Below are 72,089 nucleotides of genomic sequence, written 5' to 3' on the forward strand. Positions count from 1 at the left end.
GTGCTACGCTGACCACTACACTACCCTCAAACATGACAGCAATCAAACATTAACCATCAGGTAGTTCAAACAGCATCTATAAATTTGCCAATAAACCACTGTTGTTGGCAAAGCCACAGATGGTGATGATGCATACAGGAATGAGATAGATCGGCTAATGATCAATGGTGTTCCAAAAACAACCTTTCACTCAATGTCCGCAAGAGTGAGGAACTGATTGTGGATTTCAGGAAGGGGAAGAACGCACACCAGTCCTCATCTAGGGGTCAGTAGTGGAAAGTGTGAGCTGCTTCAAGCTCCCAGGCATCAGCACCTTGGAGGATTTGTCCTGGGCCCTACATATAGATGCAATCATGATGGAGGCACTCCAGTGGCTCTACTTTATTAAGAAGTTGAGGAGATGTGGTATGTTACCAAAGACGTATAAAGTTCTATGGATGTCTGATGGAGAATATTCTGACAGGCTACATCACAGCCTGGTACGGAGGCTCCAGTGCAAGGGATCACAAGAGGCTGTAGTGGGGTGTGGGGTCAGCCAGCTTCATCACAGGGACACAACCTTCCTCACCATCAAGCACATCTTCAGGATGCAGCTGGCATCCAGCACGTAAGGACATGCCCTCTTCTCATTACTACAATCAGACGGGAGGTACAGGGCTCAGAGCTTCAAAGTACATTTATTATCAAAGTATGCATACAGAATACAAGCCTGAGATTCGACCTCCCACAGACAGTCACGACACAAAGAAACACCAGAGAACCTGTTCAATGTGCAAACAAAACAAATTGATCAAATGGCAAAATACGAGCGAATAATACACAGGATATTGAACATCAAACTGCAGAGCCCTTGAGCACTCTAGAAATGTTCAGTTCAGTCCAGTTCAGTTCAATGCAGCGCTGTGTCGTTCATTGACTGCAGGCCACCGAGCCTGACTGCCCCAATCAAAATTACAAAACTAGCAATAAAAGAGAGGAGTAACCAGAAACTAATAATGCATCATGACATGAAGAGCAGCATCCTCTAAAAACAAGTCCAGTCCACAAACTGTGCTGATTAAACCTTGCCAAGGAACCAAGACTCCTGCTCCTTCCTCCGGAAGCAGTGAAGGTGAGGGAGAGGAAGACGGGTGAAATGCAGGCAGACGGCACTGAGCACCCGCTCTCTCTCCACTCTCGCCTATTTTAACCAACACTCAATGATTCAGAGACAGCTTCTTCCCCTCAGCCATCGGATTTCTGAACAGCCCATAAACCCTTGAACACTACCTCACTATTCCACTTTTGTACTAACTTTTAATGTGATTTGCACTAATTTTATTTATTTGCTCTGTACTGCTGCCACAAAACAACTATTTTCACATTGCATAAATCAGATTCAGATTGAATCCGCAGGTCAGCCTTTAATCCTACAGATGGGTGATATTTCAGTTCACCGTAAACAGGAGTCCAAGTCTGAGTCAAAGTCCACTTTATTGCCAAGTGCGCAAGTACTTTGAAAAATGTGCTTACAGGTACATCACAGGTACATAGCATCATATAAGAAGCATTCAAAAGATTCAAAATAATTATACTATTTTCAATTCACTTCCCTTTCCGACATATTGGTCCATGCCTTCGTTGAGCACTTTTGCTCCATCCACAACAAGCAAGATTTCCCACTGCCCAACAACTTATGATTATGAAGACACGTAGTCCTGAATTATTGTCATTTAGTGATGCATGCATTAAGAAATGATACAATATTTCCTCTGGTGTGATATCACAAAACACAGGACACACCAAGACTGAAAAAACTGACAAAACCACATAATTATAACATATAGCTATAAACAGTGCAACAATACCATAACTTGATGAAGAAGTCCATGAGCACAGTAAAAGTTCAAAGTCTCTCAAATGTCCCACATCTCACACAGACGGGAGAAGGAAGAAAAACTCTCCCTGCCATACCGACCACAATCCAACTCTGAGTCATCCGAAAACTTCGAGCTCTGATCAGCTCTCCGACACCGAGTACTGAGCGGCATCTCTATCCGAACGATTCGACCTCCTTCTCGGTCGCCAAAAGCAGGCAAAGCCGGGGATTTTGAGGCCTACCCTCCAAAAGATTCCCGACCACACAGTAACGACAGCAGCGAATGGACGTTTCAGAAATTTCTCCAGATGTTCCTCTGTGCTTTCATGTCCATTCTCCATCAAATCAGAATTGTCCACGGCCCCTACTTAACAGATACGATATCATTTTTCACCAGAGGGCTGCGCACCTGTTCTCATTACGACATGTCAGTCCATGCCCTCCTGTACTCCCGCGATGAGGTCACTCTCAGGTTGGAGGAGCAACAGCTCATATTCTGGCTAGGTGGCCTCCAACCTGATGGCATGAATATTGATTTCTCTAACTTCCAGTAATTTCACCCCCCTATCCCCTTCTCTCTTGTTCCATTCTACATTCTGGTTACCCTCCTTCCCCTTCTCTCCTCCTCACCTGCCCATTACCTTTTCCCAGTCCCCTTCTTTCTTCCTTTCTTCCATGGTCCACCGTCTCTCCTATCAGATTCCTTTCTCTTCATCCCATTGTCTCTTTTCACCTGTCACCTGCCAACTTCTACTCTTTCCCCACCCCCAGCCCCCAACTTTCTTATTCTGGCTTCTGCACCCTTCCTTTTCAGTCCTGATGAAGAGTCTTGACCCAAAACATCAACTGTTCATTCTTTTCCTTTCCTCAATACAGCCTGACCTGCTGAGTTACTCTTGCATTTTGTCTATGTAGTTCTGGATTTCCAGCAATCTGCAGAACCTCTTGTGTGTACAAATATGTAGAGAGCACAGATGGCAAAAGGGAACACGCACATACACTCTTGGCCACCTTATTAGGTACAGGAGTAAAACATGGAGTGATCTTCTGCTGCTGTAGCCCATCCACTTCAAGGCTCGACATGCCGTGTGTTCAAAGATGCTCTTCTGCACAGCATTGTTGCCACATGTGGTTATTTGAGTTACTGTTGCCTTTCCGTCAGCTTGAACCAGTCTGGCCATTCTCCTCTGACCTCTTTCGTTAACAAGGCATTTTCACCCACCGAACTGCCACTCACTGGATGTTTTTGTTGCTTATCACACCATTCTCTGTAAACTCCAGAGACTGTTGTGGGTGAAAATCCCAGGAGATCAGCAGTTTCTAAGATACACAAACCACTCCATCTGGCAGCAACAATCACCTAGGTCACATTTCTTCCCCATTCTGATGTTTGGTCTGAACAGCAACTGAGTTGCTGCCACCTCATTGGCTGCTTAGATACTTACATTAAGTTCAAAGTACATTGATTATCAAAATATGTCTCCTATCAGGCAGCCACAAAACAAGAAGACCAAAAAGCATAAAAAATGAGACTGTCAAGCACTCAATGTTCAAAGAGCAAAAAGAAAGTCATTAACGAGCAGGAGTTTGGGCGTACCTAATAAAGTGGCCACTGATTGCATGTAGAGAGCCCAGATGGCAAGATAAAACACACAAGTATTTGAGAAAGAGGTATGGAGAGAAAGGAGAAGTCATAGATGAGAGCGATGAGCAGCGAGACTGAGAGAGAGAATGCAGCAGTCTTGAGAGAGGAAAGGGAAGGTGACTGTAGTCAGCTGGAACAGAAATGATACACATGAAAGATACCATAAGGAGTGGGGAGGAGAGAACAAGAAATAGCTGTACGACAGGAGACAATCACACGCCCTCAACAAGTGTTGGCTGGGCTCCAAGCTTTCAGTTAAGCTCAGACAAGCTGGTCAAATTGAGCCAGGCCACCTCCTTAAAACTGAATGTTTTGCTTGGCAAGTTCCAATATGGTACCCCAGATGTAGTGGGGACTTTCGATCAAATTCTGCCAATTATGTGCAACTCTATTGTGCCAGATTAAAAGTCTCCACAAGCAGTAATCAGCAGGAATCACTCCAAGACTGGACAGATAAACCCCACAATCCAGTCAGTACTTTGAACCGATGTACCGTTAAAACCTCAGGTGGATAGAAAAGATTCCCTGTCGAACAGTTTTAAGAATGTCAGAGGGCACAGGGCACCCTGGCACAGTATATTTTGTTCTTTTGGAGATACAGCGCAGAGTAAGCCCTTCCCCTCAGCAACCCACCTGCTTAACCCTAGCCTGATTACGGGACAGTTTACAATGACGAATAAACCTTCGGATTGGTACGTCTTTGGAACGCGGGAGGAACCCGAAGCACCCAGAGGAAACCCATGTGCTCATGGGAAGAACGTACTGACTTCTCACAGACGGTGACATAACTGAGCTCTGATCGCTGACGGCCTGGCTGTCATAGAGTCACGCCAACCACCATGCTACTGTGACACCCTAACAACATATATCAGACTTCTAGACGGGCACATGGATGCACGAAAAATGGAGGGGGATGGTCTGCGAAGGAGGGAGGGGTTAGATCGATCCTGGTGCAGGTTGGCACAACGTTTTAGACTGAAGGCCCCACCCTGTGCTCTACTGTTTTTATGTTGGATAGATATATGGTGGAGAACATTCTCACGGGTTGTATCACAGCCTGGTACGGAGCCTCCAATGCATGGGATTGCAAGGGACTGCAGAGGGTTATGGAGTCTGCCATCTCCGTCGTGGGCACAACCCTCCCCTCCATCAAGAACATCTTCAGTAGGCAGTGCCTCAGGAAGGCAGCATCCATCACTGAGAATCCTCACCCTCTGGGACACACTCCCTTTTTTGTTTCTAGTATCAGGGAAGAGGGACAGGAACCTGAAGACACATACTCAATGATTCAGTGACAGGTTCTTCCCTCCGCCATCAGATTTCTGAACGGTCCATGAACTGTTGATGAAGGATCTCGGCTTGAAATATTGACTGTTTAACCCCGTACATAACTGCTGCCTGAACTGCAGAGTTCCTCCATGATGTTGTGTGTGCTGTTCCTGATTCCTTTACCTTTGGAATTTTTACTCACGTTTGTAATTTATAGTCATTTTATGCCTTGCCACCGCGAAACAACAAATTTCATGTTCTACGTCTGTGATGATAAACCTGATTCTGAGATGTTCCTGTTGAGCTGTTGTGGGATTTAGGCTCAGTGACAATGAAGAAACAATGATATATTTCCCAGTTAGGATGGCATGGAACTTGGGAATCAGCATATGTTGCAATATCACGCAAGCAGGACAGGTAATGCTACTTGAGCAGGTCTGAGGACAAACAGGCGGACGGGTATGCGTAACCAAGCTTAGACTACTCTCTGTGTGCAGTGCGCAATGTAGTCGGGAAATACCAGGGGAAATCAAGATGCGAGACACAGCAGCAGATTGGTTCTTACTGGATGAGCACCTGGAGGATCTGGCTATTGACTGGGAGACGTAGAATTCCAGTTCTTTATGGGAACTTACGTTCAAGTTACAAGATAAATCTGGAATTTAAAAAAACTAACAGTACCGTTGGTGAACATGAAATGAGGTCTGTCATGGCAAGACATTTGCTTCACAGAAATCATATAGATAAGAGCATTGGACAGGGGAGCAGAATTAGGCCCTTCAGCCCATTGGGTCTGCTCCACCATTCCATCATGGCCAATTTATACTCCCGCTCAACCCCATTCCCTCTAACTTTTTTTGGTCTTATTAATCAAGAACCTATCAGCCTCTGTTTTAAATTTACCTAATGGGGATAAGGCAGGAACTGGATACTGATTGTGGATGATCAGCCATGATCACAGTGAATGGCGGTGCTGGCTCAAAGGGCCGAATGGCCTACTCCTGCACCTATTGTCTATTGTCTTATCCTCCGCAGCCAACAGTAGCAATGAATTACCACCCTCTCTCTAGAGCAATGCCTCCTCCTCTCTGTTCTAAAGGGATGGCCTTGAATTCTGAGGCTCTGCCCTTTGGTCCCGGACTCCCCTACAATTGGAAACATCCTACCAATGTCCACTCTATACAGGCTTTTAATAGTCAGTAGATTTAAATAAGAGCCCACCCTCATTCTACTGAACTCCAGAGAGAACAGGCTCAGAGCCATCAAATACTTCTCATACGTTAAACCTTTCATTCCCAGAATAATTCTTGCGAACCTCCTCTGGACCCCTCCAATGCCAGCACATCCTTTCTTTCATAAGTTACCCAAATCTGCTCACAATACTCCAAATGCAGTCTGACCAATGCCTTATAAAGCCTTAGCATTATACTTTATACTTTATTGTCGCCAAACAATTGATACTAGAACGTACAATCATCACAGCGATATTTGATTCTGCGCTTCGTGCTCCCTGGGGTACAAATTGATAGTAAATATTAAAAATGTAAATTATGAATCATAAATAGAAAATAGAAAAGGGAAAGTAAGGTAGTGCAAAAAAACCGAGAGGCAGGTCCGGATATTTGGAGGGTACGGCCCAGATCCGGGTCAGGATCCGTTCAGCAGTCTTATCACAGTTGGAAAGAAGCTGTTCCCAAATCTGGCCATATGAGTCTTCAAGCTCCTGAGCCTTCTCCCGGAGGGAAGAGGGAAGAAAAGTGTGTTGGCTATACTTCAGTCCTCTGGAAATGAATGCTAACGTTCTGTTTGCTCTCCTTAATACTGACTCAACCTGCAAGTTAACATTTAGGGAATCTTGCACAGTGTTGTACTTTGGGAAGACAGATGGGCATTTGAGTTTCACAGTGAATAGCAAGGCACAGTGGAGCGTTGTAGAATAGAGAGACTTGTGAGTCCTCATTCATGGTTCCCTGAATATGGAGTCACAAGTAGACAAGGTGGTGAAGAATGCTTTCGGGAATTTGGCCTTCTTTAGTCGAGGCAATGAGTGTAGAAAGCAACACACACAAAACGCTGGAGGAATTCAGCAGGTCAGGCAGCATCTGTGGAGGGGAAGAAACAGCTGACATTTTGGCCAGAAGCCCTTCTTCAGGATTGATAAGGAAGGAGAGAGATGCCAGGATAAAAAAGGTGGGGTTGGAGGAAGGAGACTAGCTGGAAGCTGATAGATAAAGCCAGGTGGGAGGGAAAGGTCAATGACTAGAGAAGGAGGAGGGGACCGGGGGGAAGGAACAGGCAAGCGAGAAGAGGTAAGAGCTCAGAGGAAGGGGGAAATTTGTTTATTGGAAGGAGAAATTGAATTCATGCCATTAAGTTGGAGGCTACCCAGACAGAATATAAGGCGTTGCTCCTCCACCTTTGATCTTCGCAGAAGAGGAGGCCATGGACCAACACATTGGAATGGGAATGGGAATGGGAATTAAAACATTTAGCCACTGGGAAGTCCTGCTTGTGATGGATGGTGAGGAAGGGATTAACAAAGCAGTCCCCTAATTTACGACGGGTCTCACTGACGTACAGGAGGCCACATCAGGAGCACCGGACACAATAGACAACCTCAGCAGATCCACAGGCGAAGTGCTGCCTCACCTGGAAGGACTGCCTGGGGCCCTGAATGGAGATGAGGAAGAGGGTGAACGGGCAGGGCTAAGTACCGGGAGGGAGGAAGACTAGCGGGGAGGGACAAATGGACAAGGGATTTGTGGAGGGAGCAATCCCTGCAGAAAGCAGAGTGGTGGGGGGAAGCTAATGATACGTTTATAGTGGTAGGATGCTTTGGAGGTGGCGTCAGCTACTGAGGATATTGTGTTGGATGCGAAGGCTGAAGGAATGGTTGGTAAGGACAAGAGGAACTCTCACTGTAAGGCAACGGAAAGATGGGGTGAGCATGGATGTTCAGGAAATGGGAGGAGATGCAGGTGAGGGCAGCATCAATGGTGGAGGGAGGGAAATGCCATTCTTTAAAGAAGGAGGTGTCCTGGAATGGAAAGCAGTGGAAGCAAAGAAATTGAGAATAGGCAATAGCATTTCTGCTGGAGTTAGGTGGGAAGAGGTATTGTTAAGGTAACCGTGGGAATCAGTAGGTTTATAAAAGACGTTGGTTGACAATTTGTCTCCAGAGATGGAGATAGAGACATCAAAAAAATGGGTGGGAGGTGTCCGAGTGAATTTAAGGGCAGGTTGGAACTTAGAGGCAAAGCTGATAAAATTGACAAACTCAGCAAGATGCATGAAGCAGTGCCAATGCAGTCGTCAATGTGCGGAGGAAGAGTGGGGAAGGCTTTGAATATGGACTTTTCTATGAGCCAACATGGACTGTTCTACATTACTCTTCCCCTAGTGGGCTCAATCACAAACACAAAATAATCTGCGGATGCTGGGGTCAAAGCAACACTCACAACATGCTGGAGGAACTCAGCAGGTCAGGCAGCATCCATGGAAAAGATCGGTCGACGTTTCGGGTCGGAACCCTTCGTCAGGACGAAAGGTTCCGGCCCGAAACGTCGACCGATCTTTTCCACGGATGCTGCCCGACCTGCTGGGCTCAATCACAAGCTGCTCTCAAAAGCCATCTCATAGGCATTCTGAAAATTCCCTCTCTTGGGATCTAGTACCAAGCTGATTTTCCCAGTCTACCTGCATATTGAAATCCCCCATGATTAACACAACATCACCCTCTTTATATGCCTTTTCTATCTCCCATTGTAATTTGCATCCCCATCCTTGCTAGTGTTCAGAGGCCTGTACATAACTCTCATTTGGGTCTTTTTATCCTTGCAGTTTCTTAAATCTTCCCACAAGGATTCTAAATCCTCTGATCCCATGTCACTTCTTTCAAAGGATTTGATTTAATCCTATCAATAAAGCCCTCCCCACCCCCTCTTCCTACTTGCCTGTATTTTTAACAGTTCTAATCGCTGTTTCCTTTTGCCAACCCATCCATAAGCAATGCAGCACCTCAGAAACAATGCAATACCTGAGAGGTTATTTTCCCTTGATCAAAAAGGACAATATACAGGGAAAACAGGCTTGAAATATTGTGTTCACTTCTGGCTGCTTCATTACAGGAAGGATGCAGCAGCTTTGAAGAGGGTGAGGAGGAGATTTACCAGGATGCTGCCTGGATTCAAGAGCATGTCTCATGCGATTAGGCTGAGCGAGCTGGGGCTTTTCCCTTTGGAGTGAAGGAGCATTGAGAGGTGGCTTAATGGATGTGCACAAGATGATAAGAGACGTAGATCGAGTGTACAGTCAAAGACTTTTTTCTCCAGGGCGGAAATAGCTAATAAAAGGGGGTATTTTGTATTTTAAGGAGCTTGGAGGGAAGCATAGGGTGTATGTCAGAGGTAAGTATTTTACACAAAGATCGGTGGGTGCATGGTAGAGGCAGACACATTAGGGACATTTAAGAAGCAAATATATAGGCACATGGGTGACATAAAAATAAAGGTCTATGTGAGAGAGAAGGGTTAAATTGATCATAGAATAGGTTTAAAGGTTAGCACAACATTTGTGGGTCGAACAGCCTGTACTGTTCTATGGTCTATGTTCTTTAATAGGTTCCCTTACCATGTGTTAGAATTCTCCTCCCCACAGTGACTGGTTACCAACATTTGACGTTGAATACCATCATTGCACACTGTCCAGATTGTAAGATTGGATTACATCTATTTCCCTTTGAAAAGAGGTTTAGTAAATATTGTATTGTGATTTTCCTGCATTTTGTCTGCAGGGTTAGAAAGCACACGCTATTCTGAAAGAAAGCTGTGACTGTCTTGTGACGGCATAATTGTGATATCAGTGTCACTTTCCTCACCGTTTCCCCACCCCCTCCCTACTGCAACATTCCTCTGTGTTCCACACTCACTCACCATCTCTCTCTCTCCACAATTCAATTCACAGCACGAGCAAGGTCACCACCACTACAAAAGAACTCTTCATGGAGACGAATAAAATCTCACTACCTAGCAGTTTTTACCAACCCTTGCAAGAGAGATTTGCATCTCTATAGTGCCAGACATTGTGGGATAAAGAGCCAGGTTTTTTCTCTTTGGAACAAAGGAAGATTTAGGTGACTTGTTAGTGGTGTGCATGATAGGAGGCCTAGATCAATTGAGTGACTATTAGTGTGCATGTGTGTGTTTGTATGTGCATGTGAGTGTGAGTCTATGTCTGTGAATTAAGTGAATGAGTGTGCGTGCGTGTGTGTGTATGCCTATGTGTGCTTGTATAGATAGATAGATATACTTTATTAATCCCGAGGGAAATTTGGTTTCGTTACAGCCGCACCAACCAAGAATAGAGCGTAAATATAGCAATACAAAAAAACGCCAACAATCAAACAACAAAATGCAAAACTATGCCAGATGGGAAATAAGTCCAGGACCAGTCTATTGGCTCAGGGTGTCTGACCCTCCACGGGAGGAGCTGCACGTTCGATGGCCACAGGCAGGAACGACCTCCCGTGCCGCCAAGTGTTGTATCACGGTGGAATGTGGCCGAAGTCCACAGTAAAAAGTTCAATATCCAGTCTGCAAACACGTTCCTCAATCGTAATATACCCCGGATTGCACCATCTGTTGTTAGCCAGATCAGTAAGCACCCAACTCCTTTATGCTTACCGCTCTCAGTGCACTTTCGGTCAGGCGGAATGGTATTACCCACCGAACTCCTCTTCTCCAAAAGTCTCTGTTGTCTCGACCCGGTCCTCTTTCCTCGGCTTTGTGATCCCCCTCTGTGTGTTTTCCTCCGGATTTCAGCAGGGGTGTCCACCGCTCTGTTCGCTAAGCCGGCCGGTATTTGCTGGTCCGTGGAATACACAATGCGACCTTGCTTCTGTCCCGCGTGTCGGGATGTAACCATTTCCAGCGCTAAAGAAAACCCAAATAAAACTCTCTCTACCAGCATATTAGAGAGGGTGCAGCTTCGACGTGTTACCGTGAGAAAAAAATATAAAAAATAACGTAAATTAAAAAGTAAGAAGAAGAAAATAAGAATAGATTGGGACGGCTGTACCAGGCTGCATGCACGACCGGCGCATGCGCACTGTATGTGTGCGTATATGTCTGTATGTGTATGTGTGTGTATATGTCTATATGCGTGTGTGTATGTGCATGTGTAAGTGTGTGTATATGTCCGTGTATGTGTATGTATGTGTGTATGTGTATCTGTGTGTGTGTGTATATGAGTGTGTATGTTTGTGTATGAGTGTGTGTGTGTGTGTGTGTGTGTGTGTGTGTATGCCTATGTCTGTCTGTGTATGTGTGTGTATATGTCTATGTGTGTGTAAGTATGTGTGTATGTGTATCTGTGTGAGTATGTATATGAGTGTGTGTGTTTGTGTATGAGTGTGTGCGTATGAGTATGTGTATGTATGTGTGTGTGGGGGGGTGTGTATGAGTGAGTGTGTGTGTGTGTGTGTGTGTGTGTGTGTGTGTGTGCGTGTGTGTGTATGTTTCTGTGTCGGTACCAGCTGGAGGCCCAGAGTCTGGGGTTAGGGGGCTGTTTGCGTGAGTGAGGGTGGGAAAGGCGCTTGTTTTGCTGTTGCAAAGCACACAAAAGTTAGATATGGCCCTTGTGGCTACGGGGGTCAGGGGGGTATGGAGGGAAGGCTGGGAAGGGGTTCTGAGTTGGATGATCAGCCATGATCATAATAAATGGCGGTGCAGGCTCGAAGGGCCGAATGGCCTACTCCTGCACCTATTTTCTATGTTTCTATGTTTCTATGTTTCTAAAATGCTGAAGGAACTTAGGTCAGGCAGCATCTACGGAAATGAATATTTCGGGCATTTGGGACAGAGTCCCTTCTTGAGAACTCAAGGTTTGACGTTGTTGTATTGTCTTGGTGCTGTTCTGTGAACATTCTGGGCATCCTGTGTTGGTGCCAGAATGTGTGGCCATGCTTTGGGCTGATCCCAGCACATCCTTGAGTGTGTTGGTTGTTAAAGCAAATGACACATTTCACTCGATGCTTCCATGGACATTTGAGGAATAAATCTGAATCTGTGTGTGACTGCTTCTGCTCTCTGAGGTGAACATTGAACATCTTATCACATAATTTTGGGGAGGAGAGTACTCTTGGGGCCCTGATCAATATTTAGACCTGAAGCTTTACAACTGAAACGTACTGCAGGTCATTTGTTGGAGCTATCGTTTTGTGTGTATTTGCTTCTGCATTTCTTAATTTACAACAGTGCTTCAGGATGACGAAGAGATTTAACAATAAAACACAGGACACAGAATACTACATCACAGTCCAGGCCTTCAGCCCACAATGTTGTGCCAACCATTTATGCCACTCTAATATTAATCTTACCCTTCCCACCCACATGTGCCTCCATTTTTCTATCATCCACGTGCCTGTCTACTTACTTCTTGCCCATTACCCGCTGGCACTTGGGGCAGTGATGAAGTTCCTCCATCTCCGGTAGAGTTCAGGGCTTCCTTCATCATGTCAGTAGTTTGTTGGTTTTCACCACTGTCAGTCGTACAAGTCCCAGGTGGAGACTCAGGAACACCATCACACTCAGATGTAGAAGGATTCTCCATTGCTGTTTCCGTAACAATTTTGATTTACCAGTCAAGGTTATTAGCCCTGACCTGAGTCCCTGAACCTGGAGGACCGGTGGACCACTCTTAGTCCGGCCTCTAATCCGTGACCTGTTTGGTTTGGATGACCCTACCAAGAGCCAAAGCATAAAGCCCTGACTCCAGCCAACATAGCTCTCAAATCATTGAGGCACCACAAGGTTGTTGCCCTCTTACAGAATGTGCCTATCTAAGCGTGCCTTAAATGTCCCCAATATACAGCATCTGCCCCTGCTGTCACCCCCGGCAGCATGTTCATGCACCCTCCTTTCTCTGCATAAAAAACATACCTCTGACATTTTTTCCTCCAATCAGCTTATAATTTTGAATTATGCCCCATATATTAGTCATTTCCACCCTGGGAGAAAGTCTCTGGTTGTCCACTTGATCTATGCCTCTTATCATCTTGTACATCTCTATCAAGTCGCCTCCCATCCTCCTCCTCTCCAAAGGGAAAAGCCCTAGCTCACTCAACCTTTCCTCGTATATTTTAAATGAAAAGGATTTTTAATATCTCATTTTGTAGAAAGAACGATAGTAATCTGTCTCTGAACCAGCTGCTCTTCTCCCTCTCTGCACAATTTCGTAGAAATCTGATACAGTAAATTGATCTCAGAGTTACCCAGCTCCACAACGGAGAATTAGTTGTCCATGGGATAATGTGTTCCCTTCACGCAGAGTGGAAGAATTACAGGCGGAAAGGCAAATAGAGGAAAAGAGAATGAGAAATGGGAAAGAACCGCGGTGGGGTGCCATGGCAGCATAGTGACTAGCATTTCGCTACATACAGTTTGGGCGCTCAATGCTTGGAGTTCAACTCCAGTGTTCTCTGTAAGCAAGTTTGTGTCTACTTCCCACGTCAGAGTCAGGCTTAATATCACCGTGAAATCTGTTAACTTTTCAGCAACAGTACAATGGAGAGAAAAAACTGTGAATTACAGTAAGTATATATTTATGAAATAGTTAAATAAGTAGTGCAAAAATAGAAATTAAAAACGTTGTGAGGTTGTGTTCATGTATTCATTGCACATACAGAAATCAGATGGCAGAGGGGAAGAAGCTGTTCCTGAAACGCTAAGTGTGTGCCTTTAGGCTTCTGTACCTCATTCCTGATGGTACGCATGGGTTTCCTCCGGGTGCTCCGGTTTCCTCCCACAGTCCAAAGGCGTGCTGGTTGTTAGGTTAACTGGTCATTGTAAATTGTCCTGTGATTAGGCTAGGGTTAAATCGGTGGGTTCTGGGCAGCATGGTTGCAGTTCTTTCTCATTCACTGTTCCGTTCTGTCTCTCAAAACAAAACAAATAAATAAATAGATAAAAAGTTTATCTCAGACCAGCTTAAGCTGCAGCAAATTCGAGGGTCAGGAGAGTCAGTGAAATCAGAATCTGGTTCATTATCACTGACATATATTGTGAAGTCTGTTGTTCTGTGGCAGCAGTATCATGCAGTACATAAAATATTACAATAAGTTGCAGTAGGAAACATAAAACAGAATAAACACGGGATTGTGCGGATGCTGGAAATCCAGAGCAACACACACACAAAACACTGGAGGAACTCAGCAGGTCAGGCAGCATCCAATAAGCATCCAATAGAGATGCTGCCTGGCCTGCTGCGCTCACCAGCAACTTTGATGGGGGCTGAAACCCTTCTTCAGGATTGGAAAGGAAGAGGGAAGATAGAAGGTGATAGGTGACGCCAGGTGGGTAGGAAAGGAATCTGATAGGAGAGGAGAGTGGATCAGAGGAGATAGGGAAGGAGGAGGGGATCCAGGGGAAGGTGATAGTCAGATAAGAAGAGGTAAGAGGGCAGAGTGGGGAACAGAAGATGAGGGGAGGGGGAGGGAAATTTTCTAATACCATAAGGAAAAATCGATGTTTATGTCTTCGATATAGAGGCCACCCAGAAAGAATAATGAGGTAGTGTTCATGGCTTCATAGGTCGCTCAGAAATCTGATGGCAGAGGAGGAAGAAGAGGTATGGTTGACCTTTTGGGTGAGACCCTATATCAGGTTCTTGAATCAAGTTGCACAACCCTAACCCTGACTAGAATTTAGAAGAATGACGGGGGATCTCATTGAAACTTATTGAATATTTTCAGGCCAAGACAGAGTGGATGTGGAGAGGACGTTTCCTATAGTGGGGATGTCTAGGACCGGAGGGCACAGCCTCAGAATTTACAACAACCAACTAACCTACCCGGTATGTCTCTGGACTGTGAGGGGAACCTGAACACCTGGGAAAAGCCCACGGGTTCCATGGGGAAGATATGCAAATTCCTTACAGAATTGTGTTGGAATTGAACTTCAAACTCTAGAATGTCCTGAGCTGTAAAAGCGTTAAACCAACTGCTATGCAACTAGTGTAGAGTTGGCTCTATTAATCTTAACAGTGTTTTGGGGAGGGGGGTGCTTTGAATGTTGTAGGTTCAAATCAACACCAACAGAGAAAAGATAAAGCTGAAGATTAGCTTTATTTGCTGGGCAGCCCACAGCATCACCATGCTTCTGGCGCCAACACAGCATGCCCACAACTCACTAACCCTAACCCGTACATCTTTGGAATGTGGGAAGAAACCGGAGCACCTAGGGGAAACGTACATGGTCATGGGGAAAACATACAGACAGCAGCTGGAATTGAGCCCTGGTTGGTGATGTAACGCTACCCACTACATGTAACACGTAACTCCGTGTAACTTTACTGCTGGGATAATAAAGCAGGATCTCATCTTCTGCAGATTGATCAACGTATCTTACATTTAAATTGGTTTATTGTTGTCACATGTACAGTGAGGGTAGTGGTTAGGGCAACATTTTACAATAGCAGTGATCCGAGTTCAATTCCCACCACTTTCTGTACATTCTCCCTGTGACCGCATAGGTTTCCTCTCACAGTCATAGATAGATAGATAGGTAAACTTTATTGATCCCGAGGGAAATTGGGTTTCATTACAGCTGCACCAACCAAGAATAGAGCATAAATATAACAATACAAAACCCACAAACAATCAAACAACAATATGCAAACTATGCCAGATGGAAATAAGTCCAGGACCAGCCTGTTGGCTCAGGGTATCTGACCCTGCAAGGGAGGAGCTGCAAAGTTCGATGGCCACAGGCAGGAACAACCTCCCATGACGCCCAGTGTTGTATCTCGGTGGAATATGGCCGGACATACTTTATTGATCCTGAGGGAAACTGGGTTTCTTTACAGTTGCACCAACCAAGAATAGAGTATAAATATAGCAATATAAAACCATAAATAATTAAATAATAATATGTAAATTATGCCAGATGGAAATAAGTCCAGGACCAGCCTATTGGCTTAGGGTGTCTGACCCTCCAAGGGAGGATTTGTAAAGTTTGATGGCCACAGGCAGGAATGACTTCCTCTGACACTCTGTGCTGCATCTCCAAGGGAGTATTGATTGGTAGGTTAACTGGTCATTGTAAATTGCCTCATAATTAGGCCAGGGTTACAGGGTCAGCGAGGCTCGAAGGGCCAGAGGGGCCTATTCGGCACTGTATGTCAATGAATAAATAAATAAAAATAACAACTTTGTTTTGCACTCCACCCATACAGATCAATTAATCACATCAGTGCATTGAGGTAGTACCGGGGAAACAATAACAATAACAATAGTGGAGTGATGTGGCAGTGTAGTTTAGTATAACACAATGCCGGTGACAGGTACAAATCCACTTCTGTCTGTACTCTCGCATGAACACCAGTGGAGTTCCACAGTGGTCCGTGTTGGGGCCGCTTCTTTTTACATCGTACATCAACGATTTGGATTATGGAATAGATGGCTTTGTGGCTAAGTTTGCTGATGATACAAAGATAGGTGGAGGGGCCGGTAGTGCTGAGGAAATGGAGAGTCTGCAGAGAGACTTGGATAGATTGGAAGAATGGGCAAAGAAGTGGCAAATGAAGTAGAATGTTGGAAAGTGTATGGTTATGCACTTTGGCAGAAAAAATAAACGGGCAGACTATTATTTCAATGGGGAGAGAATTCAAAGTTCTGAGACGCAATGGGACTTGGGAGTCCTCATACAGGATACCCTTAAAGTTAACCTCCAGGTTGAGTCAGTAGTGAAGAAGGCGAATGCAATGTTGGCATTAATTTCTAGAGGAATAGAGTACAGGAGCAGGGCTGTGATGTTGAGGCTCTATAAGGCGCTGGTGAGACCTCACTTGGAGTACTGTGGGCAGTTTTGGTCTCCTTACTTAAGAAAGCATGTGCTGACATTGGAGAGAGTACAGAGAAGATTCACTAGAATGATTCCGGGAATGAGAGGGTTAACATATGAGGAACGTTTGTCCACTCTTGGACTGTATTCCTTGGAGTTTAGAAGAATGAGGGGAGACCTCATAGAAACATTTCGAACGTTGAAAGGCATGGATAGAGTGGATGTGGCAAAGTTGTTTCCCATGATGGGGGAGTCTAGTACGAGAGGGCATGACTTAAGGATTGAAGCGCGCCCATTCAGAACAGAAATGCGAAGAAATTTTTTTGGTCAGAGGGTGGTGAATCTATGGAATTTGTTGCCACGGGCAGCAGTGGAGGCCAAGTCATTGGGTGTATTTAAGGCAGAGATTGATAGGTATCTGAGTAGCCAGGGCATCAAAGGTTATGGTGAGAAGGCGGGGGAGTGGGACTAAATGGGAGAATGGATCAGCTCATGATAAAATGGCGGAGCAGACTCGATGGGCCAAATGGCCGACTTCTGCTCCTTTGTCTTATGGTCTTATGGTTTTATGATTGTGTGGGGTCCCCGGGTGCTCCAGTTTTATCCCACATTCCAATGACGTACAGGTTGATGGCTCTTGGCCAACACTCACTGGAATTTAGAAGAATGAGTGGGAATCTCATTGAAACTTATTCAGTATTGAAAGCCTAGGTAAAATCGACCTGAAGAGATAGTTCTTATGGTGGGGGAAGGCCACTTGTGTCAATGACCAATACAGTCTGAATACAGGTATTGGATGAGTACGGCTGGCAAGTGTCACCATGCTTCCAGAGCCAATATTGCGTGCACACAACTTACTAACCTTAACCTGCATGCCTTTGGAATATGGGAGGAAACAGGAAACTCACACAGTCACAGGGAAATTGAATGAACAAACTCGTTTCAGACAGCAGTAGGAATTGAAACCCAATCATATTGACGATCCTGACGAAGGGTCTCGGCCTGAAACGTCGACTGCGCCTCTTCCTATAGATGCTGCTTGGCCTGCTGCGTTCACCAGCAACTTTGATGTATGTTGCTCCAATCATATTGTAATAGCTTTATGCTAACCACTACACTACTGATGAGACTATGATAACTTCTAAAAGGTACCTGGACAAATACATCGACAGGAAAGGTTTCAGGCCAAACACAGGCAATTGGGACTAGCTTAGATGTCAGTCTTGGTCAGAATGAACTAGTTAGGCCGCAAGTCCTGTTTTTTTCATGCGGTATGACTCTATTACGAAAGGAAGAGAAAGCTGCTGTCTTTACCCAGACTAATTTATAAGGGAAAAAGGTTAAAATGTATTGAAAGACAATTAATATGAACCTTGGGGAGGGGGAAACATTTTCACCCAGACGATGATGGGTTTATGGAATGAGCTGCCAGAGAAAGTGGTTGAAGCAGGTAAATTAGCAACATTTAAGAGGTACTTGGACAGGTACATGGATAGGACAGGTTTAGAGGGATATGGGCCAAATTTGCGCAGTGGGACTAGCGTAGATGGGATTCATGTTCAGCATAGACCATTTGGGCCGAAGGGTCTGTTTTTCATTCTGTATGACTCTATGTCTAAGGAAGAAAAATATCTCTCATATCTTTTGAAAAGTTTCTATGAATATATGACTATAACTGTCTCTATGAGAGAATTCTCTATAACTATCTTTATGAGAGAAATCTTCATGGCTGTAACTAATCTCAGAGTGAAATCTCTCTGGCTATAACTCTCTATGAGAGAAATTTCTGTGACTATAACTCTCTATCTCAGAGAGAAATCTCACGACTATGACTGTGACCCACTGGAGAATGCAAACATTACTCTGCTTTGGATAGTGGATTTCTTTGAAAGCATATTTTTTAAACCTGAATTCAACTTAAGCAATTCATCAGCTGTTTCAGTCAGGCACATCCATCTAGATACCAGGTCCCAGCAGATGGCAGGCTCTTCAAATGATGGACAAATTGTTTTCCAAGGTAATTTTTCACAAATTATTCCCAGTTGTTAATTATTATCTGGGACTTGACAGATATACTTTCAAATAAACAATGGCTAACCTTGAATCTGGTGGTGGTGTGAAACAAGGTATGTCACCTGTCTCTTTGACAGGCTGGGGACAGGAGATGGGACAGGTTGGCCTTGTTTTCCCTGGAGCGCAGGACACTAAGATCTGGAGCAACACACAATATACTGGAGAAGCTCCGTGGATCTGTGAAGAGAAATGGACTGTCAACACTGCACCATTTCCCTCCAACACACACAAAATGCTGAGTTCCTCCAGCATTTTGTGTGTGTTGCTCAGATTTCCAGTGTCCGCAGATTTTCTCTTGTTTATGATTGGCCTCCTTCCCTCCACCTCTTTATAGTGGCTGTCTCCCCTTTGACAAACTTCTATAGGTGTAAGGTAGAGAGTATATTAACTGGCTGCATGACAGCCTGGTATGGAAACACCAATGCCCTTGAACAGAAAATCCTACAAAAAGTAATGGATATAGCCTAGTCCATCAGGGATAAAGCCCTTCCAGCCATTGAGCACAGCTACACAAAGTGTTGTTGCAGGAAGGAGTATTTTAAGGGACTCTTAAGTAGGTACATGGAGCTTAGAAAAATAGAAGGCTATGCAGTAGAGAAATTTTAGGCAACTTCTCCAGTAGCTTACATGGTCAGCACAACATTGTGGGCCGAAAGGCCTGTAATGTGCTGTTGATTTCTATGTTCTATGTTCTATGAAAGAAGCAGTCATCTTCAGGGACTTCACCACACAGGATATGGTCTGTTCTTACTCCTGCCATCAGGAAGATAGTACAGGAGCCTTAGGACTCAAGAACCAAAGGGGATAAATTCACTCAACTTAACTTGCTCATTCACTGAAATGTTCCCACAACCAACAGACTCACTTTCAAGGACTCTGTATCTCAAATTATTGATATTTATTGCTTATTTATTAATTATTATTATTTCTTCTTTTGTATTTGCACAGTAAGTGGTCTTTGCTCTGGTTGAATGCCGTAGTTGAGCAGTCTTAAATTAATTCTGTCATGGTTATTATTCTATAGGTTTCTTGAGTATGCCCATAAAAAATGAATCTCAGGATTGTATATGGTGATAGACTGTATATGTACTTTGTTAATAAAATTTACTTTGAACTTTCAATCTTTCAATTCAGATGAAGGGTCTCAATGCAAAATTTCAGCAGTTCATTTCTTTCCTGAGGCATTGAGTTCCACCAGCAGTTTGTACCCTTCACATGTCTGTGTTAAACTCCATCAGCCAGTCTCTTGGCCCATGAGCTGATCTATATCCTGTTGGAAACTTAGACAGCTTCCTGCAATGTCCACAGTGCCCATTTTGGTGTCTGTGCCAACTCACTAACCATGCAACATAATGCTCTTCCAAATATAAAAGATACAATTCCCAACACGAAGCTATTGTTTTTAGTATCAACTGAGATGAACCTATCAATGCATCACCGGCACCAGCCTACCAGTCATTAAGGGCATATGTACAGAAAGTTGCTGAAAAAAGACCATCAATATCAGAAAGTATCCCACCCACTCTGTGCATGGACTGTTTGTCAGAGAGGAGACTACGCAGCATCCACACCAGGACCACCAGACTCAAAAACAGTTACTTTCCCCAAGCAGTGAGGCTGATCAACACCCCCACCAACTAACCCATCCCTACATACCCCCCACCACCACTACGTTATCAATTCCTGTCTGTCACTTTATGTACAGACACTCCTGTGTATAGCGCATCACACTGTATACATAATCAATCTATGTCTTTTAGCCTGGCCATGGTTTGGAGGCTTGTATACCTCAATGGCCCGGAGAGCTATGTTCGCTGAAGTCAGGGCTTTAAGCTTTGGTTCCTGTAGGACCACCCATGACAAACAGGTCAAAGGGTAGAGGCCAGACTAAGAGTGGTCCATCCAGTCCCCTGGGGTCTGGGGTTCAGCTCAGGGCTAACAGCCCTGACTGGACAAGCAAAATTGTTATCGAAACAACAATCCATCTACATCTGAGTGTGACAGTATTCCCGAGTCTCCATCTAGGACTTGTATGACTGACAGTGTGGAAACCGAGAGGAAGCTATGACACGATGAAGGAAGCCCTGAACATCCCCAGAGATGGAGGATCTTCACTGTGCCTTGAACGCCAACGGTGTAACAGGCAGGGATAATCAATATGTGTTTAAGTTATATTATGTATTTATATTTGTTCAGCTTTTGTTAACTATTGTGTTCATTATCTTATTGTAATTTTTTATGCTGCATTGGATCTAGAGTGACAATTATTGCGTTCTCCTTTACACCCGTGCACTGGAAGTGATATCAAGCAACCTTGAAACTTGACTCATACTGTATCATTGAGGTACATTGAGGTAGTATGAGGGAAAATTGATTTGGTGTGAAGAAGCAGGGGGTGGTGGTGGAGAGGTGCTTTTCACACTGGAGACCTGTAACCAGTGGTGTGTCGCAGAAATCAGTGCTAGATTCTTTAGTTTTCTTCATTTGTATTAAATACTTGTTAATGACATTGGTTTATTAATGTTTCCTGTCAGTGAAAAGCTTATCTTGTGTAATGTTCATACAGCTCAAATTGTACACAGTCCCAGTAGTTGGAATAAGATAAAATGATAACAGTGCAGAATAAAGTGTAAAAGCTACAGGAAGAGTTCGGTGCAGGCAAATGCAAGATCACGTTTCCACTACGACTACGTTGTCTCAGGCCTAGGGGGCCGGCGTCGGGCAAGATCATGAGTTTTATTTTTATTTAGAGATGCAGTATAGTAACAGGCCCTTCCATCACAACAAGCTGTGCTACATAACTACACCCATGAGGCCAACGATCCTACTAACCCGTATCTCTTTGGAATGTGGGAGAAAACCAGAGCACCCAGAAGAAACCCACATGGTCACGGAAAGAATGTGCAAACTCCTTAAGGACCATGGCGCGAACTGAACCTGGGTCGCTGGTGACACAATAGCTACGCTAATGTGCTACTCATCGAATGAGGTAGATTGCGATGCCGAGAGTCCATCTTGTTTTACAGGAGATTCATTCAGGGTCTGATAACGGGGATCAATCCTGGGATTTGGTGCCTAAGTATTGACAGGTTCTGCACACAGATGATGGAGCGGGAGGAGCGGTTGTGTATCCTGACGATCTGAAGTCTGTTCTCTCGGAAGTCCAATACCCAGCTGCACGGCGTAGATTTGTACGGACGGCGTGCTAAAGTGTACCTCGGTACATGTGACAATAATAATACAATTTACACATTTAATTTAGATTATTCAGGTGTACATCAAAACATACAGTGAAATGTGTTTGTGTTTACGACCAACAGAGTCTAGGATGTTCTGGGGGCAACTTGCAAGTGTTGCCACACTTCTGACAACAACATGTCATGCCTTAACCAGTATGTGTTTGGAATCTGCAAGGAAACCGGAGTAACCAGCTGAAACCGACTGCAATCACAGGGAGAACATACAAACTCCTTACAGACAGCAGCGGGAATTGGTGGCGGGAATCAAACCACTATCAGTCGTCACGGGTGCTTTGAGTTAACCATTATGCTATCGGGCCTCCCTTGTCTTTCTCTCTCCATCATTGTCCTGTGAAATCAAGAACTTTTCTGTTTTTCTGCAAACTGTTTGCAGAAAATGGATGTCACTGACAAGGCCTGTGCTTATCTCCCTGGAATTCAGCAGAGCAGGGGGTATTGAAGGGTTAATGACAACACTGATCGGTCACTATGGGCTGGACTGGTTAAGGATGGCAGGTTCCATTTCCCTCAAGGGCATTGGTAAACCAGATGGATTTTTATGACAATTCAGTAGTTTCATGGTCTCCGTTACTGTTGCTACCTCATTATTTGTTTGATTTAATTAATTCCCCAGCTGTCAAGATAGAACTGAAATCTGAGATTGTCAGTCCGAGCTTCCGAAGCATTGGCCGAGACACTTAACAACAGTGACGCTGCGTGCCTTAATAAACAAACTGAACCTCGGCTGAACTGCACCTGGAACACAAATCTCCATTGTGGTCCGGTCCGCAAATTGCAGATTCACATCCAGATTTATTTATCATGTGTACTTTGACAAATTGCACAAAATTTCTACAAATGTACTACAGAGAGCATTCTAGCTGGCTGCATTGCTGTCTGTTATGGGTGCTGGGGGTGGGGGGGCACTGCTCAAGGCCAAAATAAACAGCAGGAAGTTCTGAACTCAGTCAATTCCATCATGGGCACGAGCATCCAGGATGCCTTCAAGGAGCAGAGCAGAGGCAGCAGAAAGGAAATTATAGACCAGTTAGCCTGACCTCTGTGGTTGGGAAGATGTTGGAGTCAATTGTTAAGGATGAGATTATGGAGTACTTGGTGACACAGGACAAGATAGGACAAAGTCAGCATTGTTTCGTTAAGGGAAAATCTTGCCTGACAAACTCGTTGGAATTCTTTCAGGAGACTACAAGTAGAATAAAGGAGAGACCATGGATATTGTATATTTGGATTTTTTCAAAAGGTCTTCGATTAGCTGCCACACATGAGGCTGCTTACCTAGGTAAGATCCCATGGTACTGCAGGGAAGTTACTGGCATGGTTAGACCATTGGCTGATCGTTAGGAGGCAGTGAGTGGGAATAAAAGGATCCTTTTCTGGTTGGCTGCCAGTGACCAGTGGTGTTCTGCAGAGGTCAGTACAGGGACCGCTTCTTTTTATGCAGTATATCAATGATTTAGATTATTTAGATGATGGAATAGACAGCTTTGTTGCCAAGTTCACAGATGATATGAAGACTGGTAGTGGGGCAGGTGGTGTTGGGGGAACAGGAAGGCTGCAGAAGGACTTAGACAGATTAGGAGAATGGGCAAGAGAGTGGCCAATCAAAAATGCATGCTCATGCACTTTGTGCAGGCTATTTTCCGAATGGGGAGAAAAAAATCCAAAAATCTGAGATGCCAAGGGACTTGGGAGTTATTGTGCAGAACACCCTGAAGGTTACTTTGCAGGTTGAATCAGCGGTGAGGAAGGCACATTTCAAGGGGTCTAGAACACAAGAGCAGGGATGTGATGCTGAGGCTTTATAAGGCACTGGTGAGGCTTCACCTTGAATATTGTGAACAGCTTTGGGCTCCCCATCTAAGAAAAGATGTGCTGGCATTGGAAAGGGTTCAGAGGAGGTTCACAAGGATGATTCCGGGAATGAAAGGGTTATCATATGAGGAATGTTCGATGGCTCTGGGCTTGTAGGTGCTGGAACGTAGTAGAATGAGGGGGTATTCATTGAAACTTTTCAAATGTTGAAAGGCCTAGACAGTGTAGATGTGGAAAGGATGTTTCTTGTGTTGGGAAGACTAGGACAAGAGGGCACAGCCTCAGGGTAGAGGGGTGTCCATTTGAAACAGAGATGTGGAAAGATTTCTTTAGCCAGAGAGTGGTGAATTTGAGGAACTTGTTATCACAGGCAGCTGTGGAGCCCAGGTTGTTGGGTGCCAACTGGTCAAAATCTGCTCCCATGTTTTATGGTCTTATGGTTAAGGAGTGATGCCTCACGAAGGCAGCATCCATCATGAAGGACCCCCATCATCCAGGGCATGTCATCTTCTCGTTTCTACCATCAGGGAGGAGGTACAGGAGGCTGAATACACACACTCATTGGTTCAGGAACAGCTTCTTCCCCTCCACCATCAGATTTGTGAATGAACAATGAGCCCATGAACACTATCTCACTACTTTTTTTTTTGCACTATGTATTTAATTTAACATATATATTATATATAATTTATATACGCTTCTCACTGTAATTCACAGTTTTTATTATTATCTATTGCAATGTACTGCTACTGCAAAACAACAAATTTCACAATATGTCCAGTAATAATGAACCTGATTCTGATTCTGAAACATGCAGTGAAATGTGTAGTATGCATTAACAAGGATGTGCTGGGGGCCGCCCCCATGTGTCGCCACACATTCAGGCACCAGCCTAGCACACCCACAATGTTCAGCAGAACAACACAAGCAGCAGTAACAACAGCAACAACAAAACCAAACAACACCAAAGCAATCCCCTTTCATGCTCTCACACACACAGACAGTCCTACAGTATGTACAACCATAGAACAGGCTGCCTCTGGGCCTCCTGCGACTCTCAGACTCAGATATTGGGTCTCTAACCTCCACTCCCTGGCTTGGACCTGAGACTTCGGGCCTTTGACCTGCAAACAAGCTGACCCAGGGTCCTCGGCTGTCTATCTACGGACTTCCAGCTTCTAGCTTCAGACTGGCTGACCTCTGGACTCTGACGTCTGGCTCTTCCCTTCAGACCTTGCCGACTTCCGAGTACCGACGGTAGGACTCTCTACTCACGAGCTTGACCTTCAGGCCTCGATCGAAACATTTCACAAAGCACAAAAGAGGATAACATCAGAGATCATAACTATCCAAATCTAGAAAAAAGAAATACTCTAATTGTGGTCCTTAAGATGATGTGATTGCCCCATAAGACAGTATAAATATTCCCACTCATGCAAAATAAAACTCGAGGTTATAGGTACAAGATATTATGCAGATGCTGGAAATCTTAAGCAACACACAAAATGATGGAGCAATTGTGAAGGTCAGGCAGCAAATACAGAGGGACATAAGCAATTGACATTTCAGACTGAGACCCTTCATCAAAACTGGAAGAAAGGGGGCAGAAGCCAGAATAAGAAGGTTGAGGGTGGCGGAAGGGAAGGAAGGCCATAAGATCATAAGACACAGAAGCAGAATCAGGCCATTGGCAGAGTCTTCTCCACCATTCCATCATGGCTGATCCCGGATCCCACTCAACCCCATACACCTGCCTTCTCACCATATCCTTTGATGCCCCGACCGATCAGGAAGCAATCAACTTCCGCATTAAATATACGTATGGACTTGATCTCCACTGCAGTCTCCGGCAGAGCATTCCACAGATTTGTTACTCTCTGGCTAAAGAAGTTCCTCCTTACTTCTGTTCTGAAGGGTTGCCCTTCAATTTTGAGGCTGTGTCCTCTAGTTCTGGATATCCCCACCATAGGAAACATCCTCTCCACATCAACATACCTAGTCCTTTCAACATTCGGTAGGTTTCAATGAGATCTCCCTGTATTCTTCAAAATTCCAGTGAGTACAGGCCTAAAGCTGTGAAACACTCCTCATATGTTAACCCCTTCATTCCCAGAATCATCCTTGTGAACCTCCTCTGGACTCTCTCCAATGACAACACATCCTTTCTGAGATATGGGGCCCAAAACTGTAGACAATACTCCAAGTTCAGCCTGACTAGTGTCTTATAAAGGTTCAGCATTATCTCCTTGCTTTTAAATTCCATTTTCCTTGAAATAAATGCCAACATTGCATTTGCCTCGTCACTACAGACTCAACCTGTAAATTAACCTTCTGGGAGTCTTGCACGGGCACTTCAGAGTTCCTCTGCACCTCCGATGTTTGAACCTTCTCTCCATTTAGATAATAGTCCACATTATGGTTCCTTTTACCAAAATGCATTATCGTACATTTCCCAACACTGTATTCCATCTGCCACTTTTTTGCCCGTTCTTCCAATTTGTCTAAGTCCTGCTGCAATCGCATTTCTTCATCAGCACTACCTACCCCTCCACCTACCTTCGTGTCATTCACGAATTTTGCCACAAAGCCATCAATTCCATTATCCAAATCACTGATAATGTGAAAAGTAGCAGTCCCAATACTGATCCTGAGGAACACCACTAGTCACTGGCAGCCAACCAGAAAAAGCCCCTTTTATTCCCACTCGCTGCCTCCTGCCTGTCAGCCATTCTGCTTTCCGTGCCTGTATCTTTCCTGTATCCATGCCAGTATTTTTCCTGTAACGCCATTGGATTTTATCTTGTTAAATAGCCTCATGTGTGGCACCTTATCAAAGACTGTAGTGTATTTAATATTTCCGTAATATTTGATAAAATTGTTTGAAGATATAGCATAGAACAGTACAGCACAAGAATGAGCAATTTGGCCCACAAGTTGTGCCAAACCAGATAGAAAACAAATCAAAAACATGCAAACACTAATCCTTCCTACCTACACCATGTCCATATCCCTCCATCTTCCTTACATCCATGTGCCTACCTAAATGTCTCTTAAAAGCCTCCAATTTATTTGACTCTACCCCCATACTAGGCAAAATTGCAATATCTAAATAGCAATCTGTCTGGTCAACCAAATTACATTACCATTGTGGCAGGGGCTCACATAGATCAGATCATTGCAGACTTAAAGTTGAACCTTGCAGAAAATGCTACAAAATAGGACATACAAAGAACATGTCAGGCAGACAAAAGTAAATGGAATTCACAGGGAAGAGAAAAAGAAAAAAAAGTCAAGTTGCAATTTCAAAAAGGGCATGAATCTGCATGCTGTTGATGAAAAATCTGATAATGATGAGATTGACACAGGACTGAATAGCCTTGAGATTTAGAATGTGAAGACTGAAAAGAGACCAGCAATACGGCTTACACCAGAACTGAACAGCAAAATAATTAAAATGGAATTCAACAGTGGCTCGGCTGTTTCAGTCATTCCACAAAATCAGTTTGAAAGTTACTTCAAAGATACTGAACAGAAGCTTACAGGTATCCAACGAGGAACTTATACTGGAAACAAAGATAACTCCTGTGGGAATGACATTCATAACAGTGAAATATAACAACTAGCAAGTCACATTGGGCTTGTAGGTGGTAAAAGTAGGAGGGCCAGCATTGTGGAGTCATGATTGGCTGAGACAACCACAACTTGATTGGAGATCCATCCACCATTTGCATGCCACATTCCCTACAATCAAGTCAACTGAAAGTGAATTAGAGAAGGTACTGGAAGATGCCACAGCAGTGTTCAAGGATATCATTGGAAAACTCAAACATATCAAGGGTAAAATAGTATTATATGAAAATGCCACGGCCAAGTTTTACAAAGCCCATTCCTACTACAGCAGAGATGAGACAAAGGGAAACCAGAAAAGACACCACACAATCTCAGGTGTTTATGGTCACCTAAAATGGCTGGAATATGCAGCAGAAATCCAATCTTTACCAGTGCTGGGATGAACTTATTCTTGATGTGGTTGCCTTAAGTAGGGAATGAGAGTTGTTGTACCATCCAGGCTGAGAACTAAAGTGTTGGAGGAAGTACATGCCTGTCATCTGAGCATGGTCAACATGAAAGGGTTGGCTCAAAGGTTTGTCTGGTGGCCTGGCACAGATCAGCAGATTGGCAGCTTGCATGCACTGTATGGGATGCCAACACATCCAGAAGATGCCAAGAGCAGTGCTTCTCCATCCCTGGAAATGGCTTGCATTGCCCTGGCAGAGATTTCATGTGGATTTTGCCAACCACTCATGGACACACATTTCTCAAGTCTAATTTCCAATTTGTCTAAGTCCTGCTGCAATCGCATTTCTTCATCAGCACTACCTACTCCTCCACCTACCTTCATGTCATCCATGAACTTTGCCACAAAGCCATCAATTCCATTATCCAAATCATTGACAATGTGAAAAGCAGTGGTCCCAATACTGACCCTGAGGAACACCACTAGTCACCGGCAGCCAACCAGAAAAAGCCCCCTTTATTCCCACTCGCTGCCTCCTGCCTGTCAGCCTTTTCTCAAGGACAGGTGTTCCAGAATACTTCATCCGTGACAATGGACCACAGTTCGTTGCAGAGCAGTTTTGGTCATTTCTAAAATGAATGGAATAAGACATATTACTTCTGCACTGTACCACCCGGCTGCAAATGGCTTGGTGGAAAGGTTTGTCCAGAGTCTAAAGAACACACTGCAAGCAATGTCAACCAAACACACTACACCGGCACTGATTCAGAAGCTCACCAATTTCCTCCTTGCACATCACAACGCAGCACACTCCATAACCAACAACACACCAGCTATGCTATTCCTGGGTTGTCCCTTACACTCATGCCTGGATCTCCTTAAGCCCAGTCTCAGGAGTATGCAGGACAAACAGCTGGGACAAATTGAAGGTTCCTGAAGCAAGGAGGTTTGAGGTTTCACTCCTTGACAAGTAGTCCTGGTGAGGGAATGCAGGGATGATCAAAAGTGGATACTCGGAAAGATTAAGGACAAAACTGGACCACTCTCCTACACAGTGGAGATTGTGTCTGATGTCATTTGGAGACGACACATCGATCAGTTAGGGAGACCAGAGTCGATTGCTGGAGAAGAACAGCGCCCAGAGCTGTCAGAACCACTTCCTACAGTCCCAGAGTCAACTCCTACAACCACCACAGAGAAGGCCCCAGAACCTGAGATTGTTCCTCTGCCACAAGGAATGTAGTGTATTTAACATTTGAGTAATATTGTAAATATATTGTCTGGTTCAGCATTCTTTGATTGTTTACATAATTCATTATGGGTTACATGAAGTACATGAATGGCATATGACATTACACCACCGCACCATATGTGAGTGCCTCACTAAAGATAAACCCAATATACCCATTTTGGCTCCTGTGATTTTCTTTCAGTTAGATTCTGGAGTTATAAAACTTAACAAGGGCAAGCTGGCAGGTGATTGGAGGAAAGTATAGGCAGGTGTCAGAGGTAATTCTTTTACCTCTGAGAGAGATGGGAGTCTGAAACACATTGCCAGGGGTTTAGGTAAAGGCAGATACCTTGGGGGCATTTGTGAGGCTCAGGGGTAGACTGATCTTAGACTAGGTTAAAAGTTTGATAAAACATCATGGGCCAAAGGGCCTGTACTGTGCTGTATGGTTCTATGTTCAATGTCCCTCTCTAGTAAGGGAATCCACCCTAAAATCCTGGTTATGTGGATCCCGGATCAGCTTCTACAGCCACCTGAGGACCAACCGATTGACAACCCCTTTAGAGAACATCATACTCAACTTGCGTAAAAAGACCATAAAACTATAAGATCTAGGAGCAGAATTAGGCCATTTGGCCCATTCAGTCTGCTTTGCCATTCCATCTTGCCTTTCAACCCCATTCTCCTGCCTTTTCCTCATAACCTTTGATGTCCTGATTAATTAAGAACCTATCAACCTTTGCCTTAAATATACCCAATGATTTGGCCTGCATGGCCATCTGTAGCAAAGAATTCCACAGATTCAGCATTCTCTGGCAGAAGAAAATTTCCCTCCTCTATTCTAAATGGATATCCCTCAATTCTGAGACTGTGCCCTCTGGTCCTAGACTCCCCCACTATAGGAAACATCCTCTCCATATCCACTCTATCCAGACCTTTCAATATTAGATAGGTTTGAATGAGATCTCCCTCATTCTTCTAAACTCCAGTTCTAAACTCTTATTTTGTTAAGCAGCTTCATATGCAGCACCTTCTCAAAGATCTTCTGAAAATAACAACAAACAACATCCAAAGGGAAAATCTGCAGATGCTGGAAATCTAAGCAACACACAAAATGCTGGAGGAACTCAGCAGGCCAGGCAGCACCTATGGAAAAGAGTACAGCTGACGTTTCGAACTGAGACCTTTCAGCAGGACAAGTGATATCCATTGTCTCTCTCTCTCTCTATCCTCTACCTTTCCAATAATTATTGCTATAGTATATACCCCCTCTTTTGCTTTCATGCTGTCGTTGATTTCCCATGTCAGCCACGCTTGCCTCATCCTCCCTTTAGAATACTTCTTCATCTTTGGGATTTATCTTTCCTGTGCCTTCCAAATTTCCCCAGAAACCCCAGCCATTGCCGTTCTTCTGCCATCCCTGTTAATGCCCCCTTACAATCAGCTTTGGCCAGCTCCTCTCTCATGCCTCTGTAATTCCCCTTTACTCCACTGTAATACTGATACATCTGATTTTAGCTTCTCCTTCTTAAACTTCCAGATGAATTCTATCAGATTATGATCACTTTCTCCGAAGGGTTCCTTTACCTTAAGATTCTAAATCGAATCTGGGTCACAACATAACACCCAATCTAAAACTGCCATTCCCCTGGTGGGCACAACCACAAGCTGCTCCAAAAAGTCATCTCATGGCCATTCTATAAATTCCCTTTTTAAGGATCCAGCAACAACTGAATTTTCCCAATACCTGCATATTAAAATCCCCCACGATTATCACAACATTGCCCTTTCTACATATCTTTTCTCTCTACCATTGTAATTTGTGGTCAACATCCTGGCTACTATTCAGAGGGCTGTATATAACTCCCATCAGGATCATTTTACACTTGCAGCTTCTTAACTCCATCCACAAGCATGGGTACATATTCCAATCCTATGTCACCTCTTTCTAAGGATTTGATTTCAATTTTTTCCCCAACAGAGCCATGCCACCCCCCCCCCACCTTCCTGCTTGTCCTTTTGATACAATATGCATCTTTGCATGTTCAGCTCCCAATTATAATCTTCTTTCAGCCATGACTCAATGATGCCCATAATGTCATACCTGTCAATCTCAAACTGTGCTGCAAGATGATCTGTATACTCCATACTGCCTGCATTCAAGTATAACACCTTCAGTTCTGAATTCCATCACCCCTTTTGATTTTGGCTCTCTGTGACACTTTAACTCTTCCTACTGACTGCAATTTTGCTTGTTCATCTGCCTGTCCTTCCTCACAGTCTCATTACACACGCATCTACTTGTATGCCAAATGCCCTGTACGCAGCAGTATCACTCCAGTTCCTATCCCTCCGTCAAGTTAGATTAAACCCTCCCCTACAGTTCTAGCAAACCTGCCCACAAAGAAATTCGTCTCCCTCAGGTAACCCATCCTTTTTGCACAGGTTATTCCTTCCCAGAAGAGATCCCAATGTTCCATAAATCTGAAACCCTGCCCCTTGCACCAATTCCTCAACCACACATTCATCTGCCAAATCATCCTATTCTTACCCTCACTGGCACATGGCATAGACAGTAATCCAGAAATTACTACCCTGAAGGACCTCCTTTTCAACTTTCTGCCTAACCCCCATATTCTCTCTTCAGGACCCCCTCCTTTTTTCTACCTATGTCATTGGTACCATGACTGCTAGCTCTTCTCCCTCCCCCTTTAGAATGCCATGGATCTGATCCAAGACATCCCTGACCTTAGATCCTGGGGGCGGGGGGCCAACATACCAACCGGGTGTCTCTTTCAATCCACAGGATCTGCTTTCTACTCCACTAATTATGATATCCCCTGTCAATATGGCACACCTCTTCTCCCCCCTTCCCTTCAGAGCCACAGAGCTAGACTCAGTACCAGAGACAGAGGCCCCCCCCCCCCGCCTCCTAACAGTACACTTATTATTGTGGGGAACAGCCACAAGAGTACTCTGTAATGGCTGTCTTTTCCCTTTCCCTCTCCTGACAGTCACTTGCCTCCTGCAACTGAGGCGTGACTACTTCCCTATAGCTCCCATCTATATCCCTCATCATTCTCCTATATCAGCTGAAGATATTTGAGCTGCATCTCCAATTCCTTAACATGGCCTCTAAGGAGCAGCCGTTTGGTGCATTTCATGCAGATGTAGTTATCAGGAAGGCTGGAGGTCTCCCAAAGTTCCCAAACAAGGAACATAACACTTACTCTGGACCCATTCTCAACGCACTAAAACTACAGAAAAAAAACTTACGAGAAACTTTTTTACTTAGAGCCTGTGTCTGTGCTTGAACAAGTATATTCTCACCTAAGACTGCTGAGCCAAAACCAGACTACTCTAACAATGCCCCATTCCAACAATGGCCACTCTGCTCCTTTCTTTTTATTGGCCCGACGCTGATTGTCACCCTGTTGAGAAAAGAGTCAAAATTCAACCGAGCTCTTTTTAAACCTCACGCTGCATCACCAACCAATGACTTCTCGGACTGATTGACACCTGCTGAGAAAAAGCCCAAAGCCTCTGAGCTCTTTTCAAACCTTGCGCTGCATCACTAGTGAATGACCTAACATGCTGAGTGCTGCCCATTGATGTTTAAAAGCATTAATCAGACTTCTACGTTTAAAAGCACTAGCTCACTCATCTTTCCTCGTAAGCAGTAAGGCTGATCAACACCTCCACCCACTAACCCAACCCTCTACACTCCCAACCACCACTACGTTATCATTTCATGTCAGCCACCTTATGTACAGACATTCATGTGCCTAGTGTCACTTTATGTACAATCAATCTATGCATTTAAGCTATTTTATGCATTTATATTTATGCACCTTTTTAAATTATTATTGTGTTCTTTATCTTATTGTGTGTTGGCGCGTGGCCAAGTGGTTAAGGCGTTGGTCTAGTCTAAGCCTCAGCTGAGGCAGTGTGTTGTGTCATTGAGCAAGATACTTAACCACACATTGCTCTGCAACGACACTGGTGCCAAGCTGTATCAGCCCTAATGCCCTTCCCTTGGACAACATCGGTGTCGTGGAGAGGGGAGACTTGCAGCATGGGCAACTGCCAGTCTTCCATACAACCTTGCCCAGGCCTGCGCCCTGGAAACCTTCCAAGGTGCAAATCCATGGTCTCACGAGACTAACAGATGCCTATATCTTATTGTGTTTTGTTTTTGCTGCATCAGATGTAGCAATTATATTGTTTTCCTTTACACAAAATCTTCTACATGGAGAGCATTCTGATTGGTTGCATCACTGTCTGGTAAGGGGCAGCTACTGCACCGGAGCGAAAGAAGCTACAGAGAGTTGTAAAATTAGTCAGCTCCATCATGGGTAGCAGCATCTGTAGTATCCAAGACATCTTCAAGGAGCGGTGCCTCAGGAAGGCAGAGTTCATCATCAAGAACCCCATTACCCAGGACAGGCCCTCGTCTCATTGTCACCATCAGGGAGGTGGTACAGATGCCCAAAGGCACACACTCAATGAATCAGGAATAGATTCTTCCCCTCCACCATCCGATTTCAAAATGGATATTAAACCCATGAACACTACTCTTTTTTTCTTTTTTGCGCAACTTATTTTAATTTAACTATTTAATACACATATATATACTGACTGTAATTCACTTTTTCTATATTTATCATGTATTGCATTGTACTGCTGCCGCAAGGTAACAAGTTTCATGACATGTACCAGTGTTATTTAACCTGATTCTGATTGTGTACAAGAAACTACATGTAACTATCTTGAATTATTCTATTTGAAGCAGTATCCTGTTGAAGAAGGATACTGCTTCTAAAAGGCGTTTCAGAAAATTTTGTTTCACTCTGCAGGGCTCTGTAATCTGGAATGCACCACTGAACAGAAATCTTCAAAGAAAATTGATAAGTACTTTGAGAAACACTATCTGCAGAGCTGTGGTGAGAGTGCAGGAGGGTGGGACTAGTTGGAAGGTGCCTTCAAGAATTCCAACATGGTTTCGTCCTGTGTTTGAGGGTACAACAGGTAATATTTCACACTGGGTCTAAACAGACTTGTTCACTTTACTCGCAAACAACTCGACTCTCCTCTTAACGGCTTATGTTGGATTCGAGCCTAGAGAAACAGCACTCTGTGAAAAGTTAATAGAGTTTTGTATCTGGCCCCAGAAAGAGCAATTAATTACCAGAACTACACACGGACTATAGAAGTTTTGTCTGCTTGTGAGTGTGTCTACAAAGCTGGCCAGAGAAACAGATGAAGAATCTGGGACTTTTTTTTTGCAATTCACAAGGTCTGGGAATTCGTTCTACGTTGACTAAGTTCTTACAAAAACATTACACAATACCTTGAAACTCTTTGTGTTAAAGGTTAAAATTCTAGCATCCATGCTGAGATTTTATGCAGGCTGCCATGTTAAAGAAAACCCCATTAAAAGTAACAAAAGAAAGGAAGTGCTTTCAATTTGAAAGAGCCGGGGTGATTTTTGATTCTTATGTGAACGTTGGGCTCCATGTCCAACAATACTCTTACTTCTAAGTTTGAGAGTTCTGGGCTGAAATCCCACTCAAAAATGCAACCATGCAGTGAGGCACAACTGTTGGTATGCACAGCCTTACCCATTTATTCATTACCTTGGTGCTAGCTAGCACTCAATGGCCACCTCCTGTAAGTAATGAAGTAGTCACTGAGTGTATGTTCGTGGTCTTCTGCTGATGTAGCCCATCTGCTGCAAAGTTCAACATGTCACTATGGAAGAAACTAGCAGTGTGTCAGCTGTTGAAGGGTGGGTGCAGTTACTATTACAAGGGAGAAGGTGCACAAAAAGCTAAAAGACCCAAAGGTACTTAAGTCACCCAGACCAGATGACTGTACCCAAGGGTTCTGAAAGAAGTAGTGGTAGAGTTTGTAAAGGTATTAGTAATGATCTTCCAAAAAGCATTGGTCTCTGGCATGGTTCTGGAAGACTGGAAAATTGCAAATGTCGCTCCACTTTTTGAGAAAGGAAGGAGGCAGCATAAAGGAAATTATAGATCAGTTAGCTTGACCTCAGTGGTTGGGAAGATGTTGGAGTCAATTGTTAAGGATGAGCATATGGAGTACTTGGTGACAAGTCAGCATGGTTAAGGGAAAGTCTTGCCTGATGAACCTGTTGGAATTCTTTGAGGAGATTACAAGTGGGATAGATAAAGTGAATGCTGTGTGTTTGGATTTTCAGAAGGCCTTTGACAAGGTGCCACACGTGAAGCCGCTTACCAAGTTAGGAGCAGGTTTCCGTTGTCCCACCCTTGTTTAAAATCATATTCCAGTTCTCACTTAGAGTACTTAGAGCAAGAACTTCAGCTTTGTTAAAATTCTTATTCTCTAGTCTTATTTCAATGCTTTCCCAAAAGCCATTGGCATGGTACAATGGTTTTGTTCCATCGAAGTCAACCCTGTGGTCATTGTGTATGCAACGTTCTGCTACTGCCGATGGCTGTTCGCAGGTTACGTCTTCTTCAAAGTCCTCTTTTGTAAGTTTTTCATGTATTTCCTTTTCCAAGACTAGACAGGATAATCCATCGGCATTTCCATGTTTTGCTGTACTCTGGAATTTGATCTTGTAATTGTGTCTGCCAAGAAGCAGAGCCCAGCTCTGCATTTATGCTGCTGCTGTTAGTGGAACACCCTTCTGTGGATGGAAAATGGACACTAGCAATCCATTTTCAATCCACAGCTCTGATTATCCTGCACTTTTGAAGCTGAAGTCTTGAAGGTGCACAACAGTTGTGGCATGGTATGTACGTGCTGAAGCAAGGCAGCTTGACCTGGGGAATGAGCCAATGTTTGGCCATTGTTGGAGGGGACTTGGATGCAATTCGATGCAGCAGAGCCGAGATGAAGTGAGCGGATTCAATGCAGAGTAGATTTGGTGAGGCCCGGGCCCGAGAGCGAGGGAATATTTGAGGTTTGATTGATTTAAGTGCCGAGCCGGATTGGAAAGGTCTGGTATAGGCCGAATATGGCCTGGGCCCAAGAGTGTATCGAAGCAGCAAGACCCATGTATAAGAGTGAGGTATGACCCAGGGTTTGGATGATTTAAGTACTGGGCCAGATTGAAAAGGTCAAGGTGTCGGGGATTGAGGAGGAACTCACTGCTCTGTGAGGTTTGCCTGTCTCTGTGCTGAACTGAGGCTGTGGCCTGCAACTAACAGGCACCTGATTTGACTGTGGTGATGACTGGCTTCGTGGCTGTGGACTTCAGTTCTGAATGTTATCTGCTTACGTTCATTGTCTACACATTTTTTTCTGCACTTTGAGCATTTGGCATTGTTTTTCATGGGTACCACTAGGTTTCTTTCATTTGTGGCTGCCTGTAAGGAGACAAGGTTGTATAAAATACACATTGATCATAAATGTAAACATGAGGAAATCTGCAGATGCTGGAAATCCAAAGCAACTCACACAAAATGCTGGAGGAACTCAGCAGGCCAGGCAATTTGACTCCAGATTTGAGGGGTTTAGACTATGAGGCGAGATTGAGTTGCCTGGCACTGTAATCGCTGGAATTCAGAAGAATGAGAGGAGATATTATAGAAACATATGAAATTATGTAAGGGGTTTCTTCTTTTATGTTACTGCTGAGGCTAATCAAAATGGCTTCTTTGTTAGGTTAGAATAAAATGGCTTCTTTGTTATGTTAACTGCTGAGAAAGTTCTCTCTCTAGAAGCTTGTTTGGGTTATATTACTGATAATGAGGATTGTATTCATTTGCTAACCAATTGGGATAGATGTTATTCTTTCTTGCGTGTCTGTAAGCTATTGTTTTTCGCAGGCTTTGGGGCAGAAGGCGGATGGGGACAGAGAGAGGAGATGCGATGCTGTAAACTGGATGACAGAATGGACCCCGAGCGGGAGTCCAAGCCCCAGGGTTTTGGGGAGGAGAACCAAAGAGGACTGGATGTGCTGGACGCGCTCTGGTTGACCACCATGGTTGGTCCCAGGCGGCGAGTCGAGGAGGTCAGAGGGGATCGAATGGTGGAAAGAAGACTCCATAAATTGAGCTCCAACTGTTGTGCAAGAAGTGGTTGAACTTTGATAAGTTTGGCGCCTTTTATTTTCCTTTTATATTTTATCTCTATTAATTACATAGTTCCAGTAAGATCTATAAAGTGTAATCATTTAATCGTATCTGGTGCATTGTCTGTTATTTGGCGGGGTGGGGTACATCACACAGCATCCACACAAACTTGATTACCCAGTTTGGCGGGGCCAAAGGCTGCTTCCCCCTAGACGGAAGTGAGCTGAACGAGCCTGAGGCTTACCAGGGGGCTACACTTATAAAAGGGATAGATAAGATAGAAGCAGGAAAGTTGTTTCCACTGGTAGGTGAGACTAGAACTAGGAGACATAGCTTCAAGATTTGGTGGAGTAGATTTAAGATAGAGATGAGGATGAATTGCTTTTCCTAGAGAGTGGTGAATGTGTGGAATTCTCTGCCCAATGAAGCAATGGAGGCTACCTCAGTACATATATTTAAGACAAGGTTGGATAGATTTTTGCATAGTTGGGGAATTAAGGGTTGTGGAGAAAAGGCAGGTAGGTGGAGATGAGTCCATGGCCAGATCAGCCATGATCTTATTGAATGGCAGAGCAGGCTCGATGGGCCAGATAGCCGACTCCTGCTCCTATTTCTTAATTTCTTATGTAGGCGGCATCTATGGAAATGAATAAACAGTCAAACTTCTGGCCAAGGCCCTTCTTCAGGATAATAAATGTACTTTCAACTTTGAACTTTGATTGATGATCAGTAATGAGGGAGTACTGGTTGAAATATTTTACACCCCAAATCAGACTCAAGGCTTTTCTGTCAATCTGTGAGTAATTTTTCTCTGCAGAGGTAAGGGAATGTGATGCAAAAGCTATGGGGTGTTCACTTCCATCACTCATAAAATGTGACATAACTGCACAAGGGGTGGAACATAGAGCCAGGTTTGACAAACTCTAAAAAGGACCGAAACTGCAACACATCCTTTGGCCTTGGGGCATCCACCACTACTTGAATTTTCTCAGTGCACTTGTGTAGATCTTGTGTGTCAATTGCATTATGCTCTGAGCCCATAATCTTCTCATCTTTTTAACACTTTGAGATTTTGGTGATGTTCCTTGCAATTCCCACCAATAACAATGATGTCATTCAGGTAACACTGAGTGCCTGAGCAGCCGTGCCACACCTGATCCATGGCTTTCTGCCGGAGGACAGGTACAGATGTTACTCTTAAAAATAAGCCTATCTTTAAAAGAGCGATAAAGATCTTTGTGAGTGTTTATGGTGAGAAAACACTCTGAACTCTTACAACATGCTGGTGGAACGCAGCAGATCGGGCAGCATCCGTGGAAACAATGAGTCGATGTTTCGGGCCGGAACCCTTCGTCAGGACTGTAGGGAGAAGGGGCAGAGGCCCTATAAAGACTCTGAACTCTTCTTCAACCATCACCTGTAAAGGGGCATAGCAACATCCACTTTGCTGAAGTGTTTCCCTCCAGAAAGGTTTTGCCAGAGGGTATTGATCTACTTTCAGTTTTGGGTTGATGGTGACTTTAAGATGAACACAGATCCTGCCAGACACATTCTAGGCTACTGACACCACTGGTGTTGTCTATGGGCTCTACTCATGCTTGGAGACAATTCCTTCAGCCTCTATGCAATCCAGCTCACTGGTTACTTTATCACAGATGGTATAAGGAACCAGTCAAGCTTCGTAAAACTTGGGTGTGGCTTGTTAATTTAACACTATTTTACCCTTGACATGTTTGCGTTTTCCAATGCCATCCTTGAACACCGCTGTGAAATCATCCAGTATATTTCTTAATTCGCTTTCACTTGTCTTGATTGCAAGGGGTGGCATGCAAATTGTAAATGGATCTTCAATCAAGTTGCAGTTGTCCTAGCCAATCATAGCCCCCACAATCCTGGCCCTCCTGTTTTTACCTCATGTGGCTTGTTGGTTGTTATAGTTCACCGTTACGAATGTCATTCCCACGGGAGTTATCTTTTCTCCAGTATAAATTCTTAGTAGGATATCAGCAGGCTTCAGTTCATTATCTTTGAAGTGTTGTTCAAATTGATTTTGTAGAATAAATGAAATCACTGAGCCGGTGTCCAATTCCATTTGAATTAATTTGCTGTTCACTTCAAGTGTAAACCATATTGCTTGTCTATTGTTAGTTTTCATACTGTACATCTTAAGACTACCAAGTCCTGAATCACTCTCATCATTATCAGATATTTCGTTAACAGCATACAGTTTACAGCTCTTTTTGAATCTACAACTTGATGTTTTACCCTTTTCCCTGTGTAGTCCATTTACTTTCTCTGTCTGACATGCTGTTTGTATGTGTGCTACTTTGTTGCATTTGCATAGAAAATAGAACAGTACAGCACAAGAACAGGCCACTTAGCACACAATGTTGCACCAAAGCAGCTAAAAAGCAAGTCAAGAACACCAAAACACTAATCCCTCCTACCTACTCCATGTCCATATCCCTCCATTTTCCTTACATCCATGTGCCTATCCAAATGTCTCTTAAAAGCCTGTAATGTATTTGCCTTTACCACCATACCAGGCTGCGCATTCCAGGCATCCATGACTGTAAGTAAAAAACCTACCCCTCACATCCCCCTTGACCTACCCTCTCTCACCTTCAATACATGCCCTCTGGTATTAGACAATTCAAACCTGAGAAACAGATACACTCTGCCCACTCTACTCATGCCTCTCATAATCTCGTAAACATCTATCAGATCTCCTCTCAGCCTCCGACGCTCCAGAGAAAGTAACCCAAATTCACCCAACCCGTCGCGATAACACAAGCCCTCTATGTTGCAAGGCACGGGGGCGAACCCAAACGCAGGACACTGGCACGGAGATAGAGTTAGGATGCAGACGAGGGCGTGTGCGTGGCTGGAACTTGACATGAAGCATTGCTGGAGTTGAACGGCAAACAGGAAGGTAGGCAGCAGGCAACCCTTATCTTGACACAGAGCGTTGCTGAGCTAAGTGGCAAATGGAAAGGCAAGCGGCAGGCAATACTTATCTTGACATGGAGAGACAGAGTTACACAGGTAGACCTTGGTACGGAAGTAAAACTTAGAATACACAATCCTAAGTGGCCAGGAATGTGAATTACCACACTGGCTAAAACAACGATCTGGTGATGAGTGGATGCAAAGCCGGGAAATTTATGCTGCAGGTTTAGATAAGAATCAGGTGTGCCACAATCAAAGGCAATTAGGAGAATGTGGGGAATTAATGGTCAGGACCGTGATACTCTAAACCAGGCAGCAGCCTGGTAAACCTATTCTGCACACTCTCCAAAGCCTCAAATCCTTCCTATAGTGTGGCAACCAGATTTGTATACAATACTTTAGATGTGGCCCAACTAGAGTTTTATAAAGTTGCAACGTAACCTCCTGATTTTTGAACTCAGTGCCTTAACTAATAAAAACAAGTATTCCATATACCTTCTTTACCACCTTATTAACCTGTGTAGCCACTTTCAAGGAGATATGAACTTGGATCCCAAGATCCCTCTGCTCAGCAACATTGTTAAGGATCTTACCCTTAACAGTGTACTATCTTCTTGCATTTTCCCTTCCAAGGTGTAACACCTTACATTTATCTGGGTTAAATTCCATCTGCCATTTCTCAACCCGTATTTACAACTGATCTACATTGCACTGTTTTCTTTGGCAGTCGTCTACACTATCCACAACTCCACCAATCGTGGTATCATCAGCAAATTTACTAACCCACCCATCTATATTTTCATCCAGCTCATTCCTATACATCACAAGCAGCAGAGGTCCCAGCACAGATCCCTGCAGATCATCACTATTGACAGAGCTCCAGCTCAAATATATCTCTTCAACCATTACTCTCTGACTTCTATGCACAAGCCAGTTCTGAATCCAAACAGGCAATTCGCCACAGACCCCATCCAGAAGCTAATCTTCTGGATTAGCTTCCCATGATGGACTTTGTCAAATGCCTTAATAAAGTCCATGTCAATAACATCCACTACCCTACCCTCATCAATCTCACTCATCACCTTGTCAAAAAACTCGTCAAGTTGGTAAGGCATAACCTGCCACGTACAAGGGCATGCTGGCTCTCCCTAGTTAGGCCACGGGTTCCCAAATGCTCATATATCTTATCCCTAAGAATTTTCTCCAACAATTTCCCTACAACTGACATTTTCTGCAAGTTTATCATTTAAACCTCTAAGTTTCTCCTTTAAAGGTTCATTGGTCTGGCGTATATGAGCCCCTGCCACAACGGTAACATAATTTGTTCGGGGAACCCGATTTCTGTTTAGGCGTTGCAATTTTGTTCCTGCTTATTTTCACTCCAAACTGCAACTCAATATCACCTCTGGCTGCAGTTTGAACTGCTCTTTTAGATGTGAGTTGTGCTTCAGTTAGGAGCTGCGTTTGAAAGTTTCCTTGTAAGATTCCACCAACTAAACGTCTCTCAGGGCATCATTAAACCTATTACTGAACTAGCAATAGTCATAGAATCATAGAAAAGTACAGCACAGAAGCAGGCCTTTTGGCCCATCTAGTCTGTGCTGAACCATTTAAACTTCCTACTCCCATCGATCTGCACCGGCATCATTGTCCTCCATGCCCTTACCATTCATATACCTACCCAAGCTTCTCTTAAACGTTGAAATTGAGCTCACTTGCACCACTTGCACTGGCAGCTCATTCCACACTCTCATGATCTTCTGAGTGAAGAAGTTTCCCCTCATGTTCCTCTTAAACTTTTCAGCTTTCACCTGCAACCCATGATCTCTGGTTTCAGTCTCACCCAACCTCAGTGGAAAAAGCCTGCTTGCATTTACCCTATCTACTGTATATCCTTCATAATTTTGTATACCTTTATCAACTATCCTCTCAATCTTCTACATTCCAGAGAATAAAGTCCTAAGCTATTCAATGTTTCCATATGACTCAGGTCCTACAGTCCCAGCAAAATCCTTGTAAATTTTCTCTGTACCCTTTCAACATTATTTACCCCTTTCCTGTAGGTAGGTAACCAAATCTGCATACAATATTCCAAATTTCGACTCTCAATGCTTGGATGATTTCTTCAGTTCAGCCACATACACTGAAATGAAATCCCCTTCCTGTTAAATCCGCGAATGAAACCTGAAGGTATTTAGCAATTAACAATGGTTTTGGCTCTGAATGTTTCTGCCTTACGTTCACAATATTAGCAAAGTTAATTCTGGCTGGTTTGGTTGGAGCAGTTAAACTTCTAAGCAAACTGTATGCTCCTCCACCAACCGCACTCAGCAAAACTGGCACTTATTTCTCATCAGCTATCCCATTTTCTTTAAAATACTATTCAATTAGTTCAGTATACATCACTCAGTATATATCTGTTGTACAATTAAATGCTGCTGTCTTTCCGATGTAGCTAGCCATCTCTGCATTTATTTATTTATTATTATCATTTGGTACTCACTGTTATGAACCCATGAATTTCATCCATTTTATGCCTTTTTAACTTAATTGTCTATCTTTCCTCCTTGCTAAGAAAAAAAAATGCTGCACTTCAACAGGTAGATAATCATCTCAATTTTATTTAAAATTTCCTCGTCGCCACTGTTATGTCTTGTAACTCCAAAACATAAGACTAGTTACAAGAAGAACACAGAGCCAAGGATAACCTGCATATGTTTCAGTTTTCCTTCAGTGACATATGACATAAGACCATAAGACCATAAGACCATAAGACAAAGGAGCAGAAGTAGGCCATTCGGCCCATCGAGTCTGCTCCACCATTGTATCATGAGCTGATCCATTTTATCCTATTTAGTCCCACTGCCCCGCCTTCTCACCATAACTTTTGATGCCCTGGCTACTCAGATACCTATCAATCTCTGCCTTAAAGACACCCAATGACTTGGCCTCCACTGCTGCCCGTGGTAACAAATTCCATAGATTCACCACCCTCTGACTAAAAAATTTTTTCGTATTTCTGTCCTGAAAGGCCGCCCTTCAATCCTGAAGTCATGCCTTCTCGTACTAGACTCCCCCATCATGGGAAACAACTTTGCCACATCCACTCTGTCCATGCCTTTTAACATTCAAAATGTTTCTATGAGGTCTCCCCTCATTCTTCTAAACTCCAAGGATTACAGTCCAAGAGCGGACAAACGTTCCTCATATGTTAACCCTCTCATTCCCGGAATCATTCTAGTGAATCTTCTCTGTACCCTCTCCAACGTCAGCACATCCTTTCTTAAATAAGGAGACCAAAACTGCCCACAGTATTCCAAGTGAGGTCTCACCAGCACCTTATAGAGCCTCAACATCACATCCCTGCTCCTATATTCCTCTAGAAATGAATGAATGAATGCCAAACATGGTAGCATAATGATGAATGCCAAATATGTACTTCTTAGATAGAACCCATGACAAATCATGCAAAGAAATAAAGAATGCTTAATTCACAATATGTTTACAAAATTATTCAAATATTACTGAAACATTAGATGCGCTATAATATCAAGGCAAATTGTAAGGTCAGTGCTGTGTATTTAATATTTCAGTAGTATTTGAGTACTGCTGTAAATCTGATTATATAATTGATTATGGTAACTGTAAAATTATGTAAATTGCATATATCATGATGTCACCATGTGATAAGTGCGTGCCTCACTTAAAGAAAAGAACCAACTTACGACTCACTCCTCTCAGCTCTCTTGCTTTCCTTTGAATTAAATTAATGTTTTGCACTTACAAAACATAATCATCGGGAGCTCATCTTACTGCACTAGGAGACCGTGCATTAGTCTGATAACAGTGGGATAGAAGCTGTCCTTAAGCCTGGTGGTACTTGCTTTCGGGCTTTTGTATCTTCTGTCTTATGGGAGAGGGGAGAAGAGAGAATATCTGGGCTGGGTGTAGTCTTTGATTCTGCTGGTTGCTTCCCTGAAGCAGCAAGAAGGTACATTCCATTGGTAATTGCACTTTTTTTGAAATGAACTTTGAAGTATTTGGAAAATGATTTAATTGTTGCTTTAAGAATGCATATTTTCTCATTTGGATGCTGTTCCTTGGCAGATCCCCAAAGCTAATTGTCTGATGGTACCAAAAGGAACAATATATTGACTGCAGAGCCCAGACAGATCGGTTTGCGCTTCTTCAGACAATGACGGGTCCTGGAAGAAGGAAGGTAATGAGTGAGACCGAGGAAACAAACTTTCAGCATGATGAATATGTTCAGGGGTTCAGATGGCTTTGGCAAGAGTAGTGGATAGGTTCTGAAGAGAGAATTTAGAGAGCTAGGGAGAAAGTTGAGAAGCCGAACTTCCAGGGTAGTAATCTCCGGCTTGCTGCATGTTGCACACAGCAGTGAGGTCAGAAGCAGAATGATTTAGCAGACAAATGCGTAGCTGAGAAGCTGGTGAAGGGAGCAGGGGGCAGGGCTTCAGGTTCTTAGATCATTGGGATCTCTTCTGGGAAAGGTATGACCTGTACAAAAGGGACGAGTTGTGCCTGAGCCCAAGGGGGACTAATATTTGTTAGAGGTTTGTTACAGCTGTTGGGGAGGGTTTAATCTAATTTGGCAGGGGGGTGGGAACCAGAGTGAAGGTACTAGGTTAGGATGGATGGTGAAAAAGCAAAGATAGCATGCAGTCAGACTATCAGGAAGGGCAGGCAGATGATGGGACAAAACTGCAGCCAACAGGGTGAGTATCAGTGAATCTGGGATGCAGACTCAAAAAGGGTAGCAAATACAACACTCAAAGTGTTATATCTCAATGCATGGAGTATAAGAAAAAAGATGGATGGTCTAGTTGCACTTTTACAGATTGCCGGGTATGATATTGTGGCCATCACTGAATCGTGGCTGAAAGATGGTTGTAGTTGACAGCTGAATGTCCAAGGTTACACATTGTATCAGAGGGATAGGAAGGCAGGCAGAGGGGGTGGTGTGGCTCTGCTAGTAAAGAATGGCATCAAATCATTAGAAAGATGTGATATAGATGTCACATGTTGAATCATTGGAAGAAGTTGAATCGCTGTGGGTTGAGTTAAGAAACTGAAAGAGTAAAAGAACCCTGTTGGCTATTATATACAGGCGCCCAAACAGTAGCTGGAATGTGGACTACAGATTACAATGGGAGATAGAAAAGGTGTGTCTAAAGGGCCACGTTATGGTAGTCACGGGCGATTTTAACATGCAGGTAGATTGAGAAAATCAGGTTGGTAGTGGATCTCAAGAGAGTAAATTTGTTGAATGCCTACCAGGTGACTTTTTAGAGCAGTTTGTCTTTGAGCCTACTAGGGGATCAACTATACTGAAAAGGGTGGTATGTAATGAACCAGAGGCGATTAGGGAGCTTAAAGTAAAGCAACCCTTAGAAGGTCGAGATCACAATATGATTGAGTTCGACTTGAAATTTGATAGGGAAAAAGGAAAATCTGAAGTACAGTCGACCTTCATTAATCCAACTCCCTGTAATCCGGTTTCTTCGATAATCTGGCACTGATTATGTTTAATGTGATCCCTTTGTAATTCGGTATTTTCACTAATCCGGCACTCCTCAGCTCCCAAGGGTGCCGAATTAGTGAAGGTCGACCTGTAGCAGTATTTTAGTGTAGTAAAGAAAATTACAGTGGTATGAGAGAGGAGTTGGCCAAAGTAAATTGGAATGAGGTGCTGGCAGGGCTGAGAGCAGAGCAGCAATGGTGTGTGTTTCTGGGAAAAATGAGGAAACCGCAGGATAAATGTATTCCAAAAACAAAGAAATACTCAAATGGCAAAATACTATAATTGTTGCTGACAAGGGAAGCCAGCGCTAATGTGAAAGCAAAAGAGAGGGCATACAACAAAGCAAAAATGAACGAGAAAATAGAAGATTGGAAAGTTTTTAAAAACCTACAAAAACAACTAGAAGTAGCATTAGGAGGGAAGAAGATGAAATATGAAAGTAAGGTAGCAAATAATATCAAAGTGGATAGAAAAAGAGATGAGAGTGGATATAAGTCCCCTAGAAAATGAGGCCCGAGAAATAATGATGGGGGACAAGGAGATGGCAGATGAACTAACTGAATATTTTGCATCATTCTTCACTGTGGAAGACACCAGCAGTGTTGACGGGTGTGAGGGAGGAGAAATGAGTGCAGTTACTTTTGCAATGGAGAAGGTGCTCAAAAAGCTGAAAGACCCAAAGAAACGTAAGTCACCCGGACCAGATGAACTACATCCAAGGGTTCTGAAAGAGGTAGCAGCAGAGATTGTGGAGTTATTAGTAATGGTCTTTCAAGAATCATTGGACTCTGCATAGTTCCGGAGGACTGAAAAAATTGCAAATGTCACCCCACTCTTTAAGAAAGGGGAGAGGCAGCAGAAAGGAAATTATAGACCAGTTAGCCTGAACTCAGTGGTTGGGAAAATGTTGGAATCTATTGTTAACAATGAGATTATGGAGTACTTGATGACACAGGACAAGATAGGGCAAAGTCAACATTGTTTCCTTCAGGGAAAATCTTGCCTGACGAACCTATTGGAATTCTTTGAGGAGATTACAAGTAGGACAGGTAAAGGGGATGCAGTGGATGTTGTGTATTTGGACTTTCAGAAGGCTTTTGACAAGGTGCCACACATGAGGCAAGTTAAGAGCCCACGGTATTAGAGGAAAGCTACTAGCATGGTTAGAGCATTGGCTGATTGGTAGGAGGCAGCGAGTGGGAATGAAAGGATTCTTGTCTGGCTGGCTAGTGGTGACTAGTGGTGACTAGTGGTGTTCCACTGGGGTTGGTTTTGGGACACCACTAGTCACGTATTATGCTGTAGATTAATGATTTAAATAATGGAATATATAGCTTTCTAACCAAGTTTGCAGATGATACAAAGATTGGTGGAGGGGCAGGTAGGGTTGAGGAAACAGGTAGGCTGCAGAAGGACTGAGACAGATTAAGAGAATGGGCCAATGTGGCAAATGAAATATAACGGAAAATGCATGGTCGTGCCCTTTTGTAGGAATAAATGTGTGGACTATTTTCGAAATGGGGAGGAAATCCAAAATCTGAGGTGCAAAGGGACTTGGGAGCTCTTGTGCAGAACACACTAAAGGTTAATTTGCAGGTAGAGTTGATGGTGAGAAAGGCAAATGCAATGTTAGTATTCGTTTCAAGAGGTCTAGAATACAAGAGCAAGGATGTGATGCTGAGGCTTTATAAGGCACTGGTGAGGCATCACGCTGAGTACTTTTTAGACCATAAGACCATAAGACAAAGGAGCAGAATTAGGCCATTCGGCCCATCGAGTCTGCTCCGCCATTTTATCATGAGCTGATCCATTTTATCCTATTTAGTCCCACTGCCCCGCCTTCTCACCATAACCTTTGATGCCCTGGCTACTCAGATACCTATCAATCTCTGCCTTAAATACACCCAATGACTTGGCCTCCACTGCTGCCCGTGGCAACAAATTCCATAGATTCACCACCCTCTGACTAAAAAAATTTTTTGCATTTCTGTTCTGAAAGGGCGCCCTTCAATCCTGAAGTCATGCCCTCTCGTACTAGACTCCCCCATCATGGGAAACAACTTTGCCACATCCACTCTGTCCATGCCTTCTAACATTCGAAATGTTTCTATGAGGGCTCCCCTCATTCTTCTAAACTCCAGGGAATACAGTCCAAGAGCGGACAAACGTTCCTCATATGTTAACCCTCTCATTCCCGGAATCATTCTATGAATCTTCTCTGTACCCTCTCCAACGTCAGCACATCCTTTCTTAAATAAGGAGACCAAAACTGCCCACAGTACTCCAAGTGAGGTCTCACCAGCGCCTTATAGAGCCTCAACATCACATCCCTGCTCCTATACTCTATTCCTCTAGAAATGAATGCTAACATTGCATTCGCCTTCTTCACTACCGACTCAACCTGGAGGTTAACTTTAAGGGAATCCTGTATGAGGACTCCCAAGTCCCGTTGCAGCTCAGAACTTTGAATTCTTTCCCCATTTAAATAATAGCCTGCCCGTTTATTTCTTCTGCCAAAGTGCATAACCATACACTTTCCAACATTGTAATTCATTTGCCACTTCTCTGCCCATTCTTCCAATCTATCCAAGTCTCTCTGCAGACTCTCTGTTTCCTCAGCACTACCGGCCCCTCCACCTATCTTCGTATCATCAGCAAACTTAGCCACAAAGCCATCTATTCCATAATCCAAATCGTTGATGTACAATGTAAAAAGAAGCGGCCCCAACACAGACCCCTGTGGAACACCACTGGTAACTGGCAGCCAACCAGAATAGGATCCCTTTATTCCCACTCTCTGGTTCCTGCCAATCAGCCAACGCTCTATCCATGTATGTAACTTTCCTGTAATTCCATGGGCTCTTATCTTGTTAAGCAGCCTCATGTGTGGCACCTTGTTAAAGGCCTTCTGAAAATCCAAATATACAACATCCACTACATCTCCCTTGTCTAGCCTACTGGTAATTTCCTCAAAAAATTGTAATAGGTTTGTCAAGCAGGATTTTCCTTTAAGGAATCCATGCTGAGTTCTGCCTATCTTGTCATATGCCTCCAGGTACTCTGTAACCTCATCCTTTACAATCGACTCCAACAACTTCCCAACCACCGACGTCAAGCTAACAGGTCTATAATTTCCTTTTTGCTTCCTTGCCCTCTTCTTAAATAGCGGAGTGACATTTGCAATCTTCCAGTCCTCCGGAACCATGTCAGAATCTATCGACTTTTGAAAGATCATCACTAATGCCTCCGCAATCTCCACAGCTACTTCCTTCAGAACACGAGGGTGCATTCCATCTGGTCCAGGAGATTTATCGACCTTTAGCCTATTCAGCTTCCTGAGTACTTTCTCTGTCGTAATTGTGACTGCGCACACTTCTCTTCCCTGCCACCCTTGAGTGTCCGGTATCCTGCTGTCTTCCTCAGTGAAGACTGATGCAAAATACTTGTTCAGTTCCTCTGCCATCTCCTCATCTCCCATTACAATTTCTCCAGTATCATTTTCTATCGGTCCTATATCTACTCTCACCTGTCTTTTACTCTTTATATACTTGAAAAAGCTTTCAGTATCCTCTTTGATATTATTTGCTAGCTTCCTTTCATAGTTAATCTTTTCTCTCTTAATAACCTTCTTGGTTGACTTTTCTTATCAACCACGGTTGCATCCTTTTTCCACTCGAAAATTTCTTCTTTTTTGGAATATACCTGTCTTGCACATTCCTCATTTCTCGCATAAACTCCAGCCACTGCTGCTCTGCCGTCTTTCCCGCCAGTGTCTCTTTCCAGTCAACTCTGGCCAGTTCCTCTCTCATGCCACTGTAGTTTCCTTTACTCCACTGAAACACCAACACATCAGATTTCAGCTTCTCTTTTTCAAATTTCACAGTGAACTCAATCATGTTATGATCACTGCCTCCTAAGGGTTCTTTCACCTCAATCTCTCCAATCACCTCCGGTTCATTACAGAATACCCAATCCAGTACAGCCGATCCCCTAGTGGGCTCAACAACAAGCTGTTCTAAAAAGCCATCTCGCAGACATGGGCTCCTTATCTCAAAAAAGACATGCTACATTGGAGGGGGTTCAGAGGAGGTTCACAAGGATGTTCCTGGGAATGAAAGGATTATCATATGAGGAACACTTGATGACTCTGGGTCTGTACTCGCTAGAATTTAGAAGGATGGGAGGGGATCTCATTGAAATCTTTCAAACGCTGAAAGACCTAGACAGAGTAGATGTGGAAAGGATGTTTTCCATGGTGGGGGAATCTGGGACAAGGGAGCACAGCCTCAGAATAGAGGGGCATCCATTTAAAATGGAGATGTGGAGAAATTTCTTTAGCCAGAGGATGGGGAATGTGTGGAAATTGTTGCTACAGGCAGCTGTGGAAGCCAGTTTGTTGAGTATATTTAAGGTGGAGGTTGATAGATTCTTGATTGGACATGACATCAAAGGTTATGGGGAGAAGGCCGGTGAGTGGGACTGAGGAGGGAAAAAAGAAGGATCAGCCATGATTGAATGATAGCACAGACTTGATGGGCCAAATGGCCTAATTCTGCTCCTCTGTCTTATGGTCTTATGGTCTTATATACTTTCCACACCTATGTACACCTTGAATTGTCTCCTTGGGCTGGAGATGCAGGGCTGGAGAAGAAGGAGTCCAATAGGAGAGAGCAGAAGACCGTGGAAGGAAGTAAAGCTGGGGGGAGGAGCACCAGAAGGAGATGATGGGCAAGCAAGGAGACAAGGTGAGAGAAGGAAAAGGGGATGGGGAATGGTAAAGGAGGTGGAGTGACATTACTGGTTAACTCCTCTAGCCCTGTATCTCTTTCACCACTTAACTTCCTAGCTCTTTACTTCATCCTTTTCACTTATCACCTTGTGTTTCTCTCTCCCCTCCCAACCTTCTAAATCTACTCCATCTTTTTTTCTCCAGTCCTGCTGAAAGGTCTCAGTCCGAAATGTCAACTGTACATTTTTCCATAGATGTTGCCTGGCCAGCTGAGTTCCTCCAGCACTTTGTGTGTGTGTTGTATGTAACTAGAGTTTGTTTGTAACTAGGTTGTCTTAACTAGAGATGTTAAGCCCTTGTGCTTTTTGTTTAATCTAGTCAAGTTAATTGTGACTGGCACAGGTTTTCCACATTCTATGATTATTCAATGCAGACTCCTGTTGAGTGCCGTTTACATGTGTTTAGAATGATTTGTCTCATGATGCCGATTGGTTGATGGTATTCCTATGTTTAACCTCTTGTTTCTGTCTCTACATGGGAGTCTGCCGTCCCTCCACGCCTGGGTTGAGTCGTTGCCAGTGCTCACAGTGACAGAGTCTGAGGTTCCTCCACGCCTGGTTCAGTCATTGCCAGTGCCCTCGGTGAGAGTGTCTGCCGTTCCTCCATGCCTGGTTCAGTCATTGCCAGTGCCCAGAGGCATTTAAGAGACTATTAGATAGGCACATGAATGATAGAAAAATGGAAGGCTGTATGGGACTATTAGGTTAATCTTGGAGTAGGTTAAAAAAAATTTGCTCCACATTGTGGGCTGAAGGACCTGTACTGTATCTGAAATGTTAGCTGCTTACTCATTTCCATAGATGCTGCCTGACCTGCTGTGTTCCTTCGGCTTTTTGTGTGTGTTGCTCTGAATTTCCAGCATTTGCAAAATCTCTTGTGTTTCTGTATGACTCTATGACTCACAATACTCTTTAATCCAGGGATGTGCTATGATGTTTGAGAAATATAAGCGTAGAGTCAGATCCCTGATTATTTGATGTTACTTGTTGCATTCCTGCCTCCCTCCCTTCGAGCCATGATAACCCACCTACCCCAAAGTAACCCTTTCCTAATCACAGGACAATGTCACCTACCCAGTACGTCTTTGTACTGTAGGAGGAAACCAGATCCCCATATAAAACCCACTCAGGCGTTCAACAGAGACTCCTTACAAAATGGCACCGGAACTGAACTACAACAGTTACTACTGCTCAACCGTTACGCTCCTGAATAAAAGCGGATAACCTCACTCATTCCACTTCTGGTGTTCCCACAACCAAAGGTTTCACTTTAAAGACTCATTATCTTGTTATTTCATACACTCATTATTTATTGCTATTTATTTATATTTGCACTTGCTCAGTTTGTTATCCATGACCCTGTTTACATTTACCGTTTTCTAGATCTGCTAAGTGTGCCAACAGGAAAAGAATCACAGGAATGTATGTGGTGATGCATATGCACTCTGATAATAAATTTTACATTGAATTTGTACATCTCACAATAAACTCAATCTGACCTTGAGCCTTCCTCTCTGGAGTTAAACTGCCGCTGAAAAATGAAGAGTTTTCCCAACGCACAGAGACAATTTTCATCCTCACCCTGTTGCAGGAAAGATGTTGTTAGGCTGGAGACAATGCAGAGGTGATCTGCAAGGATGCTCCTGGACTGGTGCCTGAGTTATAGGGAGAAGCTGGCCAGGCTGGAGCTTTATTCCTTGGAGCACTGGAAAATGAGAGGTGACTATCAAATCATAAGGGATAGTCATAGTCATAGTAGTCGTAGTCATACTTTATTGATCCCGGGGGATATTGGTTTTCGTTACAGTTGCACCATAAATAATAAATAGTGTATGGGGTGTCAGGGAGGGGTAGCACCTCTGGTGGGGGAACATGTTGCGTCCTTTTCAGGGCGGTTAGTCCACCTTTGGTCCTCACCTGGCACTCAGCTCTCACCTGTGGCTCCCCGTAGCTGTTTGCATGCCACAGCGGCCACACCCCGGGCAACGGGTTCGACAAGCTGGCTAAACCAGGTGAGGGTAGCCGACGGGTCTCAAACCCTCGGTGAGACAGGGAGTTGTCTATCCCAGCATGTGAAGGCAGACTCCGGCAGATTGAGCGGACGAGACCAATGGAAGGTCCAACGGTCAAGAAGGCCGTCTCTGCAAGCGTCATGGAACGTGTAGAGCAGGACAAGACACAGAAGATGCCCTGGTCATCCACTGCGCCTAGTCCCATCTCCAGCCGTCTAGACTCTGTCTTGTCACTGGATCCAGATGGGAATTGGGAAGAGAGAGTGAGGCTGATGCTGTGCATCTCTCCCTCACTTAAATCCAAGTCACGCGCTAGTCTCGACACCATCATAATGGTGTCGAGGTCCTCATCGACGTCAACGATGGACGAACAACAACAATAAATAGTAATAGAAATGGTAATAGTAATATTACTATTAGTAAATAGTAAATAGTAATAGTCATAGAAATAATAAATAGTAATAGAATAGTAATAAAAAATAGTAATAAATAGTTAAATAGTAATATGTAAATTATGCCAGTAAATTATGAAATAAGTCCAGGATCAGCCTATTGGCTCAGGGTGTCTGACCTTCCAAGGGAGGAGTTGTAAAGTTTGATGGCCACAGGCAGGAATGACTTCCTATGACGCTCTGTGCTGCATCTCGGAGGAATGATCCTCTGGCTGAATGTACTGATATCGATTAGATGGATGGTCATTATCTTTTCCACAGGGCTGGGCAGTCCAAAACTAGAGGGCACAGATACAAGATAAGCAGGGGAAAAAATTAAAAAGAAACCAAGAGTTAACTTCTTTACACAAGGGTTGTGAGTACTTGGACTGAACAGCTAGAAGACGTGGTTGAGACGGGTACAGTTACAATGTTTAAGAGGCACTTGGTTGAAAGGGAGGGGCTGGAGAGTTATTGGCTGAACGTAGGTAACTGGAATGAGAAGGGAGAATGCTGTGGTCAGCATAGATCAGTTGGCCTGAAGGGCCTGTTTCCCTGCTGTATTATTTCATCCTCCACAAAAGTTGGACTTTCCCAGTGACCACCATTTTAACTCAACTGCCCACTCGCATTCCGACAGATCCATGGCCTCCTCTGCTGTCACAGTGGGGCCATTCTCAGGATGGAAAAGCAACACCACATATTCTGCCTGAGTAGCTTCCAACCTGTCAGCATGAACGTTGATTTCTCTAACACCTGGTAAGTTTCCACCCCTCCTCTTTCTCTGCTTTTGAATTTTCCATTCTGGCTTCCTCCTGCGCCTTCAATCTTTTCATCTGCCCATCACCTCCCCCTGGTGCCTCACCTCCTTCTCTTTCTCCCATAGTCAACTTTCCTCTCATCAAATTCCTAATTCTTCAGCCCTTTACCTCTTCCACCTATCACCTCCCAAATTCTTACTTCATTTCTCCTCCCCCACCCACCCACTTTTCCCCTCACCTGGTCTCACCTATCACCTGCCACGTTCCCCAACTACTGGCTTCTTCCACTTTCCAGTTCCAGTAAAGGGACTCAAGTGGAAATGTCAGCTGTTTATTCCCCTCCATTGATGCTGCCTGGTTCCTTAAGGTTGTCACATCTGGTGGTGGTAGTGGGAGTAACCTATTAAATGCTCCCAATGCCATGTATCTCAAATAGCCTCCGACAACCAAGTCCAGCTCCTGGCTTTCACGTGTGCCTTAGCCATTAAGCCTGGCGGAACCATTTCGACTGATAGGAGAAGGGACATGCGCGGATTAATGGCACTTCAAACCAGTCACTTTGGCTAGATAGGGCTCTTCAGCTGTGGTTGGCAGGTCAACTAAGACAAGGAAAACTCTGATCTCAAACCTCCTCTGCCTTGTGACTATACCCCCTCATGGAGAAGGCTTCAGGAGTAAATCCTGAGGGAAAAATTGGAGCTGGAATCCCTAAGGCAGTCCTACGTGGAGTTCAGTATTGACTGGCAACTCCTGCATTGCTGCTGGTACCAAACTGTATGGCTGTCTGCCGTTCCTTTGGATTTATCAGACGTGTGGAGAGGGGGAGCTTGCTACATGGGTAACACTTGTTTCCCATATTGAGCTGTACTGGCTTGTGTACCTAGACAGATGGATCATAATGCCTATTGTCAACTCTGACTACAGAGGCCTCAGACAGATAGATTCTGCCTGACCTGCTGGGTTAGAGTCATAGAGTCATAGAAAAGTACAGCACAGAAACTGACTCTTCGACTCACCTAGTCCATGCCAAACCATTTAAGCTGCCTACTCCCATTGACCTACTGAGTTCCTCCAGTACTTTGTGTGTGTTGCTCTGGATTTCCAGCATCTGCAGAATCTCCTTCGTTTCTGCATGGCTGACAATACTCTTTATTCCAAAGACCTATGAATTAATTCCTAGCACATCAAATCATTTTTGCAGAGGTAACAACTATGAAATAAACTGTATGACTCTGAATAGAGACGCTGCTTTTGGAGCTGACACCTACGCACAAAGGACTACACCTCTACTTAACAGACCACTATTTTCTCAATTATAGGTAATATTTCACCATAAACAACTTATTTAATTGCTTCTTTTAATGTCTGACACAATGACTGCTCTTTGGATCCACTGCAGTTACACCCCTGTAGGCATGGCTGAGTCTACACAAAGACTTATTGTTGACAAAACAAACATAATTACTTTCTGCTGTCTGAGAAAGGAGAAGTTGTATTTCTAATGCACCTTTGGGAAGTTCCAGCACTTTTCACAGCCAATGAATTACTCTCCTGAAAACTATTCACTGTAAGGACTTAGGAAACAGGGCACCGACATCCAAACGGCAAGATCTCAGGCAACTCACACAAAATGCTGGAGGAACTCAATAGGCCAGGCAGCACCCATGGAAAAGAGTACAATCAACATTTCAGGCCAAGACTCTCGTTCAGGACTCAGGCCCTGATGAAGGGTCTCAGCCTGAAACGTCAACTGTTTGTTCATTTCCATAGATGCTGTCTGACCTGCTGAGTTCCTCCGGCATTTTGTGTGAGTTGCTCTGGATTTCCAGCATCTGCAGAGTTTTTTGTGCTTGCAATATCCCAGAATGGTCTGATCCAGTTTAAAGTCAGAGCTATACGGCACTGGAACAGGTCCTTCGTCCTAACTTGTTTGTATCAACCAAGGTGCTCACTTGAGCTAGTCCCAGTTACCTGGTTCTGCCCATAACCTTCTAAATATTTTCTATCAGATTCAGTTTCCGATTCATTTATTTATCACACGTACATTGAAACATTGAGTATTGGGTGGAGATACATCTCTACCAAAAGAGGTGTAAGGTGCTCCTTCCCACCGCTAGCCTGTAGGCCACCCTTGGGCAAGGTGTAGCACATGCCCAGCCCCAAAACAGGGTCACATGAAGCCACAGGAGCAGGTGGTGGATGGCTGTTTGAGCAGCTGATGCATACCACAAGTCCTGGTTATGTGACTACTGATGCCAGGCAGACAATCTCTGAAGAGTATTGATAATGGCTGGAGTCAACCATCTTGAAAGACAGTGCCCAGAAGAAGGCAATGGCAGAAAAAAATGCCAAGAACAGTCATGGTCATGGAAAGACCATGATCGTCCATGTCATATGACACGGCGTATAACAAATGTGTTGAAGTAATTGAAGTATACAGGCCAAAGCAACATTTGTGTTAACAACCAACACAACGTAAGGACATTAGGGACATTTGAGAGTCTTTTCCAGGTGACTAGGCAGTACTCTCAATGGATACAATTAAATATTCACGTTTTGGCCTGATACAGCTAAAAAGCACAACTGCTTCTAAGGACAGTACAGTCAACCAAGATGTCTTAATGCATTTAAACGAACTATCTCTGTTTAAAACTGACAGAAACAACACTGATTGTGATCAGAAGTGCCTGCATAGGAAGGAAGGATTCATGGGCGCAGAGCGTTTGAGGAAACAGGGTTTTGAACTCCCTATACTGACTATCTTGCTGGCAAACGTGCAGACTCTGGTGAATAAAATTGATGATCTCAGAGCTAGGGTGCTGAATCAGAGGGACATTTGGACCGCGTGTGTCCTTTCTTTCACGGAATCCTGGTTAACCCCTTCCCTACCAGATGCAGCAATCCAGATTGATGGGTACACCGTCAGGATAGATCTATAACGTCTGTCAAGAGCAGAAGTGGAGGAGTATGCCTCATGATCAACTCTTCTTGGTGCACAAATATGTCAGTGCTGTCCCAATTCTGCTCACCTGACCTGGAATATCTAGCAGTTAAGTGCCGTCCTTTTTACCTACCATGGGAATTCTCTGGGGTCATTTGGGTAGCAGTTTACATTCCACCTCAGGCCAATGTCAAGCAGGCTTTAGGTGATCTGAGCAATGGGATCAACATGCACGAAACAGCGCATCCTAATGCCTTCACCATCGTTTTGGGGGATTTTAACCAGGCCAGTCTGAAAAAACCACTAAGCAACTACCATCAACAGATCACTTGCAACACTACAGGAAACAACACACTACACCATTGTTACACCACCATCAAGAATGCCTACCGTGCTATTCCACGCCCTCACTTCGGGAAGTCTGATCACCTGACTGTACTCCTACTCCCTGAGTATAGGCAGAGACTGATGATTGCACCACCAGTAGTGAGGACCAAGAAGGTATGGACAAGGGAAGCACAGGAGTGCCTATAGGACTGCTTTGAATCGGTGGACTGGACTGTATTCAGGGATTCATCTTCGAGCCTGGATGAGTATGCTGCAGTTATTACCGACTTTATTAAAACCTGTGTAGATGAGTGTGAGCCTACAAAGTCTTACTGTACATTCCCAAACCAAAAGCCATGGATGAACCAGGAGGTACGTGGTCTGCTGAAGGCTAGATCTGTAGCATTCAAGTCTGGCGACCCAGACCTGTTCCAGAAAACTAGGTATGATTTGCGGAGGGCTATTTCAAGGGCGAAGAGACAATTTCATACGAGGTTGGAGGTGACATCAGATGTACGACAACTCTAGTAGGGTTTGCAGCACATTACTTCTTACAAAGTGAAACCCAATAGCATGAATGGCAGTGATGCTTCACTATCAGATGAACTCAACGCCTTCTATGCACGCTTCGAAAGGGAGAACACAACTACAGCTGTGAAGATCCCTGCTGCACCTCATGACCCTGTGATCTCTGTCTCAGAGGCCATGTTAGGCTGTCTTTAAAGAGAGTGAACCCTTGCAAGGCAGAAGGTCCCAATGGAGTACCTGGTAAGGCTCTGAAAACATGTGCCAACCAACTAGTGGGAGCGGCCTTAGACCACCTGGACAATACAAACACCTGCGTCAGGATGCTGTTCATCAACTATAGCTCAGCATTTCATACCATCATTCCCACAATCCTGTTTGAGAAGTTGCAGAACCTGGGTCTCTGTACCTCCCCCTGCAATTGGATCCTCGACTTCCTGACCAGAAGATCACAATCTGTGCGGATTGGTGATAACATATCCCCCTTGCTGACGATCAACACTACAGCACCTCAGGGGTGTGTGCTTAGCCCACTGCTCTACTCTCTGTATACCCATGACTGTGTGGCTAGGCATAGCTCAAATACCATCTATAAATTTGCAGACATTACAACCATTGTTGGTAGAATCTCAGGGGGTGACGAGAGGGCGTACAGGAGTGAGATATACCAACTAATGGAGTGATGTCACAGCAACAACCTGGCACTCAACGTCAGTAAAACGAAAGAGCTGATTGCGGACTTCAAGACAGGTAAGATAAAGGAACACATACCAATCCTCACAGAGGGATCAGAAGTGGAGAGAGTGAGCAGCTTCAAGTGTCTGGGTGCCAAGACACTTCAGCCCATCTGGTCAGTGCCGAACTATTATTCTGCCTAGTGCCAATGACCTGCACCTGCCCTCCTACCTCTCCATCCACGCACTTCAAACGTGTAAACTAACTCCCCCAGTTGGTGTTGAGTTGCTAGAGTTTTGCTGGAGCTGCACTCATAGCTTGTTGACGACGGGGCTTTGGGAGTAAGGCTTTTAAAAGGGAATTGAATGGACACATGTCCCTTCCCACTCTCAGTCCACAATAGAGACCCATATCAGAATCAGGTTTATCATCACATGCATATGTTGTGATTTTTTTTGTTTTTTTGTGACAACAGTACAATGCAATGCATGAAATTACTACAGGACTGTGCAAAAGTCTTAGGCACCCAATAGAAATATGTGTGTGTGTGTGTGTGTGTGTCTACAACTTTTTCACAGTACTGTGTGTTGTATTTCTTATTTCTTTCTTCTATATTTGATTTTTTGCACTGCACTACTGCAACAAAACAACAAATTTCACAGCATATGTTAGTGATAACAAACCTGATTCTGAACTCCCTTACTTGCCTTCAAAGTGGTGCCAGGTGCTCTTTTACCTGACTGAGCAGACTGCACCTCCAAATCCAGGACTTAACTAACACGTGTTGATCAAAGCTTTGGTGCTTAAGTCTCCAAAGTGGGACTTGAACCGTCAACCTTCTGACCTTGGGGCGCGGCTGTGACCCAATGCGCAGGACTGACAGCGCTAGCGAGAAGAGAGGTTGTTACAAATCCACTCCGGCTGAAGTTAGCGCAGGGAGAATAACAAGATGAACTCGGCTCCTTCGATTCTACCCTTGCCTCTGGGTCAGTTTTGCAGTTCAGCTTCTACATTATTTATCCTGACAATCCACTGGAATACTGGGTCAGGGGCTATTGTCCTTCAATGAGAAGTACCACGCAGGGGTCAGGCTGTTGAGTGTTTGTTAAAGCAATGAAAAGACAATAGGCTAGTTCTCGAGGAGGATAAGCTCTAATTAGCGAAAGAGCTGTCATCATCCAAAAATCCACATAATTCCATGATGGAGAACTCATATTTGTTTGCCAGCAGTGGGAATTTTCTTAAAGGACTGACTAATTCTGTTTGCCTGGGAAGCAGAGTCTTGCTGCACATCTGGTGAGTTTGTGCGCTTACTCAATCAGAGGTGAGGTGAGGGACGATGAGAGCAAGGGGGAAGGAGACAGAAAGTGAGTCATCAACCACAAGAGCAAAGTTTATTAGTGTCATCTCTAACCCTGAACGCCACAACTTCAAAGACTACATTTATAAATACGTTACACGGTGAACTTTCCTGCCAGAAGCCCAAAACATTGAGACAGTCGGGGAAAAGTAGAAAAAGAGTTAATTACAGATTGCTACCCCCGTTTCTGTCTCCACAGATGCTGCCTGACCCACTGAGCATTTTCAGCATGTTCTGTTCTTATTTCATATTACTGTTTTTTTTTATTTTCAAGTTCATGATCAATTGTCATTCAACCATACACACGCATACAGCTAAATAGAACAGATCTAGTGGGAAAAGCATTTTCGGGGCCAAGGTGGAAAACACAGAACACACAGTCACAAAATAATATTCGCACAAGTGCCTGAGTGACATGGCCTGAAGATTGAAGTTGCATGGGATGCTACCTTGAGGCCACGTTTCTGCATGAACAAACACACAGCAGTTTCTCATCTCCCACAGCCGCAGACAAAGGCGATCCAGATTGCCTTCCTGGGAGAGAACACTGGAGAGCAACACTGATGGGAGAGCCTGCCGGCTGGGGACAGCTCCCAACCCGGTACAGGTTCCAGTAGACCTGCTGTGCCTCTCCGCTACCTCCCACACCGTCTCCAGCGCCACCTCCTCTGGGTGGCTGTAACAGGCAATGCTGTGGCATGAGGGCCTGGTCCATGCAATGTTTCCACCATTGGTTGCATCTGGAAAAGCTGCTGTGACTAAGCATGCCAACATCTTACTGAAATTACTGGTTATGCTCTCTTTGTTTTGGGAAAGGGAGGCACCGAGATTCAAGATTCAAGATTCAAGATTGTTTAAGATCATTTCCAATACACAAGTGTAAAGGAGAATGGAATAATTGTTACTCTGGATTTGATACAGCACACAAAAAAACACAATAAGATAAAGAACACAATAATAAAAAAACACTATAATTACAAATATCCACACAAGGCATTGGTCGTGTGGATAGCTAGAGGCTTTTTCCCAGGGCTGAAATGGCTAGCACGAGGAGGTATAGTTTTAAGGTGCTTGGAAATAGGTACAGAGGAGATGTCCGGGGTAAGTTTTCCACACACAGAGAGAGATGGGTGCATGGGAATACACTGCCAGCGACGGTGGTGGGGGTGGACAAAATAGGCTGGTCCTGGACTTACTTCCTGGCATAATTTACATATTACTATTTAACTATTTATGGTTTTATTACTATTTAATTATTTATGGTGCAACTGTAACAAAAACCAATTTCCCCCGGGATCAATAAAGTATGACTATGACGGAATAGGGTCTTTTAAGAGACTCGTAAATAGGTATATCGAGCTTAGTAAAATAGAGGGCCATGCAGTAGGGTAATTCTAGGCAGTTTTTAGAGTAGGTTACATGGTCAGCACAACATTGTGAGCCGAAGGGCCTGTAATGTGCTGTAGATTTCTATGTAAGATCTCTGAGGTTCTAACCTGGTCCCAACATATCGATGTAGTTATAAAGAAGGCAAGACAATGGCTATATTTCATTAGGAGTTTGAAGAGATTTGGCATGTCAACAAATACACTCAAAAACTTCTATAATTGTACTGTAGAGAGCATTCTGACAGGCTGCATCACTGTCTGGTATGGAGGGGCTACTGCACAGGACCGAAAGAAGCTGCAGAAGGTTGTAAATTGAGTCAGCTCCATCTATGGCACTAGCCTACAAGTACCCAGGACATCTTTAGGGAGCGGTGTCTCAGAAAGGCAGCGTCCATTATTAAGGACCTCCAGCACCCAGGGCATGTCCTTTTCTCACTGTTACCATCAGGAAGGAGATACAGAAGCCAGAAGGCACACACTCAGCGATTCAGGAACAGCTTCTTCCTCTCTACCATCCGATTCCTAAATGGACATTGAACCCTTGGACACTACCTCACTTTTTTAATATACAGTATTTCTGTTTTTTGCACATTTTTAAAAATCTCTTCAATATATGTATACTGTTATTTATTTATTCTCTTCTATATTATATATTGCATTGAACTGCTGCTGCTAAATTTAAAAATTTCACATCACAGACCGGTGATAATAATCCTGATTCTGATTCTCTTAGATAGGCACATTGGTGATAGAAAAGTAGCGGGCTGAGTAGGGGGAAAGATCAGAGTGATCTTAGAGTAGGTTAAAAAGTTGACACAACATTGTGGTCTAAAGCAGGGGTTCCCAACCCTTTTTTGCACCGCGGACCGGTTTAATATTGACAATATTCTTGTGGACCGGCCGACCGGTGGTGGGGGGGGGTTGGTGTTCAAGTAGGGTTAAACTCACCTCAACATGTCTTTTACAGTTAGGGTTGCCAACTTTCTCACTCCCAAATAAGGGACAAACGTAGCAGTCAAATCCCAGGACACTTTACCCCAGGGAAGAGTACCATGACCATGAAGCCATGCGCGGGCACCTGTGTGCGCATGTGTGATATGCACATGCGCGTACCTGCTAATTTTTTTTCCCCTCAAATTCCTTTTGCTTTCATCTTCCCCACTATACTGTACATACATTATTTCTACTTTTATAGGCTGTGTGCTTATCATATCATTCCTGCTCTTATTATATGTTAGTGTTATTTATTTTTGGTTTTATATGTTATTTGGTATGATTTAGTATGTTATTTTTTTTGGGTCTGGGAACGCTCAAAATTTTTTCCCATATAAATTAATGGTAATTGCTTCTTCACTTCATGTCATTTCGGCACGAATGGTTTCAGAGAAACGCTCTACCTTAGCGGGGAGAAATACGGGACAAGGGCAGTCCTGTATGGGACAAACCAATTTAGCCCAATATACGGGATGTCCCGGCAAACATGGGACAGTTTGCAACACTATGTTCAACTTCAACAGTGTGTGACAGGGAATGAGGAAAGGTGCAGCTGACTCATATCGTTTCCTGCGGCCCGGTAGCACATGCTTTCTGGTCCGCGGCCTGGTAGTTGGGGACCACTGGTCTAAAGGGCCTGTACTGTGCTGTAGTGTTTTATGTTTTATGTGCTGCTGGCAGCTTGTAATTGTTTTATTTTATTTATTTAGAAATACAACATTGAACAGGCCCTTCGAGCCGTGCCGACAAGCAACACACCGATTTAACCCTTGCCTAATCACAGGACAATTTACAATGGCCAATTAAGCTACTAACTGGTGTATGTTTGGCACGTGGGAGGAAACCCATGCGCGCACAGGAAGAAAGGTACAAGCTTACTAACAGAGGACAGCGGAACGGAGCTCCAAATTCCGGCGCCCCTAAGCCATAATAGCGTCACGCTAACCACTACACTACATTCTGCTACCAAAGTAGCATGAACACATGTTCCACAGAGCATCTGTCCAAATGTTGTCAGGACTATAACTGTATCCACAATTACCACTCCTCTGGCAGCACGTTCCATATACTCACCACCTTTTGAGCGTAAAAATCGTCCCTCAGGGCCCTTCTAAATCTTTCCCCGGTCACACTAAACCTTTTCCCTGTTTTCCCCAACCTGTGAAAATAACTGTGACCGTTCACCTTGTCCAGCCTCACAAGAATTCACAAGTCACTATCAGGTCACTCCTTCTTCATTTTTCAGTTCAGGGAAACACATTCCAGTCTATCTCCTTATAACTCAAGCCCTACAGTGCTGGAAAGATTCTTGTGAATACATGTTCTGCAGCATGATAGCCAAGCAGTTGGCACAACACTCTGCAGTGCCAGCAGCTACCGATCAGCGGTCAGGGCTCAATTCTCAGCACTGTCTGTAAGGCGCTGGTACTCTCCCCCTTTGACCCTGTGGTTTCCTCTGGGTGCTCAGGTTTTCTTCCTCATTCCAAAGACATATGGGTTCGTGTTAGTAAGATGGGGCATGCTATGTTGGTGGCAGAGCTGTGACAAAACTTGCAGGCTTCCTTGGTCGGTGTGTATTTCACTGTACATGTGCCATACAAAGCTAATCTCTTTATCTCTAATTCCTTTCTAGCTTAATCACATCCTTCACCGTGGAGACCGGAACCAACATAAAGATTTAGTGACAATCAAAAATCATTGTGGTGGAGGAGTCTATTCAGTCCTTGAAACCACACCAAACTGATGGGCAAATTCACATTTCAAGATTCAAGAGATTCAAGATTGTTTAATGTAATTTCCAGTACTTAAGTGTAAAGGGGAATTGAAATAATTGTTACTCTGGATCTAATGTAGCACAAAAAACACATAGAACTCAATAATAATACACGCAATCACGAGGAAATCTGCAGATGCTGGAATTTCAAGCAACACACATCAAAGTTGCTGGTGAACACAGGAGGCCAGGCAGCATCTATAGGAAGAGGTACAGTCGACATTTCAGGCCGAGACCCTTCGTCAGGACTAACTGAAGGAAGAGCTAGTAAGAGATTTGAAAGTGGGAGGGGGAGGGGGAGATCCAAAATGATAGGAGAAGACAGGAGGGGGAGGGATGGAGCCAAGAGCTGGACAGGTGATTGGCAAAAGGGATATGAGAGGATCATGGGACAGGAGGTCTGGGGAGAAAGACAAGGCGGGGGGAACCCAGAGGATGGGCAAGGGGTATAGTCAGAGGGACAGAGGGAGAAAAAGGAGAGAGAGAAAAAGAATTTGTGTATATGAATAAATAATGGATGGGGTACGAGGGGGAGGTAGGGCATAAGCAGAAGTTTGAGAAGTCAATGTTACAATAATAATTGTTATAATAATATAATACACAATACATATAAATGGATAAGATAGCTTATATATATGGATTGATTTTATGGCCTAATTCTGCTTCTATATTTTATGGTCTTAAAGTGATGTTAGGCACAGGAGTGTCTGTACATGAGGTGACTGCCAGGAAATGATAACGTAGTGGTGGTTGGGGTTGTGGAGGGATGGGTTAGTGGGTGGAGGTGTTCATCAGCCTTGCTGCTGGAGGGTAGTTTTTGAGTCTGGTGGTCCTGGTGTGGATGCTACGTAGCCTCCTCCATGATGGGAGTGGGACAAACAGCTCATGAGCAGGGTGGGTGGGATCCTTCATGATGTTACTGGCCGTTTTTTTTTAGCACCTTCATATATACGCCCTTGGTGTCAGGTACGCTGGTGCCGGTGAAGCGTGGGGCGGTTTCAGCAAGCACAGCTGATGCCTCACGCCTCTGGTAACCCAGGTTCAGTTGTGACCATTGGTGAGAAGTTTGCACAATCTCCGTGACCGAGTTTCCCCCATGTGTTCTGATTCTCTGCAGTATTCCAAACATACATGGGTCAGAGGTTTATTGCCAGCTGTAAAACGTCCCTGGTGGGCAGATAATGGTGCAATAAGGGGGATATAGGGAGAATATAAGGCAAAACACTCACTGAACATACACATGCAAATACATATCCTCTCTCTCGCTCTCTATCTGTCTTTCCCTCTCTCCCACTCCCTCTCTCCATTTCCTTTTCCCTCTCCCCCTCCAACTTCATCTCACTGTCTCTGTCTCCCTCTCCCCCTCTCCCTTTCCCCTCCACCATTCCCTCCCTTTGTCCCTCTTTCCTTTTCTCTAAACCCAAGGTGCATAAGACATTGATGAGGCCTAATTTGGAGAATTGTGTGCAGATTTGGTCACCACCCACAGGAAAGAGTGCAAAGAAGATTTACAAGAATGTTGCTGAGTCTAGAGGACCTGAGTTATATGGGAAGGTTGTACAAGTTCGGATTTTATTCCTTGGGATGTAGAAAGTATACAAAATTATGAGGGGTATAGATGGAGTAAACACAAGCAGGCTTTTTCACTGTGGTTGGGTGGGACTACAACTAGAGATCATGGGTTAAGGGTGAAAGGTGAGAAGTTTAAGGGGAACATGAGGGGAAACTTCTTCACTCAGAGGGTTGTAAGAGTGTGGAATCAGCTGCCAGTGTAAGTGGTGCATCAAGCTCAGTTTCAACATTTAAGAGAAGTTTGGATATGTACATGGATGGTCGGGATATGGGAGCAGGCAGTTTAAATGGTTTCAACATGGATTGAATGAGCTAAAGGGCCTGTTTCTGTGCTGTACTTTTCTATGACTATGATTTCATCTCTCTCTCCCTCTCTTTGTTGACAGCTTCTCTCCACTGGGGCTCAGTTAACAGCAGCAGGAACTGTGCCATCGTGTCCTTGCCCTGGAACGTGCTTCAGGGAGCAGGAAGAATAATTCATTGTTAGCATGGGTGTGTCATGACGGAGCTGGCACCCACAACAGCACTGGCAGTGGGTCAGCGCCTCCCATTCCTGGTGGCAACGCCAGGTATTTGTGTGACACACATAGTATCGTTGTGAATTGTAAACACTCGTGCTGAAAAAGGCAGATAACCTCAAACAGGTGAATTGTTCAACGAGGAAGCTGAAGAAGGACACCTTTAGCCAGAGGGCGGTGAGTCTCTTAAATATCCTGAATGTATCTGCCTCTAAACCACCCCTGGAACCACCGTCCTAGGACAGCCTAACACCCACGAATGTCCTTCATCACCTGTTCACATTACCAGCCTTCAAGTGCGGAGCAAAGGCCTGACCTCTACCTCTCCTACATCGCAGTCCCTGAACCCTTAGCTCCCCTTTCTAAGCCCAAAACCATCCCTGTGAACTTAGAACACAACTATCTCCCAGCCACAATTTTTGATGGTGACCACAGGTCAAAGGGTCTGCTTCCAGACTGTAATTCCTGATAGCAAATTCCATACACTCACCATTCTCAGTGTAAAACACCTACGTCTGCCATCCCCTATACATTCCTCCAATCACTTCAAAATTATGCTCTCTCGTAATAGCAGCATCCATCATCAGTGACCCCCACCACCCAGGCCACGCTCTCTTTTCACTGCTATCATCAGGAAGAAAGTACAGGAGCCTCAGGAATCACACCACCAGGTTCAGGAACAGTTACTACCCCTCAACCATCAGGCTCTTGAACCAAAGGGGGTAACTTGTGTACATTCTCAGGCCAAAAGCCATGGATGAACAGGGAGGTCCATCGTCTGCTGAGGGCTAGTTCACTGGCATCTAAGTCTGGTGACCCAGGTCTGCACAAGAAAACCAAGTATGACTTGCAGAGGGCTATTTCAAGGGCAAAGAAACAATTCTGAACGAGGTTAGAGGAGACATTGTGTGCACGTCAACTCTGGCAGGGTTTGTGGGACATTTCTTCCTACAAAACGAAACCCAACATCATGAATGGCAGCGATACTTCACCACCAGATGAGCTCAATACCTCTTATGCCCACTTTGAAAGGGGCAATAAAACTTCAGCTGTGCGGATCCCTGCTGTACCCAGTCACCCTGTGGTCTCTGTCTTGGAGGCCTACGTCAGGCTGCCTTTCAAGAAGGCAGCAGTCCCTGGTAAGGCTCTGAAAATTTGCACTAACCTACTGGTGAGTGTATTCAAAGACATTTTCGAACTTTCACTGCTATGGTTGGAAGTTTCAATAGGCAATAGGTGCAGGAGTAGGCCATTCGGCCCTTTGAGCCAGCACCGCTATTCACTGTGATCATGGCTGATCATCCACAATCAGTACCCTGTTCCCACCTTCTCCACATATCCTTTGACTCCACTATCTTTAAGACCTCTATCTAACTCTTTCTTGAAAAAATCCAGAAAATTGGCCTCCACTGCCTTCTGAGGCAGAGCATTCCACAGACCCACAACCCTCTGTGTGAAAACGTTTTTCCTCAACTCCATTCTAAATGGTCTACCCCTTATTCTTAAACTGTGGCCTCGAGGTTCTGGGGTCCCCCAACATCGGGAACATGTTTCCTGCCTCTAGCGTGTCCAATCCCTTAATAATCTTACATGTTTCAATCAGATCCCCTCTCATCCTTCTAAATTCCAGTGTATACAAGCCCAGTCACTCCAATCTTTCAACATATGACATTCCCGCCACCCCTGGAATTAACCCAGTGAACCTACACTGCACTCCCTCCAGAGCAAGAATGTCCTTCCTCAAATTTGGAGACCAAAACTGCACACAGTACTCCAGGTGGGGTCTCACCAGGGCCTTGTACAACTGCAGAAGGACCTCTTTGCTCCTATACTCAACTCCCCTTGTTATGAAGGCCAACATGCCATTAGCTTTCTTCACTGCCTGCTGTACCTGTATGCTTACTTTCAGTGACTGATGAACAAGGACACCCAGATCTCATTGGCACTTCCCCTTTTCGTAACTTGACACCATTCAGATAGTAATCTGCCTTCCTGTTCTTGCCACCAAAGTGGATAACCTAACATTTAGATTTAGGTTATGAGAACACTCAGTCCTCATTTATTGTCATTTAGAAATGCATACATGCATTAAGAAATGATACAGTGTTTCTCCGGAGTGATATCACAGAAAAGCAGGACAAACCAAAGACTAACACTGACAGAACCACATAATTATAACATATAGTTACAGCAGTGCAAAGCAATACCATAATTTGATGAAGAACAGACCATGGGCACAAAGTCCCGAGTCGATCGACTCCCGAGTCCCCGATAGCAGGCGGCAAAGGGAGAAACTCCCTGCCATAAACCTCCAGGCACCGACAACTGCCAATGCATTGGAAGCACCCGACAACAGCCGACACTTGAGTCCGTCCGTCCGAAAACTTCGAGCCTCCGACCAGCCCCTCCGCTCCAGCCTCCCGAGCACCATCCTCTGCCGAACGCCTTCAACCTCATCCCAGCCGCCAAAACAAGCAAAGCCGATGACTCGGGGCCGTCTCCTCCACAGATTCCGGACCACACAGTAACAGCAGCAGCGAAGCAGGCATTTCAGAAGTTTCTCCAGATGTTCCTCCATACTCTCACATCTGTCTCCATCAAATCAGAATTGTGCATTTATTCACATTAAACTGCACCTGCCATGCATCTGCCCACTCACCCAACCTGTCCAAGTCACCCTGCATTCTCATAACATCCTCCTCATATTTCACACTGTCACCCAGCTTTGTGTCATCTGCAAATTTGCTAATGTTACTTTTAATCCCTTCATCTAAATCATTAATGTATATTGTAAATAGCTGTGGTCGCAGCACCGAGCCTTGCGGTACCCCACTGGTCACTGCCTGTTATTCTGAAAAGGACCCGTTAATCCCTACTCTTTGTTTCCTGTCTGCCAACCAATTTTCTATCCATGTCAGTACCCTACCCCCCAATACCATGTGCTCTAATTTTGCCCACTAACCTCCTATGTGGGGCCTTATCAAAGGCTTTCTGAAAGCCCAGGTACACTACATCCACTGGCTTTCCCATGTCCATTTTCATAGTTACATCCTCAAAAAATTCGGGAAGATTAGTCAAGCATGATTTCTCCTTCTTAAATCCATGCTGACTTGGACCTATCCTGCCACTGCTATCCAAATATGCTGCTAGTTCATCTTTTATAATTGATTCCAGCATCTTCCTCACCACTGATGTCAGGCTAACTGGTCTATAATTGCCTGTTTTCTCTCTCCCTCCTTTATATTCTTGGCTAGCTTACCTTCGTACCTCATCTTTTCCCCCCGTATTGCCTTTTTAATTATCTTCTGTTGCTCCTTAAAAGTCTCCCAATCCTCTGGCTTCCTGCTCATCCTTGCTATGTTATACTTCCTCTCTTATTTTTATACTGTCCTTGACTTCCCTTGTCTGCCATGGTCACCCCTTACTCCCCTTAGAATCTTCCTTCCTCTTTGGAATGAACTGATCCTGCACCTTCTATATTATTCCCAGAAATACCTGCCATTGTTGTTTCACTGTCATCCCTGCTAGGGTATCTTTCTAGTCAACCTTGGCCAGCTCCTCCCTCATGGGTCCATAGTCCCCTTTGTTCAACTTTAATACTGACACTTCTGATTTTCCCTTCTCCCTCTCAAATTGTAGATTAAAACTTACCATATTATGGTCACTACCTCCTAATGGCTCCTTCACCTCGAGTTCCCTTATCAAATCTGGTTCATTACACAACACTAAATCCGGAATTGCCTTCTCTCTGGTAGGCTCTAATACAAGCTGCTCTAAGAATCCATCTCTGAGGCATTCCACAAACTCCCTTTCTTGGGGTCCAGTAACAACCTAATCTTCCCAGTCTACCTGCATGTTGAAATCCGCCATAACAACTGTAGTATTACCTTTGGAAAATGCCAAGGTTTCCATCTGCTTCAAAAGGGCAACAAATATGTCAGTGCCCATGAAGAGCAGTGTGAAATGCCTCAACAACAATTGACCAGCAGCTCTCTCACCTATGATGATGAAATGCTTCGAGAGGTTGGCTATGGCTAGAATCAACTCCTGCCTCAGCAAGGACCTGGATCAACTGCAATTTGCTTATCACCACAATAGGTCTACAGCAGATGAGATCTAAATGGTTCTCCATGTGACCTTTGATCACCTGAACAATACAAATACCCATGTCAGAATGCTGCTAATTGACAGCATTTAACACTATCATTCCTACGTTCGTTATTGAAAAGCTACAGACCTTGGGCCTCTCCAACTGGAACCTCAAATTCTTAACTGGAAGATCTCAATCTGTGCAGATTGGTAATGACATCTTTACTTTGCTGATAATTAACGCTGGAGCTCTACTCTCTATATCCATGACTGTGTGGCTAGTCATAGCTCAAATGCCATCTATAAATTTGCTGATGATACAACCATTTTCATCAGAATCTCAGATGGAGATGAGAAGATGTACAGGAGTGAGATATACCAGCTAGTTGAGTGGCGTCACAGCAACAACCTTGCACTCAACGTCAGTAAAACCAAAAAGCTGATTGTGGACTTCAGAAAGGGTAAGTCAAGGAAACACGAATCAATCCTCATAGAGGGATCAGAAGTGGAGAGAGTGAGCAATTTCAAATTCCTGGGTGTCAACATCTCTGAGGATCTAACCTGGTTCTAACATATCAATGCAGCTATAAAGAAGGCAAGACAGCAGTTTCATTTCATTAGGATTTGAGGAGATTAGACTATTAGATTATGAGGACACGCAGTTCTCTTTTATTGTCATTTAATAATGCATGCATTAAGAAATGATACGTTTTTCCAGAATGATATCATGAAAACACATGACAACCGACTTAAAAACTAACAAAAACCACAAAATTATAACATATAGTTACAACCGTGCAAAGCAATACCGTAATTTGATAAGAACAGACCATGGGCACGGTGAAGTTTCAAAGTCTCTCGAAAGTCCCATCATCTCACGCAGACGGTAAACCTCCAGCGCTGCCAACTTGCTGATGCAGCATCCTGGAAGCATCCGACCACAGTTCGACTCCGAGTCCATCCGAAAACTCCGAGCCTCCGACCAGCTCTCCGACACCGAGCACCGAGCACCATCTCTGCCGAGCGCTTCGACCACGGCCCCGGCAACAGGCAATAGGCAAAGCCAAGGATTTGGGACCCTCGTCTCCGGAGATTCTCAATCGCGCAGTAGCAGCGGCAGCAAAGCGGGCATTTCAGAAGTTTCTCCAGATGTTCCTCCGTGCTTCTCACATCTGTCTCCATCAAATCAGGATTGTGCACGGCCCCCCTCGTTACACATTTGGTTTGTCACCTAAAACACTTGAAAACTTTAACAGATATACTGTAGAGAGCATTCTAACTGGTTGCATTCCTGTCTGGTATTGGGAGCTGGGGGGGGTGGATTGTGGTGTCTACTGCATAGGATCGAAATAAGCTGCAGAAAGTTGTAAACTCAGTCAGCTCCATCATGGGTACTAGCCTCCACAGTATCCAAGACACCTTCAAGGAGTGGTCAGAAAGACAGCATTTATCATTAAGGACCCCCATCACCCAGGACATGCTCTCCTCTCACTGCTACCATCAGGAAGGAGGTACAGAAACCTGAAGGCACACACTTAGCGATTCAGGAACAGCTTCTTCCCCTCTGCCATCCAATTCCTAAATGGACAATGAACACACAACCACTACCCCACTACTTTTTTAATTACTGTTTTTGCACTACATATTTTAATTCTACTATTTTATATATATATATTGACTGTAATTCATTTTTTACTGTATTAATCATGCATTACAATGTATACTGCCACAAAGTTAACAGATTTCACAACGTATGTTGGAGATATTAAACCTGATGCTGATTCTGAACCTCACTCAGCTGCATCACAGTCTTGTATGGAAACACCGATGCCCTCGAACAGAAAGATCTTACAAAAAGTAGTGAATAGGGCCCAGTTTATCACGGGCAAAGCCCTCCCCACCACTGAGGACATCTACATGAAACGCTGTAGCAGGAAAGCATCATCAGGGACCCCCACCAGCCAAGCCATGCTCTCTTTTCACTGCTGTCATCGGCAAGAAGGCACAGGAGCGCCAGGACCCACACCAGCAGGTTCAGGAACAGTTATTACCCCTCAACCATCAGGCTCTTGAACCAGAGGGGATAACCTCACTCAACTTCATTTCCCCATCATTGAAATGTTCCCACAACCTATGGACTCACTTTCAAAGATTCTTCATCTCTTGTTCTCAATATGTATTGCTTATTTATTTATTATTATTATTTCTTTCTTTTGGTTGGTTGTCACAGTTGGTTGTCTTTTGCACATTGGTTGAATGCCCAATTTGATGCAGTCTTTCATTAATTCTGTTATGGTTATTATTCTATTTTGGTTTCATTGAGTATGCCCATAAGAAAATAAATCTCAGGATAGTATATATACTTTGATAATAAATTT

This window comes from Mobula hypostoma, chromosome 6 (assembly GCF_963921235.1).
Source record: "Mobula hypostoma chromosome 6, sMobHyp1.1, whole genome shotgun sequence".
NCBI classification, from domain to species: Eukaryota; Metazoa; Chordata; class Chondrichthyes; order Myliobatiformes; family Myliobatidae; genus Mobula; species Mobula hypostoma.